A 72,089-nucleotide genomic window follows, 5' to 3' on the forward strand; every position below is an offset into this window, starting at 1 on the left:
ACCATGACCAAGTGGGCTTTATCCCAGGGATGCAAGGATTCTTCAATATCCGCAAATCAATGTAATACACCACATTAACAAATTGAAAAATAAAAACCATATGATTATCTCAATAGATGCAGAGAAAGCCTTTGACAAAATTCAACAACCATTTATGATAAAAACTCCAGAAAGCAGGAATAGAAGGGACATACCTCAACATAATAAAAGCTATATATGATAAACCCACAGCAAACATTATCCTCAATGGTGAAAAACTGAAAGCATTTCCTCTAAAGTCAGGAACAAGACAAGGGTGCCCACTTTCACCATTACTATTCAACATAGTTTTGGAAGTTTTGGCCACAGCAATCAGAGCAGAAAAAGAAACAAAAGGAATCCAAATTGGAAAAGAAGAAGTAAAACTCTCACTGTTTGCAGATGACATGATCCTCCACATAGAAAACCCTAAAGACTCCACCAGAAAATTACTAGAACTAATCAATGACTATAGTAAAGTTGCAGGATATAAAATCAACACACAGAAATCCCTGGCATTCCTACACACTAATAATGAGAAATAGAAAGAGAAATTAAGGAAACAATTCCATTCACCATTGCAACGAAAAGAATAAAATACTTAGGAATATATCTACCTAAAGAAACTAAAGACCTATATATAGAAAACTATAAAACACTGGTGAAGGGAATCAAAGAGGACACTAATAGATGGAGAAATATACCATGTTCATGGATTGGAAGAATCAATATAGTGAAAATGAATATACTACCCAAAGCAATTTATAGATTCAATGCAATCCCTATCAAGCTACCAACGGTATTCTTCACAGAGCTAGAACAACTAATTTCACAATTTGTATGGAAATACAAAAAACCTCGAATAGCCAAAGCTGTCTTGAGAAAGAAGAATGGAACTGGAGGCATCAACCTGCCTGAATTCAGGCTCTACTACAAAGCCACAGTTATCAAGACAGTATGGTACTGGCACAAAGACAGAAATATAGATCAATGGAACAAAATAGAAAGCCCAGAGATAAATCCACGCACCTATGGACACCTTATCTTTGACAAAGGAGGCAAGAATATACCATGGATTAAAGAAAATCTCTTTAACAAGTGGTGCTTTGAAAACTGGTCAACCACTTGTAAAAGAATGAAACTAGAGCACATTCTAACACCATACACAAAAATCAACTCAAAATGGATTAAAGATCTAAACGTAAGACCAGAAACTATAAAACTCCTAGAGGAGAACATAGACAAAACACTCTCTGACATACATCACAGCAGGATCCTCTATGACCTACCTCCCAGAATATTGGAAATAAAAGCAAAAATAAACAAATGGGACCTAATTAAACTTAAAAGCTTCTGCACAACAAAGGAAACTATAAGTAAGGTGAAAAGACAGCCTTCAGAATGGGAGAAAATAATAGCAAATGAAGCAACTGACAAACAACTAATCTCAAAATATACAAGCAACTCCTACAGCTCAATTCCAGAAAATAAATGACCCAATCAAAAAATGGGCCAAAGAACTAAATAGACATTTCTCAAAGGAAGACATACAGATGGCTAACAAACACATGAAAAGATGCTCAACATCACTCATTATCAGAGAAATGCAAATCAAAACCACTATGAGGTACCATTTCACGCTAGTCAGAATGGCTGCGATCCAAAAGTCTACAAGCAATAAATGCTGGCGAGGGTGTGGAGAGAAGGGAACCCTCTTACACTGTTGGTGGGAATGCAAACTAGTATAGCCACTATGGAGAACAGTGTGGAGATTCCTTAAAAAACTGGAAATAGAACTGCCTTATGACCCAGCAATCCCACTGCTGGGCATACACACTGAGGAAACCAGAATTGAAAGAGACACATGTACCCCAATGTTCATCACAGCACTGTTTATAATAGTCAGGACATGGAAGCAACCTAGATGTCCATCAGCAGATGAATGGATAAGAAAGCGGTGGTATGTATACACAATGGAGTATTACTCAGCCATTAAAAAGAATACATTTGAATCAGTTCTAATGAGGTGGATGAAACTGGAGCCTATTATACAGAGTGAAGTAAGCCAGAAAGAAAAACACCAATACAGTATACTAACGCATATATATGGAATTTAGAAAGATGGTAACAATAACCCTGTATACGAGACAGCATTTTGGACTCTGTGGGAGAGGGAGAGGGTGGGATGATTTGGGAGAATGGCATTGAAATATGTATAATATCATATATGAAACGAGTCACCAGTCCAGGTTCGATGCACGATACTGGATGCTTGGGGCTGTTGCACTGGGACGACCCAGAGGGATGGTATGGGGAGGGAGGAGGGAGGAGGGTTCAGGTATACCTGTGGCAGATTCATTTTGATATATGGCAAAGCCAATACAATATTGTAAAATTAAATAAAATTAAATTAAAAAAAAAAAGCCATTGACACACACACACACAAAAGGATAAAATAGCAAGGAACTCCTCCAAATTCATTTTATGAGGCCAGTATTACTCTGATACCAAAACCAGATAAGGACATTACCCAGAAAGAAAATCATAGCTCAGTCCCTCTGATGAACACATATGCACATATACTCAACAAAATGTTAGGAAGCCAAATACAACAGTACCTTGAAGTGATCACACACTGTGATCAAGTGGGATTTATTCTAGAGATGCAAGGATGGTTTAATATTCACAAACCATGAATACAGTACATTATCACAATAAAAGATAAAAGCATTTGTGACTGATGCACAAAAAGCATTTTACAAGATTCAACAGCCATTTATGAGGAAAACAAAACAACAACAACAACAAAAAATACCTCTCAATAAAATTGGTACAGAAGGAATATACCTCAACATAATAAAGGCCATATATGGCAAAAAAGAAAAAGGCTGTCTGGGGAGGCCTTACAAATAGCTGTGAAAAGAAGAGAAGCAAAAAGCAAAGGATTAAAGGAAAGATATAAACATCTAAATGCAGAGTTCCAAAGAATAGCAATAAAAGATAAGAAAGCCTTCCTCAGTGATCAATTCAAAGAAATAGAGGAAATGGGAAAGACTAGAGATCTCTTCAAGAAAATTAGAGATACCAAGGGGACATTTCATGCAAAGATGGGCTCAGTAAAGGACAAAAATGGTATGGACCTAACAGAAGCAGAAGAGATTAAGAAGAGGTGGCAAGAATACACAGAAGAACTGTACAAAAAAGATCTTCACGACCCAGATAATCACAATAGTGTGATCACTCATCTAGAGCCAGACATCCTGGAATGTGAAGTCAAGTGGGCCTTAGAAAGCATCACTACAAACAAAGCTAGTGGAGGTGATGGAATTCCAGTTGAGCTATTCCAAATCCTGAAAGATGATGCTGTGAAAGTGCTGCACTCAATATGCCAGCAAATTTGGAAAACTCAGCAGTGGTCACAGGACTGGAAAAGGTCAGTTTTCATTCCAATCCCAAAGAAAGGCAATGCCAAAGAATGCTCAAACTACCACACAATTGCACTCATCTCACATGCTAGGAAAGTAATGCTCAAAATTCTCCAAGCCAGGCTTCAGCAATACATGACCCATGAATTTCCTGATGTTCAAGCTGGTTTTAGAAAAGGCAGAGGAACCAGAGATCAAATTGCCAACATCTGCTGGATCATGGAAAAAGCAAGAGAGTTCCAGAAAAACATCTATTTCTGCTTTATTGACTATGTTAAAGCCTTTGACTATGTGGATCACAATAAACTGTGGAAAATTCCAAAAGAGATGGTAATACCAGACCCCCCTGACCTGCCCTTTGAGAAACCTATATGCAGGTCAGGAAGCAACAGTTACAACTGGACATGGATCAACAGACTGGTTCCAAATAGGAAAAGGAGTACGTCAAGGCTGTATATTGTCACCCTGCTTATTTAACTTATATGCAGAGTATATATATATATATATATATATATATATATATATATCATAAGAAATGCTGGGCTGGAAGAAGCACAAGCTGGAATCAAGAGTGCCAGGAGAAATATCAATAATCTCAGATATGCAAATGACACCACCCTTATGGCAGAAAGTGAAGAGGAACTAAAAAGCCTCTTGACGAAAGTGAAAGAGGAGAGTGAAAAAGTTGGCTTAAAGCTCAACATTCCGAAAAAGAAGATCATGGCATCTGGTTCCATCACTTCATGGGAAATAGATGGGGAAACAGTGGAAACAGTGTCAGACTTTATTTTGGGGGGCTCCAAAATCACTGCAGGTGGTGATTGCAGCCATGAAATTAAAAGACGCTTACTCCTTGGAAGGAAAGTTATGACCAACCTAGACAGCATGTTCAAAAGCAGAGACATTACTTTGCCCACAAAGGTCCATCTAGTCAAGGCTATGGTTTTTCCAGTAGTCACGTATGGATGCGAGAGTTGGACTGTGAGGAAGGCTGAGCACTGAAGAATTGATGCTTTTGAACTGTGGTGTTGGAGAAGACTCTTGAAAGTCCCTTGGACTGCAAGGAGATCCAACCAGTCCATTCTAGAGGAGATCAGCCCTGGGATTTCTTTGGAAGGAATGATGCTGAAGCTGAAACTCCAGGACTTTGGCTACCTCGTGCAAAGTGTTGTCTCATTGGAAAAGACTCTGATGCTAGGAGGGATTGGTGGCAGGAGGAGAAGCGGACGACAGAGGATGAGATGGCTGGATGGCATCACCGACTCGATGGACGTGAGTTTAAGTGAACTCCGGGAGTTGGTGATGGACAGGGAGGCCTGGCGTGCTGCGAATCATGGGGTCGCAAAGAGTCGGACACAACTGAGCGGCTGAACTGAACTGATGGCAAATCCAGAGCAAACGTCATACTCACTGGTTAAAAACTGAAAGCTGTTCCTTTAAAACTTTTCTTATATTCTTGGATACAAGCCAAGGAAGAAGGTATAACAGAAAAGCAGCAAAAAAACTGTTCTCAAAGGAGAACAGTGAGAAGAGAGTTATCCAAAAGTGACAACTAATCTTACACTTCCAAGCCCAGAATTGGCACAGGATAGAGGATTCAGATGATAAGATTTGAATGGGAAAATAATACTCTGTAGAAAAATCAGTACAATTGAGAGTTTGGGAAAAAAAAAATGAGAATATGGTAAAATCTATTAATATTAGGGGAAAGTAAAAAGAAAAATTAATTTAATTTGACACTTGATTCATTATACATTGAGTAAGAGTATTGAACCATAAATAAATCAATATAATCATAGCACATGGGCACGTGGTTTCCATGGCAAGGAAAACTATTTATAGTACAATATCAGTATAACTTAACATTATTTATTTTATAACTTTAATAATCAGGCATTAGTAAAGTCACAGAAGAATAAACTATAGTTTATTAATAAATAATAATTATTTAATTAATATACATAATACATTAATAAAACAAACAGAGTTATTTACATTATGAGGTTTTCTGTGAAAACCTTAATGAGTTGAATGTAAGCCAAACAACTAAAATTGAATTGTATTAGGAAGATGTAGGGGTTTCACTGAAATTCCTCAAAGAAAGGAGAGGTGGTTTCATTTCTGAGAGGTTCAGAGAAGAGATATGATAAGGTTGGGAAAGAAAGGATGCTCAAGGCTACATTATCAATATCCACAATTCTGTTAATACTTTAGAGAAAACCACCTCCTCCTTTCAAGTGCAATAACTTGAAAAGGAAAATTGTCTTACTGACATTACTTAAAATGAACTTTTAAAAGGACACTTAAGTATGGTACCAGCAATGAGATCTTTTATGTGCTAAATGATTACTGCTCGAAGCATATAGTGATTTTTTTAAATTTCCTTTTTCCCTCATAATTACCCTATAAAGTAAGTAATACCTTTTTAATTTCAAATGTGGATGAAACTAAAGTTTGGAGAGCAATATCTTGCCCAAGATAATACAGTTTACAAGAAACAGAATCAATATGCTAATCAAGGTTTTTGTGATTGAGATACTGAACACAATGGAAAATGGCTAGACCATAAACTTATGCTAATAGAACTTGGTCCTACAACCTCTGTAGCAATCATCTCAGAATGATCAGGGCTAGGTCACTGACTTCTAGCTTTCCTATTTTTCCCACTTCCACCTTTGTCCAACTTAGGATCAACCAGAGAAAGTAAAATGTGGTCTCCAACCCAATTACATAGCATATCCCACTTCTAGTTAGCTCACCTCTCCTTTGCCATGCCAACAACCTCTAATCAGAGCCTACCTGAAGTCTCTTTTTTTACTATAAAACTTTTCTACTCTTCCTAACTTTGAGTGCTTGCTGAAACAATTAATGGTAACTGAATCCTTTGCCATAGCAAGCTCTGAATAAATACCCTTCGTTTGTCCTCATTTGGGTGAGCTTTGTTTATTTCCACATACCAAATGCTACAATTTCAGTCACTGTACAGTAACATTTAGACTTCCAATGCAACAACAAATTGCTAGTATTCTTAAAACTTGCTTTTGGAAGATAAACTTTTCCAGGCCAAGATAAAAACAAAAAAAAAACATTCACAGGAGCTCCCCACTTTAGATAATTTGGAGTGATAAACTATAGTAAAATAAAAACTGCAAATTGTTGTTCTAACTCCTAAGTTCACTTGTGCTCTGCATTTATAGCTGGAAGAAAGGATCCAAGGCCAAATGACCTTTTATGTTGTATTCCTTGGTTCCCTTCTACAGCTGGTATTGTTACAGATAAAAACAACCAGCAGCGCTCAGATGTAAGCTGCAGATGGTGTTAAAGCAAAGTGCTTTCTGGCTCTTAATGGCTTTCCCTTTGCAAATGGAATGAAACACAGCAGGGACTAAAAGTAAGCACCTAAATATTTCCAATCAAAGCAAGGGGTCTGGGCAAATAAAATCGTTCAAGGGAAATGTTTAAAATAGTATCAATGCATGAGGTATGACTCAGACAAAGAAGGAGAGATTCTATATCAATCACTTGCAAGTACTTTGACTTCAGCATATGATACCTTAGGTGTCTCTGCGTTAATCTATTTCCAGAGTCCACCAGACTCTAATATTCTGGCCACCTGATGCGAAGAGCTGACTCATTCGAAAATACCCTGATGCTGGGAAAGACTGAAGACAAAAGAAAAGGGGGGCAGAAGATGAGATGGTTAGATAGTATTGCCGACCCAATGGACATAAATCTGAGCAAATTCTGGGAGATAAGGAAGGACAGGGAAGCCTGGATTGCTTCAGTCCATGGGGTCACAGTCGGACACGACTTAGCAACTGAACAACAATAACAATAACCAGTATTTGTTTCTCAACAGTTGTTTTTGAGAAAATCAGTTTCTCCAGAGCTTATGAAGTGTTCTACAACCAAAGCAGAGTGTAGTGTCTTTTTGAATGAAATGTGAACAACTGGGTTACACAAAATTGTAAACATTCCTTTCTTATAATATTTCCACGAGCTTTAATTATATAGGAAGATATGACCTGAAAATGTTTCTAAATATTTTCACAATTCAGTTCATGGGAGTAGTGTTCAAAGAAACATAATTGAGTTGTTAGATCTTCATTGGAAGCCATCTTAAAGCTTTAAGTGCATTTCTATATTCCATTGCAATGAAGATATTACAGAGTGCAGAGTCTGAAAAGGGCCAATGAGTTAACTTTAGAATTCTGGAACTAGGATAAGGTGAAAGAAGGAAGGGTCTTACACGACAGAATAGAACAGTGATTAAAGGCTGAGGACGTGGTACCAGTCTGTTAGATTTGAATTGCTGGATTTACTGCTTTGTGGCTTTAAAAGTGAAAGTGTTAATCTCTCAGTCATGTCCAACTCTCTATGACCCCGTGGACTGTAGCCCACTAGGCTCCTCTGTCCATGGAATTCTCCAGGAAAGAATATTGGAGTAGGTAGTGGCATATTATTAATTACATTATGCTTCAGTTTCCTCTTCAATTGAAAGTTACTGAGAGGATTGAATAAGTTAGCATATGCAAAGTGCTAAGAATGTTATACTTTTCATTACTATTGCCATAATTTATTTACCATTTTCTGGGAAAATTGAACAGCAGATCTTGGACTATTCTGACCACACTCTTTCCTCTGAGTTTACAGTAAACAAGTTAATTGTTTATGCTATGAAAAATGGGTCTGAAAATTTTTTGAAAATCTCAATGTGTGCTGTTTGGGGAAGGTTGTCAGAAGAGGTGGGGGCTCATATGCAAGTCATACATTTCAGTCCCTTAGCACTCTTATACCTTTAATAAAGAGGTTAATCCTCTGCCAAATGAATACCCACTACATTCTACCTCTCTCCTCAAGATGTTTTTCTTCTACAGAACTATGCTATAAATTGGAGCATGGTGCAAACTGCTCTGAGGGCTAACTCACTGGGATAACTCTGACACCATTTGAAGCACAGAGACCCTCTAGGAACTCTAGGAGGTTCATATCCCTACTACTGTGCTTGCAATTAGGTCCTTCACTCAGCTGAAGAGTGACTCACATTTCTATTGAAAGATTGTCTTGATTTATAGATATCTAATGAAATAACTAGATTTTAAATCAGCAAAACATTGCAAATATAATATTCTATTCTTTGCCCCCCACCTCTATTCTTCCTTCACACTGGCACTTGAAGAGGATAAATATAATTAATTTCCCCAAATTAAATGTTCTTTTGTCTAGCATGCTATTTAAATCAGCATTGATTTTATGGGAAGCAATAAAAAAACTGGAACTGAACCTAGCTTATTCAGTTTCAATTTTAGTTTAAAAGTTCAGTTCAGTTCAGTCGCACAGTTGTGTCAGGCTCTTTGTGACCCCATAGACTGTAGCACACCAGGCTTCCCTGTCCATCAGCAACTCCCAGAGATGGCAGCCCACTCTATTACTCTTGCCTGGAAAGTCCCATGGGCAGAGGAGCCTGGTAGGCTGCAGCCCATGGGGTCGCTAGGAGTCGGACACGACTGAGTACTTCACTTTCACTTTTCACTTTCATGCATTGGAGAAGGAAATGGCAACCCACTCCATGTTCTTGCCTGGAGAATCCCAGGGACGGGGAGGCCTGGTGGGCTGCCGTCTATGGGGTCGCACAGAGTTGGACACGACTGAGGCGACTTAGCAGCAGCAGCATGTCCACTGAATTGGTGATGCTATCCAACCATCTCATTCTACATCATCCCTTTTTCCTCCCATCCTCAATCTTTCCCAGCATCAGGGCCTTTTCCAATGAGTCAGTTCTTCGTATCAGGTGGGCAAACTATTGAAGTTTCAGCTTCAGCATCAGTCCTTCCAATGAATATTCAGGACTGATTTCCTTTGGGATTGATTGGTTGGATCTCCTTGCAGTCCAAGGAACTCTCAAGAGTCCTCTCCAACACCACAGTTCAAAAGCATCAATTCTTTGCTGCTCAGCTTTCTTTATAGTCCAACTCTCACATCCATACATGACTACTGGAAAAACCATAGCTTTGACTAGATGTACCTTTGCTGGTAAAGTAATGTCTTTGTTTTTTTTTTTTGTTTTTTTTTTGTTTTTTTTTAATTTTATTTTATTTTTAAACTTTACATAACTGTATTAGTTTTGCCAAATATCAAAATGTCTTTGTTTTTTAATATGCTGTCTAGGTTGATCATAGCTTTTATTCCAAGGAGCAAGCGTCTTTTAAATTCATGGCTGCAGCCACCATCTACAGTGATTTTGGAGCCCAAAAAATAAAGTCTGTCACTGTTTCCACTGTTTCCCCATCTATTTGCCATAAAATGATGGGATCAGATGCCATGATCTTAGTTTTCTGAATGTTATGTCTTGAGCCAACTTTTTCACTTTCCTCTTTTACTTTCATCAAGAGGATCTTTAGTTCTTCTTTGCTTTCTGTCATAAGGGTGATGTCATCTGCATATCTGAGGTTATTGATATTTCTCCCAGCAGTCTTGATTGCAGCTTCTGCTTTATACACTCCAGCATTTCTCATGATGTACAAGGCATATAAGTTAACTAAGCAGGATGACAATATACAGCCTTGATATACTCCTTACACAATTTGGAACCATTCTATTGTTCCATGTCCAGTTCTAACTGTTGCTCCTTGACCTGCATATAGATTTCTCAGAAGGCAGGTCAGGTGGTCTGGTAATCCCATCTCTTGAAGGTAATTTTCCACAGTTTGTTGTGATCCACACAGTCAAAGGCTTTGGCATAGTCAATAAAGCAGAAGTAGAGGTTTTTTTTTTCTGGAATTCTCTTGCTTTCTCAATGATCCAACAGATGTTGGCAATTTGATCTCTGGTTCCTCTGCCTTTACTAAATCCATCTTGAACATCTGGAAGTTCTCAGGTCATGTACTGTTGAAGCCTGGCTTGGAGAATTTTAAGCATTATTTTACTTCAAGGCTGTATATTATCACCCTGTTTATTTAACTTCTATGTAGAGTACATCATGAGAAATGCTGGACTGGAAGAATCACAAGCTGGAATCAAGATTGCCAGGAGAAAAATCAATAACCTCAGATATGCAGATGACAACACCCTTATGGCAGAAAGTGAAGAGGAACTCAAAAGCCTCTTGATGAAAGTGGAAAGTGAAAAAGTTGGCTTAAAGCTCAACATTCCGAAAAAGAAGATCATGGCATCCGGTCCCATCACTTCATGGCAAATAGATGGGGAAACAGTGGAAACAGTGTCAGACTTTATTTTTCTGGGCTCCAAAATCACTACAGATGGTGACTGCAACCATGAAATTAAAAGACGCTTACTCCTAGGAAAGAAAGTTATGGCCAACCTAGATAGCATGTTGAAAAGCAGAGACATTACTTTGCCAACAAAGGTTCGTCTAGTCAAGGCTATGGTTTTTCCTGTGGTCATGTATGGATGTGAGAATTGGACTGTGAGGAAGGGTGAGCACTGAAGAATTGATGCTTTTGAACTGTGGTGTTGGAGAAGACTCTTGAGAGTCCCTTGGACTGCAAGGAGATCCAACCAGTCCATTCTGAAGGAGATCAGTCCTGGGTGTTCTTTGGAAGGAATGATGCTGAAGCTGAAACTCCAGTACTTTGGCCATCTCATGCGAAGTGTTGACTCATTGGAAAAGACTCTGATGCTGGGAAGGATTGGGGGCAAGAGGAGAAGGGGACGACAGAGAATGAGATGGCTGGATGGCATCACTGACTCAATGGAAGTGAGTCTGAGTGAACTCCAGGAGTTGGTGATGGACAGGGAGGCCTGGCGTGCTGCGATTCATGGGGTCGCAAAGAGTCAGACACGACTGAGCGACTGATCTGATCTGATCTTACTAGTGTGTGAGATGAGTGCAACTGTGCAGTAGTTTGAAGAGTTTTTAGCATTGCCTTTCTTTGGGATTGGAATGAAAACCGACCTTTTCCAGTCCTGTGGCCACTGCTGAATTTTCCAAATTTGCTGACATATTGAGTGCAGCACTTTCACAGCATCATCTTTTAGGATTTGAAATAGGTCAAGTGGAATTCCATCACCTCCACTAGCTTTGTGTACAGTGATACTTCCTAAGGCCCACTTGACTTCACATTCCATAATGTTTGGCTCTGGGTGAGAGATCACACCATCGTGATTATCTGGGTCATTAAGATCTTTTTTGTATAGTTCTGTGTATTCTTGCCACCTCTTAATATCTTCTGCTTCTGTTAGGTCCATACCATTTCTGTCCTTTTTTATGTTCATCTTTGCATGAAATGTTCCCTTTGTATCTCTAATTTTCTTGAAGAGATCTATAGTCTTTCCCATTCTGTTGTTTTCCTCTATTTCTTGGCACTGATCATGGAGAAAAGTTTTCTTATCTCTCCTTGCTATTCTTTGGAACTCTGCATTCAAATGGGTTTATCTTTCCTTTTCTCCTTTGCCTTTCACTTCTCGTCTTTCACAGCTATTTGTAAGGCCTCCTCAGACAATCATTTTTCATTTTTGCATTTCTTTTTCTCGGGGATGGTCTTGATCACTGCCTCCTGTACAATATCATGAACCTCTGTCCATAGTCCTTCAGGCACTCTATCAAATCTAATCCCTTGAATCTATTTGCACTTCCACTGTATATTCATAAGGGATTTGATTTAGGTCATACCTGAATTGTCTAGTCATTTTCCCTACTTTATTCAATTTAAGTCTGAATTCGGCCATAAGGAATGATATGAGCCACAGTCAGCTCCCGGTCTTGTTTTTGCTGACTGTATAGAGCTTCACCATCTTTATTCTCAAAGAATATAATCAATCTGATTTCAGTATTGACCATCTGGTGATGTCCATTTGTAGAGTCTTCTCTTGTGTTGTTGAAAGAGGGTGTTTGCTCTGACCAATGCATTCTCTTGGCAAAACCCTATTAGCTTTTGCCCTGCTTCATTCTGTACTCCAAGGCCAAATTTGCCTGTTACTCCAGGTATCTCTGGACATACCTCTTTTGCATTTAAGTCCCCTTTGATGAATGACATCTTTTTTGGGTGTTAGTTCTAGAAGGTCTTGTAGGTCTTCATAGAACTGTTCAACTTCAACTTCTTCAGCATTACTGGTCAGGGCATAGGTGTGCATTACTGTGATATTGAAAGGTTTGCCTTGGAAACAAACAGAGATCATTCTGTCATTTTTGAGATTGCATCCAAGTACTGAAGTTCAGACTGTTTTATTGACTATGATGGCTACTCCATTTCTTCTAAGGGATTCTTGCCCACAGTAGATGAAAGAATTTCAGAATCTATGGCTTTCTAAATTCTTCAAGGTTTATTAGTCTCTGTACCCTGACACAGCAATAAGCTGATAACTATAAGGCTTTACTTTCCAGTGAAGAGGGTATTTAAAAGCTGAATAGCTGCAAAATAGCTTATAATACTACAATGCTAGCTAAAAGGATTAGAACTAATGAGGAACATTTGGATTACATGTTTGTATGATACTATAAAAATTATCATTCTCCTCAAATAGTGTAAGCTCTTTTTGTGGCTATTCAGCTTTTAAATACCTTCTTCACTGAAAAGTAATGCATTATAGTTATCAGCTTGTTTCTGTGTCAGGGTACAGAGACTAATAAACCTTGAAGGATTTGAAAGCCATAGATTCTGAAATTCTTTCATCAAGTTTCTCTGGCAGGTTAAATTACTTATTCTTATTAATATCAGGCTGCAGTTCCTCCTAATAGTGAAAGGTCACCTTAAGTGTCTCTGTAAATAATTACATAATTCTAAAATCTTGCAGTTGAAATACCCATTTTTAATCATCCAACTCACTTCTAGAACATATCAAGGCAATAAGATCATTTTAAAGTTGATATTTTAATCTCCAACTTAATCATTGTTCAAGATAGGAAATAATCAGTAACCATATACAAAATAATTTTAAAGTTAATTTACTTAACTCTTACCTCTTTCATGTTTCAATTGTCAACTCTATTTTATAAATAAGTGGTGAGAGTAATCAAAAGTGTCTCATAAATGGCTATGTGTAAATTTGCATATTTTTTAACCTAAACTTTAACAAACAATGAAGCTAACTCTCACTGAAGAATCAACTAAGTTTATCTACATTCCCCACTTTGGTGTATGGGTGCAATATTTCCTTTTTCATAATTCATAAACTTAACCTAAAGATCTGAAAAACAATAATGCATGCTTCTTTGTATCAACCGTATGATACTGCGTGCTGTGTACTTAGTCACTCAGTCATGTCCGCCTCTTTATGACCCCACAGACTGTAGCCCACCAGGTTATTCTGCTCATGGAGTTCTCAAAGCAAGAATACTGGAGTGGGTTTCCATGCCCTCTCCAGGGGGTCTTCCCAACACAGGGACTGAACCCAGGTCTCCCACATTGCAGGTGATTTTTTACACTCAAGCAAATATATGATATTAGCAGGGTGATAACTTCATCCACCACTATAATATTATTTTTGTTTCTTTAGCTTAGATGCCAAAATTTAAAAAAAAAAAAGATATACACAAACACACAAAACATTGCAAGGGCATGGCAATTTAGAAAATAATATATATTTGCAAACTATAAATACAAATATTTCCCTATAATTCTATCTAAATGATTCAAGAAAAAGCTTAGGTATTTTTAGTCATTTCACACTTCATTTGAAATTACTCTGAGGGCAAATGAAATAAATAAAATGAGATGTTATACATATCCCATTTAGTTTTCTGTAACAGTGAAAGAAGATGGGGAAGAAGATAGAATGAACCAGCAAATTCATATTTGCCTTATTCCAATCTCCACTAATATACATAGGCTGGTGTTCATTAGTAGAAAAAAAAAAATTCTGTGAACTATAAAAACTAGAATCCGTGTTCTGCTGAGAATTACAACAAAGAGGATTCTTGCCTTCATCTTCAAAGATCAACTTAATCAGGGGCTTTTCTGGTAGTCCAGTGGTTAAGACTTTGCCTTCCAACGCAGAGGGTTCCATCCCTGGTCAGTGTGCTAAGAACCCATATGCTTTGGGACCAAAAAAACAAAACATAAAACAGAAGCAACATTGTAATAAATTCAATGAAGACCTTAAAAAATGGTCCTCATTTTAAAAAAAATCTTAAAAAAAAATCATACTAATCAGACTTGTCTTCTTGTGTCCCCTTTTGATTTTTCCTCTTTCTTAGTATTCCTCTTCTAACTCCCACTTGATCTGACAAATGTCTTTAGGTGTTAACATTCATGTTTCTTTTCCTCCCACCCCTGGGCATATTCATCATATGTTAATTCATTTACCAAAAATTGTACTTTTCTTCATTGTAGGAGGGCCTGAGCTCACATGAAAAAATGTTTAAAATAAAGGCTGCAATTAATATGCATATCATTAAACTAATTTTTAAATGCAGTATAATGATCTTAGGGATTCAAGCCTTTTGAGAGTTGTTTGACCTTAAATCTACAAAAAGGTTGAAAAATTACCTCTAGAAGGATAGACTATTTGTAGTTAACAAATAATTTTACGTTATACCTCTATAGAATATGTATGAGGAAAACATAAAAAAAGTTATGATACCAAGACCTTTACAGGGATGAAAAGTGCATCAGAAACCTAAGTGAATTGAATATTAATTTGAAACACTTGGTACAGTTGGATAGTGGCATAAATATGGAGAAGATTCCTGAAATTCTGAATTACCAGCTGTATAAATTTCCTTATAAGAAGCTCATTGCTACTAAATTAACTTGCATATTTGAGAATAGAATTTATAAAATATGCAATTTAAAAATAAAATTTTTTCTCAGAATTCAACTCAAGATATATTGATTACAGCATACTCACAAATAATGAATACAATCATAGTGGCATAATATTACCCTAACATTTCATTCATGACTGTAGTTTACATTCAGAAGTACCTAAACAAAATTCTGCAGAATTCTGTACACATTTTGATAAATCTGGTTACAAATTATTCAATATCACAGCAGCTCCTATGGATAACAATTCAAGGTAATATCAAATTAAATCTAGGATCTCAGACTCATAGGATAATAAACCACCTGGAAACCATGTGTTGAATAAAAGCACATAATTCACATTCTCTTCCTAAATGAGAACTTTTGTTCATACATACCTGAGTGTCACCATCTCTGACCACTCATTAGTTCAGTTCAGTCGCTCAGTCATGTCCAACTCTTTGCAACCCCATGGACTGCAGCACACCAGGCCTCCCCGTCCATCAATAACTCCCGGAGCTTACTCAAACTCATGTCCATTGAGTCAGTGATGCTATCCAACCATCTCATCCTCTCTCGTCCCCTACGCCTCAGACCTTCAATCTTTCCCAGCCTCGGGGTCTTTTCCAATGAGTCACTTCTTCGCATCAGGTGGCCAAACGATGGGAATTTCAGCTTCAGCATCAGTCCTTCCAATTATTATTCAGGACTGATTTCCTTTAGGATAGACTAGCTGGATCTCCTTGCAGTCCAAGGAACTTTCAAGAGTCTTCTCCAACACCACAGTTCAAAAGCATCAGTTCTCTGGTGCTCAGCTTTCTTTATAGTCCAACTCTCACATCCATACAAGACTACTGGAAAAACCATAGCTTTTACTAGCCGGACCTCTGTTGGCAAAGTAATGTCTTTGCTTTTTAATATGCTGTCTAGGTTGGTCATAACTTTTCTTCCAAGGAGTAAGCATCTTTTAATTTCATGGCTGCAGTCACCATCTGCAGTGACTTTGGAGCCCCAAAAAACAAACTCCATCACTGTTTCCATTGTTTCCCCATCTATTTGCCATGAAGAGATGGGACCAGATGCCATGATCTAGGTTTTCTGAATGTTGAGTTTTAAGCCAACTTTTTCACTCTCCTCTTTCACTTTCATCAAGAGTTTTTAGTTCTTCTTTGCTTTCTCCCATAAGGTTGGTGTCATCTGCAAATCTGAGATCATTGATATTTCTCCCAGAAATCTTGATTCCAGCTTGTGATTTATCCAGCCCAGCATTTAGCATGATGTACTCTGCATAGAAGTTAAATAAGCAGGGTGACAATATACAACCTTGACATACTCCTTTCCCAATTTGGAACCAGGCTGTTGTTCCATGTCCAATTCTAACTGTTGCTTCTTGACTGCAGTTAATTGTAACTGACCACTCATGTTACAATTTAAAATTAATGGCTTGTTTTTCACTGCCAAGACTGCAATGGCTAATCTAGCATTAAATGATAATGCAATGAGTGTACTAGAATAAATGCCAATCTAATTTTTTCCAACATTTGCTTTGGCAAGTTGTAGAAACAATAAGGCACTTCTCTCTAAAATTCTGAGGCCAGAAAGAAAACCAAAGGATTTTTTTTTGTCTATTTGTTTTGTTTTGTTTTTAATTTGGCTGTGCAGTGCAGCTTGAGGGATCTTAGTTCTCCGACCAGGGATAGTACCTGGACTCTGCAGTTATAGTTCCGTGTCCCAACCAGAAGACCGCCAAGGAATTCCCAAAGAAAACAAGAGTAAAAGGACAATAAATGTATCATCTTTGTTGTCATGCCAGAAATTATTTGCAAATCAAGTATGTTTCATGAAATCCTTAAAACAGGATAAAATACACAGAAAACCATCTTATACCAGTAGAGCAAGGCCAAAAATAATCAGAGTAGGTAAAAAGCCACTTTCTGCTACTATGTCCTAGTCACATACTACGAAACACCCAGGAGCTGATAATTAACTACCGTCAAAATCAAAGTGAGAACCCATTAACCCCTTACAAAGCCTTCATTTGTTTCCCTTTGTCTTTCATATTTGACTTTGGGAAGCCAATGTATATATATAAGTGATATATATATATATATATATATATATATATATAGTGACAAACTACCAAGTATAAAGATAATAAAGGCTTGAAATATAAATAGTTGATTTGACCCATAAGGTCCATCTGCCTGTTGCTTATTATCTCTTCCATTAGGAATTAAATGGCTATTCTATCAGTATTGTTCTTAACTGAAGCTGTATAAAGATTAAATAGAATATTAAAATTACATGAATTGGAGAGGAGTCCATTTGGAATAAGAAGAGACATATTTTCTAAGTTCTGAGATATATTTTTCACATTTATTTTTGTCTGCTTATTCACTCAGTGAATATCTACTGGACATCCATTATGTGCCTCTTTCAAGCTTTGAAGATACAGTGAAAAAGTGAAAGTTGCTCAGTCATGTACAACTCTTTGCGACCCCATGGACTAAAACCCACCAGGCTCATCTGTACATGGAATTCTCCAGGCAAGGATAATGGAGTGGTAGCCATACCCTTCTTCAGGGGATCTTCCCAACACAGGGATCAAGATTAGGTCTCCCGCATTGCAGGCAGATTCTTTACCGTCTGAGCCATAGTACTGAACAAAATAGACAAAAATAGCTATCTTCTTAGAGTTTATTTTCTAGTTGGGGGCTTTATCCAACTGTATTTGATATTCAGTCTTGGAGGTCTAATGGACATATCAAACTTGGCAAGTCCAAATAATTCTAAGTCCCTCTCCCCCTTCAAATGTATTTCTCCTCCAGTCCTTCCTATTTCAGTAAATGGCATCTCAATTCACCATGTGTTTATGTCAAAAACCGCAGTTATTTTTGTTTCTCCCATTCCCTCATTCTACACTTACAGTCCATTCATCATCAAATGCTGCTGGCTCTACCTTCCAGATACATTCCAAATGTAACTGCTATAACCTTGGTCATTATTTCTCAACTATACTGGTGTAATAAGTTTTCTAACTTTCCTGATCTGTAAGAGAAAACAGGAGAAGAGGGGAAGACAAAGGGAGAAAAAGAATACAAAATAGAAAGAGGGAAAGAGTATTTCTAACTGTTTACCTAAGGTATCCAGGAATTAGGCTGAAGCAGATAAATAAATAGATATGTGTGTGTATATATATATATGCACAAACATGTATACATACATATCTCTCAGTTCAGTTCAGTTCAGTTCAGTAGCTCAGTCGTGTCTGACTGCAACCCCATGAATCACAGCACACCAGGCCTACCTGTACATCACCAACTACCGGAGTTCACTCAAACTCACGTCCATCGAGTCAGTGATGCCATCCAGCTATGTCATCCTCTGTCGTCCCCTTCTCCTCCTGCCCCCAAAGACTCTCAGCATCAGGGTCTTTTCCAATGAGTCAACTCTTTGCATGAGGTGCATGCAAACTCCAAAGTACTGGAGTTTCAGCTTTAGCATCATTCCTTCCAAAGAACACCCAGGACTGATCTCCTTTAGAGAGGAATGGTTGGTTGGATCTCCTTGCAGTCCAAGGGACTCTCAAGAGCCTTCTCCAACACCACAGTTCAAAAGCATCAATTCTTCAGCACTCAGCTTTCTTCACAGTCCAACTCTCACATCCATACATGACCACAGGAAAAACCATAGCCTTGACTAGACGAACCTTAGTTGGCAAAATAATGTCTCTGCTTTTGAATATGCTATCTAGGTTGGCCATAACTTTCCTTCCAAGGAGTAAGCGTCTTTTAATTTCATGGCTGCAGTCATATTCTGCAGTGATTTTGGAGCCCAGAAAAATAAAGTCTGACACTTTTTCCACTGTTTCCCCAACTATTTCCCATGAAGTGGTGGGACTGGATGCCATGATCTTAGTTTTATGAATGTTGAGCTTTAAGCCAACTTTTTCACTCTCCTCTTTCACTTTCATCAAGAGGCTTTTGAGTTCCTCTTCACTTTCTGCCATAAAGGTGGTGTCATCTGCATATCTGAGGTTGTTGATATTTCTCCTGACAATCTTGATTCCAGCTTGTGCTTCTTCCAGCCCAGCGTTTCTCATGATGTAGTCTGCATAGAAGTTAAATAAGCAGGGTGACGATATACAGTCTTGACAAACTCCTTTTCCTATTTGGAACCAGTCTGTTGTTCCTTGTCCAGTTCTAACTGTTGCTTCCTGACCTGCATACAGGTTTCTCAAGAGGCAGGTCAGGTGGTCTGGTATTCCCATCTCTTTCAGAATTTTCCAGTTTATTGTGATCGACACAGTCAAAGGCTTTGACATAGTCAATAAAGCAGAAATCGATGTTTTTCTGGAACTCTCTTGCTTTTTCACATGATCCATCGGATATTGGCAATTTGATCTCTGTTTCCTCTGCCTTTTCTAAAACCAGTTTGAACATCTGGTAGTTCATGGTTCACATATTGCTGAAGCTTACTTATTTTGTTAATAATAACATGCTGTTAAAATGAAACACAACCACTAAACATAAATTTTTTAAGTATTTTTCCAACCCACGTCCATTGGAAAGATCCTACTGACAACCTGGTAGCAAAGGATATTTCTAGTGCCCAGACTTTGGTCTTAGTATATCATTTTCCTATAAAATGAACCAAAGTTTCTCAAAAACAGCAGGGATTATATAATGTCTGCATGGAAACATTTTACCTTAGGTACCAAAAAATAAATAAATCTCAAGACCTCTACTAGGGTCATGCCAAAGGACTCTGTAGTTATTGAAGAGTTTCATACTGGTTGAAGATTTAAAAATGCAAGCATCAAAAATAAGATAATTTAAATACATAAAATGGAATAAATGTAACAGTTCATCGTGATGGTAAAAAAATGCTCATTTCTCATCATTTGAAGATGCTGGTAAATGGACCCATTATGCTGTGAAATAAATGTAAAAACTTGAATATGTATCCTACCGTTTTCTACCATCACTGTGTTTTTTGGATAATGAAGCAATATATGAGAAGTTTATTTTTAAGGGAGAATTTCAGATTAGAAAATAATATGACAGAATTATATCATTTTATATACTCTAATGAATTAATTAATCTAGATATTGATCAACAGTTGCTCTTAACATCAGAAACAAGAAAGACAGACTTTATGTGCCTCATTTTAGATAAACACAATACTATCTATGAAACAGTATTACAAAAAAGAGAAATCAATAAATCTGAATCACATCAAGCCTCCATTTCTAATCTATAGAAAAATACACAAGACTTTTGGTTTACAAACTTATGAATTTACTGGGTGAGATCTGCCCCCTATATATGGAGGGCAAGAAGAGATCCAAGAAAGAGGCTGACCATTCCTGATTGGTAGGTGGCAGGTTTAATAAGCAAGGGGACTTAATTGCCAGGCTTGACTTGGGCAGCTGCAAGACAAGCAGATCTTCACACCTGAACATCAGAATCTTAAGGGTTTATATAGAGGCTTTAACTGGGTTCAGTCATGTATACGTCTAGATGGTCTCAAAAGTAAATTACTCTCTCCAGTTCGCATCCTTGAAAACGGTTCCGGCTGTGGTATCAGTGGGTGGAACATATATTCATTCGAAGGACAGAGAAGAGGGAGAGGAGCCTCTGACTACCCAGACCCAGTTCACAGGTCAATTGCTGGTCATGACCTCTCAATAACTTCTTTAACAAAGAGCAAAGAGTATGTTAAAAGACACAGGAGAGAAGCAATCAGCAAAAGCTGAACTACAGGGAACTGCTGGACAAAGAACCTTATTTCTGATTCAACAACTATGTTGCAAGTGATTTTTAAAAAGGAGAAAGATGGAGAGAAACAGACACTGAGCTCTAAGTTATAAGGCACTAAGGCAGAAACAGAATGATAGGTTGAGAACACCAAGCTTGTTTTGCTGAGTACCAGAGAAACCACAGATAAAGAAATGACTCACTTACAGCCCCTCAGTAAGCATCATGCAGGTGCAGGCACAGTGAGGGACTAGAATGACATAGCGAGCTTTACACCTCAAAGATGAAAACCTACCACAAGCTTCATAATGAATCCTGCCCATTTTGTAAATGTAACACATGACAAGGTATGAAGAACAGTCACATTTGTATAGTGAACTCTTGAAACTAAAAATTTGCTTTCCACCATTCATTCCCGGGCCCCCTACCCCTCTTGCTCCCTGTTTCCCAGATAAAATACCCCACTCAACTGCCTATCCAGGAAACACATCTTAACTTTGCTTCCTGTCTTTTTATTTGGCCACACTGCAATGAAGCCTTTACATTCTGGAAGAGACTATTGCCTCAGCATTTGGTCTTTCCATTGTGCAGTGGGCAAAAAGCCACTTGTTCTGCTACAAAATCTTTTAAAGAGACATATTAACTAAATGCAATGTTTGTAACTGACCTTGTTCCTGATTTTTTAAATATAAAAATAATTGTGACATTTGTGAGAAAGTTGGAAAAATTTAAACAATGGATCTTTTCTGGTATTAAGGATTTATTAAGCTTTTCAAATAATAATGACATCATGGGTATCTTTAAAAAGAAAGTTATTGACTTTCAGAGAAACACACTGAAATATGTACAGATGAAGTAATACCTTTTACGCTTGTGCAGGAATGATAAGGGGAAGTAAGTAGGGTACAGAACACGAGATGGGCCAGGTGTCGATAACTGTTGATGATAGATAATGCTAAAGGATTTTATTGTAGTCTCCTATTTCTATATATGGTTAAAGGTTTCTATAATAAATAATTTAAAATAAATGTTCAAAGTGACATGATATAAAATATATAAGTAAAGTTTTTGAGACAAGAAGATACAACTGTGTTCTTTTAATTGTTGGGTGTTGGGTCATTTGCTAAGTGTTTTGAAACATTTAAAATCAGACAAGAATGTAATATTTGAGGTTTTATGCCTTTAGTGAATGTTGTGTTGGCAGAGGTGTTTTCAGAGGAGTAGAATTTCTCTTGTATCAGTACTTCTAATGTTGTATAGGTTAAATTATAGTAAAAAGGCAACTATATTATTTATTCATATTGATGCAGTGCTTCTACTTTAATTAATAACACAACTTTATTATAGTAGGCCAAATTTATATTCCACCATCAAGAGGGGTTCTTTCATTACATCATTTTATGATGGATCATTAAAAATACCTTAATAGCCTTTTCATTACCCCTTAACATAATCAGTGAAAGATTTGAAGCTGGAACAAAATGAAAGTTCAAGGCTGTATTGCCTTGAACTTCATTTGTAATTTTAGAACAGCAAATAGACCCTAAGTGTTTCTTAATGTGGATAAATTCATTTTATTTCCATTGAACATTTTATTCTGGTATACTAGTCAGCTGGGGATGCCATTAAAAAAGAAAAAAAAAAGCCACCAAATGAATGACCTAAATAATAGACGTTTATTTTCCCACATTCTGAAGGTTGGAAGTCTGAAATCATGATGCTGGCATGGTTAGTTTCTCCTAGGGCCTCTGTCCTTTGCTCACAGATACAGGCCTTCTCTTTGTGTCCCCACAAGGCCTTTGTGTATATCCCTGGGGTCTCTTCCTCCTGTTGTAATGACATCAGTCATTGGATTAGGGCATTTGTGGCCACATTTAATCTTAATGACCTTCTTAAAGGCCCTATCTCCAAATATAGTCATCCTGGGAATTAGAGCTTCAATATATGAATTTGGGGAATACTGTTGGATTCAGAGTACAGGGGGATTCTTTACCACTGAGCCACCAGGGAATCAGAAAATACCTCTGTCAATATAATATACACTAAAAGCATGAAGCTTCAAATATTACATTTTTGTATGATTTTAAATGATTCAAAACAATTAGCAAATGACCCAACAATTAAAGGAACACTGCTGCTGCTGCTGCTGCTAAGTCATTTCAGTAGTATCCGTCTCTGTGCGACCCCATAGACGGCAGCCCACCTGACTCCTCTGTCCCTGGGATTCTCCAGGCAAGAATACTGGAATGGGTTGCCATTTCCTTCTCCTAAAGGAACAAGCTGTGTCTTATCTCAAAAACTTTATATATCTTATATCATGTTGCTTTGCATATTTATTTTAAATTATTTATTGTAGAAAACTTTAACCATATATAGAAATAGAAGAATATAATAAAATCCTTCACCATTATACATCATTGGCAGTTATTAACACCTGGTCCATCTTGTGTTATATACCCTACCTACTTCCCCTTATCATTTCTGAGCAGATATAAGATGCAAGATTAAAATGTAAGATTAGGTGTCCCTAATAATTCAAGAAGATGACTGGGAAAAAGTTCATTTTTCACATTAAAAAAAATTTCCAAAGAATATCATGACTTTCAAAAGGTCCACCTGCTGAAAGTTCAGTAATTGGACAACTGCCCATTGGCTGAGATCCAATTTCTCCAGCATCCATTTTCAGCCTGCCCTCTACACAGCTTCTTAGCCCCCTGGACCCTCACTTCCAATTTTGGGAACTAATTCCTCACATCCGGTGGCACACTTATTTTGTTTGTTTTTAATACACAGATTTGTGGTCAAAAAGTTTTAAAAGTTACAAATAGCAAACAAACATATGAAAAGATGTTTCACATTATATATCGTTAGAGAAATGCAAATGAAAACAGCAATGAAATACCACTACACACCTAGAAAAATTGGTGAAATCCAAAACTGACAACACCAGATGCTGGTGAAATATGGAGCATCAAGAGTTCTCAATCATTTCTGGTGGAAATGAAAAATAATAGGCATTTTGGAAGACAGTTTGGTGGCATTTAACAAAACTAAACATACTCTTACCATAGAATCCAGCAAATTCACTCCTTGGTATTTACCTGAAAGAGTTGAAAATGTATACCCACACAAAAATCTGCATATGGATATTTACTGCAGCTTTATTCACAAATGCCAAAATTTGGAAGTGACCATGATGCCCATCAGTAGGAGAATAGATAAACGGTGATGCATCCAGACAATGAAATATTATTTATCACTAAAAAGAAATAGCTATCAAGTTAAAAGATATGGAGGAAACTTAAATGCACAATACTAAGTGCAAGGAGATCCAACCAGTCCATTCTCAAGGAGATCAGCCCTGGGTGTTCTTTGGAAGGAATGATGCTAAAGCTGAAACTCCAGTACTTTGGCGACCTCATGCGAAGAGTTGACTCATTGCAAAAGACTCTGATGCTGGGAGGGACTGGGGGCAGGAGGAGAAGGGGACGACAGAGGATGAGATGGCTGGATGGCATCACCGACTCGATGGGCATGAGTCTGAGTGAACTCCGGGAGTTGGTGATGGACAGGGAGGCCTGGCGTGCTGCAATTCATGGGGTCACAAAGAGTCGGACATGACTGAGCGACTGAACTGACTGAACTGAAGTGAAAGAAGCTAATCCAAAAATTTTACATACTGTATGATTCTAATTAGATGATATTCAGAAAAAAGACAAAATTATAGATATTTTCAGTGGTTGCCAGGGCTTAAGGGGAATGGATATGTGAGTAGGTAAAGCAGGGCTTTAGGGCAGTGCAGATGCCCTATATGATACCATAATGATGTATATATTTCATTATTTAGGTACATTTGCCAAAACTCATAGAATGGACAACACCAAGAATGAATTTTAATGTAAGCTTTAAACTTCAGGTACATGCATGCATGCTGTCACTTCAGTCCTGTCCAACTCTTTGGGACCCTACGGACTGTAGCCCACCAGGTTTCTCTGTCCATAGGATTCTCCAGGCAAGAATACTGGAGTGAGTTGCCATGCCTTCCTCCAGGGGATCTTCCTGACCCTGGGATCGAACCCTGGTCTCTTATGTTTCCTGCATTGGCAGGTGAGTTTTTAATCTGCCACCTGGGAACTTCAGGTAATTATGATATATCACTGTGGGTACATCAGTTATAACAGATATACCATGGTGGTGAGGGGTGTTGATAATGGGGAAGCTATGCATGCATGGGGACAAGGAATATGGGATATTGCCATACATTCTGTTCTAAAACAATACGCTCTATTTTTAAAGCATAATAGAATTTTGAAAATTTTCTAAGTTTGAATCCCACCCTTTTTACTTAACATGTGATTTTGAATGAATTAATATCTATGAAGTTCAGCATGTATATCTGTCTATAAAATGGAATATCAAAAGTATATGCCTTCCAAAATGATTAAGGATAATTTAAAATAAAAATATAAGAATTTTACAAAATTCTTTCAGATACATATTTGTACTAAATTGATGGGAGGCTTTCAGCTGGGACGTAAGAGAGAAACTAAAGGTATAGCTAGGAGGCCATTTATTCCTTTACGGTACTTCTATAAGGGGATCATAGAAATACTGATTTCCATTGATTACTTTATAGATTCCCAAGATCTCAACATGAGATTTAGTCTATAATGTTTGCATAATTTTAAAAACCACTCTTTTGATGAGGCAATACATATTCATGGTATACATTTCAAACTTAGCTAAATGATATATGGTGAAAATAAATCCCCCTACTCCTTTCTTCAACCCCCAAAATCTATATTCAATATAGATAATCTAGTTTTATTAGTAAGAACTCTGGTCATTTTTCTTGCACTTAAAAATAAAAGATTTGCCAGAGCAATGTTTTAGTACCTTACATACTTTCCCCCTAATTTTCAAAACATCATTTCTAATAAACTCATATTCCCACGGTGTAGATGAAACTGATGCTGAAAATGATTAAGAAGCTGCTCAGAACTGTGAGCTAGGATTTATCCCATATCCTTGCGGTTGTGATTCCAAAACCAAAGGTTTTAAATTTAACTAATCAGCTTTATTAAGCTGAGTCCTAGAGTAAAGATTTATTTATTCTCTTACCTAAAATAATATTTTCTGATCTCTATGAAGTTTTACTTTGATTTTCTTTGTTCCCTACACCCATTTTTCTCCCCATATCCTCCCTAAACCTCCTAAGAATTGTCATTTTCTAGGATTTCAGGATGAGACTCTCTATACAATCACATTTTAAACTTTTTTCTAACTTTAGAAATGTGGCAATAAGAATTTTAGACAGCTTTTCTTCAGATTCAATTTTGATCATATATAAAACTCTTTCAGCCTTCTCAGGTCCTTTCATGAACAGGCTCAGAAGTAAGGCACCTTAAGTTTGATGAATTTCAAGTCTCACAAAATGCACTGCTCACTTTCAAGTATATTCATTCATAGCCATTCTCTTTCTACACCTCAAAGTCAAGAAAGGTATTTTTATAAAAGAATTTCCCAAACTACCACTGCTAATTCCATATGAATTCAGTGAGGAGATAAGAGAAATACCCAAAGGAAGCACCATTTGCTCATGTTCAATCAAAATAAAATATCAAGTCATATTCGTTTCCCTTACTATTAAACACAGATATTTAAAAAAAAAATCTAAGAGCTAATATGTGATTTCAGAAGTTGCTATTTTTGAAATAGCTAACACTAACTGGTGTGTCCTAAGACGGTGTGGTATAATGGGAAGCACGGTAGCTGGATGAGCTGCACCTCTCACTAATGGACAATTTTAGGGATCCATTCACTAGTCTTCAAATTCAGCTCCCATAAAATCATCTTAATATCTACTGGGGCTATAAGAACCTTCAGTGATATGTATTAAATGTTTTATAAACTGTAAAGAACATAAAGTGAAGGATGTATTATCTCTGAAAAAAAGGTATGTTTTCTGGTAAGAGAGTTTTGGCAAAATCTCATTCCTTGTTCACAGCATTTAAAAAGCTACACAAATATTTTAAATCAGTTCCAAATTTGGCATATGAATTTTATCTATGGCAGGGAAGATGGAAGGTAATCCCACACAGAGTAATGCAAGTTCCAGGAACAAAGACTCTGTGAATTTTAGCATCATCATCTAGAGTACTAGGAGTAGAGTGATAAAACTCAAAGAAGCCTTTTCAGAAGGGAAATGGAGAATACAAGATGTAAAGTTTCATGTCTGAAGTAACAAAAAATAATCAACTAAATACTACAATATAAAATAAAGATTTGCTTAAAGTAACAAAAATCATTATTGGTGAAAACTCTACAACCCAGAATCCGAGGCTGCCAGATCATGCTTTTCTTTTTCTTAACATTTATATATATTATCTCTAAAGCTCTCACGCTGGAGTCTCAGCTAGTGGGTAGCTCAGCAGTGGAACCATGTGGGAACAGATAACTCTGACCAGACTACCTCAATTCATATCATGTATGTAATTCTCAAGGCTAGTTCTGGTGCTAATCAATCTTGTGAGATTTTCAGCCTGGCAACAGATGCATCAGCAATTTGTATCTATAAATAATAAATATCCAAGTGGGACCTGATAACTTTTTTTCAAATAATTAATTAATTAATTATGTTTGGCTGTGTTGCTGAGCGGGCTTTTCTCTAGTTGCCGTGTGCAGGTTTCTCCTTGTGGCTTCTCTTGTTGCAGAGCAAGGGATCTAGATGTATAGGGTTCTGTAGTTATAGCACATGGGCTCAGTAGTTGCAGCTCCCAGGCTCTAGAGCACAGGCTCAATAGTTGTGGCATCTGGGCTTGATTGCTCCACAGGATGTGATATCTTCCTGGATCAGGGATTAAACCCTCATCCATGCAGGTGGATTTTTCACCACTGAGCCACTAGGGAAGACACTGATCACTTTTTATTGCTACTACCTTTAACATTTTTGATGTATTTTTGTTGTTGTTGTTAATTGCTACTTTGAAGGCAAATATAATCCCCTGGAGAAGGGAATGGGCACCCATTCCACTATTCTTCCATACAGAATACTATGGACAAAGGAGCCTAGCGGCTTACAGCCCATGGAGTCGAAAAGAGTTAAGACACAACTGAATGAGTAATACTTACTTACTGATAAAGAATAAAACTTTTCAATAAAAAATTTTAGAAAACCAATATCAGGCCCAAAGATAATGCTGATTCATCGAGTGAGTGCTAAACTGGACAGTTAATGAATATGGAATTAATAAAGCTTTATAAGATAAATAGTTCCTGCCTCTTTTCTAAAGATAAATGAAAGTGCATTAGGCTTAGCTGATGTCTTGAAATCAAAGAAAAGTGCAAACATAAACATATTTCTTTTTGTAAGAGATCTATTCCTAGCATGTGTAAGTTACTATTTTATGAATCTAACATTTCTAAATTAAAGTGGCTTGATATTCACCTTTCAAAGGTTGAAGAGTCATTTAATGTTGATAATTATTGCTAAAAATACCTTATTTATAAATTCTGAGTTTTTCTCTTAACTTGATAAAATCTGGTAGCTTTATTTATTCCTCAATCTAGACAGACAAGCCTACTTGAGATAAAGCATTTTTGTCACTGGTATATTTACTCAATGTACTGTAGGTAGGTTGTCAGTATGACAAGAGATAGTGAAAACAATTTTGGCATTCATCTTCATATTGCATAAACACCAAGAGAACTGAAACTGGGAAGCTGTAATTTAGACTAGCTGACCAGCAGTTACCAATTGCTAAGAATTAAAATTCAATTTTCATACATTGAACCAGAGGAAAGAAGTTCTCAGAAAATTTGACAATACCCTTAGAGCTCATCTTTCCCTCAAACTTTGTATTGTGGATAAATCCTTTAGTATTTTGGAGCTTCTAATGTGTAAAATGAGGAGGTTGTACACATGGGTCCCTACAAAGCCCCTTTTAAAATTTTATTTGAATACATTAAAAACTAATTTTACATAACTTCAGGAATAGTACAAGAGTTTTCCTGTATTTTTCATGCAACTTCTTCTAATGTTATTTTATACAACTATAGTAAAATAATGAAGAATAAGAAATTAATGTTGATGCAATATTATTAACTAAACTACAGAGCTTATTTGAATTTCACAAACTTTCCATTAATGTCATTTTTCTTTTGTAGCATCCTGTACAAGATCTCACATTATATTTAGTTGTTATTTATATTTGTTATACAATCTATGGCAGTTCCTTAGCTTTTCTTATCTTTTATGTTTATGACACTTTTGAAGAATATTCAACAATGTTATAAAATGCCCTTAATATGGGGATCATCTGATACTTTCTCATGGTTAGACTGAAGTTGTACATTATTGTCAAAAATAACACATGCATAATGTTGTACCCTTCTTGGTACTTCACATCAAGGGACTCGTGACGTCTCTATGTCTTATTCCTAGTGATGTTTACTTGGATCATTTGGTTAAGATGGTGTCTGCTAAAGTTGTCATTCTTCCCTTCGCAGTTGATAAATACCTTGGGAGACACACTTGAGGTTATGCAAATCTTTTTATCCTCAAACCTTTTCCCCAAATTTCTCTATTCATCAATGGATTTTTGTCTGTAACAAATTATGACTGAAGGTAGTGCCTAACAATAGTTCTTTATTTCCCTTGTTTCTTCTATGTTTTCATTAGAATTCTACTATAGGAAAGGCTTGTCATGTTTCCATCATTTATTAGTTAATCTGATTATTTATTTAAGTCAGTAAGGATCCATGAAAATGTATTTTAGCCCAGGAGTTATATTCCAATACTATTATTATTTTATTCTTTTGAAAAAGTTATTCCAGTTCTGTCTAGGGTTCCCTACGGTGGCTCTGTGTTGTTTTTGTTGTTGTTTTCTCTCTTTGCAAAACTCTTTACTTTCTGGAACCAGAAGAATTTCAGATTCTTCTGGGTCCTAGGTGACCTAATTGTGATCAGAATATCATGGCTTCTAGGCCATACTAACAGACAGAATAAGAAAATGTGTTTGTGTACTAACCCCTGCGTGGGTGAACAAACACACTCCATGTCTATTGTTCTATTTATTAATCTATCAAAAACCAGTTTATACAGATACCTCAAACCAAATCCAACACTGCATAGTTCATTCTAGCCTTCCTTCTTTCCTTATGTGTAAGTTCTTTCTTTGAAAATAAGAAATGTGAGACCTGGCTCTCATTTTATCAACACTATTTTTCATATTTGTCAGTTTCAGTATACACATAAAATAGTTTCAGAATTGCTAAATCATACCCCTACAAAAAACAATTTTCCTAACCAGAGTTTATTTTGTCTTTGTATGTGTCAGTTGTTCAGTTGTGTCCAAATCTTTGCAACCCCATGGACTGTAGCTGACCAGGCTACTCTGTCCATGGGATTCTCCAGGCAAGAGTACTGCATTGGGTAACCATTCCCTTCTCCAGGGGACTTTCCCTACCCAGGAATCGAATCCCAGTCTCCTGCATTGCAGGCAGATTCTTTACCATCTGAGCCACCAGGGAAGCCCCTATTTTGTCTTTATCTTACAGTATTTCCCACAGTTTCTTATATTAGTTCTTGACTTCTCCACTTTTTTGAGGGTGGGATATGTTATTCACTTGTGATGCAGTTAGGTTTACTTGCTGGTATTTGTAGTAAATTTTTGGTTCCCATCACATCGTGGTTGGTTTAAAATGTCTTTTTTTGGGCATATGTGAATACCCTCAGGGCATTTTAAAATTATTATTATTTCCCCAAAACATTGATGTTTTAAATTGCTATTTATGAAAAAATTCAATCTATTAAGTGGTCATTTCCCAGTTTATTTTTGTTTTAATGAAAGTCACATATAATTACAAAGAGAGTTTCCAATGGTATCTCTAAGTAGATTTAAATTTTGACCAAAAGAAGAAAAATATTAACAACCAGCTATCTCATACACTGTTATAATTTCTCATATTTATAATTGTCATGCATATTTTATGACTGTAATTAAAATGCATAATTTTGATTGTTTATTAAGAGACACATTTCAAAAAGTTGACTTTACTCCTTCCACAGGCACATAGACTACAACACTTGACTAAATGATTTCTAAGATTTTATACTTGTTTTTGGACTCAAGATCTGATGACAGAGGGCCTGATGAACTATGGACAGAAGCTCATGACATCGTACAGGAGGCATGATAAAGACCATCTCCAAGAAAAGGAAATGAAAAAAGCCAAAATGGTTGTCTGAGGAGGTCTTACAAATAGCTGAGAAAAGAAGAGAAGCTAAAGGCAAAAGACAAAATGAAAAATATACCCATCTGAATGCTGAGTTCCAAAGAATAGCAAGGAGAGATAAGAAAGCCTTCTTCAGTGATCAAGGCAAAGAAATAGAGGAAAACACTAGAATGGAAAATACTAGAGATCTCTTCAAGAAAATTAGAGACACAAAGGGAAGATACAGGGCTTCCCTGATAGCTCTGTTGGTAAAGAATCCACCTGTAATTCAGGAGACCCCAGTTCTATTCCTGAGTTGGGAAGATCTGCTGGAGAAGGGATAGGTTACCCACTCCAATATTCTTGTGCTTCCCTTGTGGCTCAGCTGGTAAAGAATCTGTCTGCAATCCCAGAGACCTGGGTTTGATTCCTGGGTTGGGAAATCCCCTGGAGAAGGAAAGGCTACCCACTCCAGTATACTTGCCTAGAGAATCCCATGGACTATACAGTCCATGGGATCACAACGAGTTGGACATAACTGAGTAACTTTCACAAGGGAAGATTTCATGTAAAGATAGGCACATTTAAGGACAGAAACTGTATGGACCTAACAGAAGCAGAAGATATTAAGAAGAGGTGGCAAGAATACACAGAAGAAATGTACAAAAACGATCTTCATGACCCAGATAACCATGATGGGGTGATCACACCTAGAGCCAGACATCCTGGAATGTGAAGTCATATGGGCCTTAGGAAGCATCACTACGAAAAAAGCTAGTGGAGGTGATGGAATTCCAGCTAATGCTATTTCAAATCCTAAAAGATGATGCTGTGAAAGTGCTGCACTCAATATGCCAGGAAATTTGGAAAACTCAACAGTGACCACAGGACTGGAAAAGGTCAGTTTTCATTCCAATCCCCAAAGGGCAATGCCAAAAACTCTTCTAACTACTATACAATTGCACTCATCTCACATGCAAGCAAATTCATGCTCAAAATTCTCCAAGCCAGGCTTCAACAGTACATGAACTGAGAACTTCCAGATAGTCAAGCTGGATTTAGAAAAGCCAGAGGAACCAGAAATCAAATTGCCAACATATGTTGGATCATCGAAAAAGCAAAAGAGTTCCAGAAAAAATCTACTTCTGCTTTATTGACTATGCAAAAGTCTTTGTCTGTGTGGATCACAACAAACTGTGGAAAATTCTTCAAGAGATGGGGATACCAGACCACCTGACCTGCCTCCTGAGAAATCTGTATGCAGGTCAAGAAGCAACAGTCAGAACTGGACATGGAACATGGACTAGTTCAAAATTGGGAGAGGCATACATCAAGGCTGTATATTGTCACCCTGCTTATTTAACTTCTATGCAGAGTACATCATGAGAAATGATGGGCTGGATGAAGCACAATCTGGAATCAAGTTTGCTGGGAGAAATATCAATAACCTCAGATATGCTGATAATGCCACCTTTATGGCAGAAAGCGATGAAGATCTAAAGAGCCTCTTGATGAAAGTGAAAAAGGAGAGTGAAAAAGCTGGATTTTTCACTGAACATTAAAAAACCTAAGATCATGGCATGTGGTCCATCATTTCATGGCAAATAGATGGGGAAACAATGGAAACAGTGACAGACTTTATTTTTTGGGCTCCAAAATCACTGCAGATGGTTACTGCAGCCCTGAAATTAAAAGACACTTGCTCCTTGGAAGGAAAGCTATGACCAGCCTAGACAGCATATTACAAAGCAAAGACATTACTTTGCTGACAAAGGTCTGTCTAGCCAAAGCTTTGGTTTTTCCAGTAGTCATATATAGATGTGAGAGTTGGACTTTAAAGAAAGCTGAGCACTGAAGAATTGATGCTTTTGAACTGTGGTGTTGGAAAAGGCTCTTGAGATTCCCTTGGACTGCACGGAGATCCAACCAGTCAATCCTTAAGGAAATCAGTCCTGAATACTCATTGGAAGGACTGATGCTGAAGCTGAAGCTCCAATACTTTGGTCACCTTATACAAAAAGCTGACTCATTAGAAAAGACCTTGATGCTGGGAAAGATTGCAGGCAGGAGGAGAAGAGGATGACAGAGGATGAGTCAGTTAGATGACATCATGAACTTGATGGACATGAGTCTTAGCATGCTCCAGGAGTTGGTGAAGGACAGGGAAGCCTGGCATGCTGCAGCCTATGGGGTCACAAAGAGTCGGACACGACTGAAAACTGAACTCTGACTCAATCCTGAGTCAGAAGAAGAGGTCTAATTTTCTGCACTGCACCTGACCACAAAACGACTCTCCAGGGACAAATAGGGACAGGAGGAATACATGTAATGACTCACTGAACTAATAAATTCTGGTACTTGTACCCCATTTTCTGATCTGTCAAAGGTCAAAGTTGATTAAAGCAGACCATGAAATTAGAAACTTTTTTTTTTTTTCTGATACCAGTTTCAATTCTTATATTCTGGTATGTGGAATGGAAATCACATGATTCAAGTTATATAATATCTACAGTTACATGTTAAATTCTTAAGGTTAGAATTCACCAGATTTAACGTTATGAAGAGACTTGTAGAAGGAAGTTGATGAGTTTGATAAGAAATTCTCTAAAAAAAATGATTCATGTGTTGGCCGTTATTCTTAAGCAGAATATGCTCCAAAATAATTCATTTCCACTCCGTATTTTTAATATTGTGTGTAGTTACCTTTCCTATCTTTATTTGAATTTTACATGTTAATATTAGTCATGGGAAAGTAATATAAAGCAAACACATTATCTTGATTGATGGCTGGAGATTGACAAGTCTCATTGTCAGTTTGGTAGAACTGCACAGGTATCCTAGCTCAGGCTTCGAAATTTCCCTAAGAGATCTTGTGGTAATTAACAGTGAAGTGTAATATCTTTTCATAACTCTGTGATTTTGTTGAATCCAGGTGACTCTAAGGTGCCAATTAAGTTGAGAACTGTGCCGAATCCAAGCCCTGGCATTTTAGCTGTCACATGGCATTAGAGAACACTTAGCTAGTGGACACAATGACGTCATTCTGGAGCATTCTCAGTTGGTACACTAAGCTAGCAGTGTTTTCAGTAGGCTTTTTGATAGTATAAGGTCATGATATTCCTAACAATACTGAAAACAAAAGTACTCCTAGAAAAGATAAGTTACCTCAACTTATCTTGAGAATTGTGTCCTATAGGAGAACATTAGCAGAATTTGAATTTAAGTAGAAATAATTCAGGAAATATTTCTACTGAAATTCTAAGCCCCACAACCATTTTTGTTTTCTTTGAGTTTAGGTACTCTGTACTGTTTCAAATATAGATTGTAAATGAGTAAAATGTCTGACTTTCTTTAAAGCTTATATGTGTATATATATGTTTCATATAAGTATATATGTTTCATATACATATATTTTTTTTCCAGAGAGAGGGAAAGTACTTGCAAAGCTCAAAAAATAATAATAATAATGTAAAATTTTCACTTGCCTTGATTTACCATAATTTCTAATTAATATCTAATGAATAATGAAAGTTGCTCAGTCGTGTATGACTCTTTGTGACCCCATGGACTATACAGTTCATGGAATTCTCCAGGCCAGAATACTGGAGTGGGTAGCCTTTCCCTTCTCCAGGGGATCTTCCCAAACCAGGGATCAAACCCAGGTCTCCTGCATTGAGGACAGGTTCTTTACCAGTTGGGCCACAAGGGAAGCACTGCTGCTAAGTCACTTCAGTCGTGTCCAACTCTGTGCGACCCCATAGATGGCAGCCCAGCAGGCTGCCTCATCCCTGGGATTCTCCTGGCAAGAACACTGGAGTGGGTTGCCATTTCTTTCTCCAATGCATGAAAGTGAAAAGTGAAAGTGAAGTGGCTCAGTCGTATCAGACTCTTAGCGACCCCATGGATTGCAGCCTACCAGGCTCCTCCGTCCATGGGATTTTCCAGGCAAGAGTACTGGAGTGGGGTGCCATTGCCTTCTCCGGAGGGAAGCGCTAGTATCCATTATTTCCCAGTTTTCTAATATACCTATTGTTAGTCATAATGAGGTCATTGATTCAGAGATACATGATTATAGTGTTGACACTAAGAATATTTTTTTCTTCTATTTATGTAAAACAGTTCAAATAGCATTTTAGCATTAGAAAGTAAGATATTAAAAGACTTTTGTGCTTACATATTCACAATAATATCATTTTCTCTATTTTCTCACTGAAAGGATTATAACACTAAGCTTTTAGTAACTAATAAAGTCCCTTACATTAACACAGCCACCTATAATTACATTCTAATGTGATCTGTTTTAGATCTTACCATCTCCCATACTCTGATACAAGTTCAGAGAATTTTTCTTCCTTTACAAATGAATTTAAACAGTTCCCATATTGGATTTCTACTACTTTTTTGAGTTTTGTTTGCAACTGCAAATTTCTCACCCTGAGTCGCATTCACATACTCATTTAGTTTTCCATGAAATTTCTGAGATTTTAATTCTGGAAAGTATTGCTCTGAAGATGATTCACATCAAGGGCCACATGTTTCTAACTTGAAATCTCAACAATAAAATCTCTAAAAGGACTACTTAGCTCAGAACTTGGCATCTCAATACTATTCTCCAATAAAATGAACTCAGTCTCCCTGGAAAATGACTGGTGTCAGAGCTGGGACACAGAAATGCACAACATGACCCTGGAAAATCTTGAGTAGGCAATAAATAAGGACATACACAGAAAACAATGGGGCACAAGTTGAAAGCAAACAGACTCCAACTCAAAGGAGCTGCCAATGGCTAAATCGAGCACATATTTAGCAATAAAATAAATGTTGATAATACTAGATTACAAGAAACAGAGCAAGATAAATGTGCAGTAATCCATATTACTATAAATGAATGAATGAATAAAATGTCTCTTTGTTTATCTGGAATTCCAATTAACAAATGCAGGAAAATAAACAAAACAGAAATTGACCATTAGAAAATACCACAATAATATTTGTAGCAGCCAAGAACTATCCATGGATGCTAAAATCAGTGAATAGGAGTATTATGAGAAACAGGACATTTATATAGTCTTAAAGTATCTCTTTAGGAGAGACTTGTTAATTACAAAACAAGAATCATAACTTTGCAGTGGAGAAAACTGGTTAATACCACCTTAAACATGGGATCAAAGTTAAGACTACCAGCAATAAGAAATATTTACCTTGTGCTCTTCCTAAAATTATCTAGTGGAGGTGATGGAATTCCAGTTGAGCTATTTCAAATCCTGAAAGATGATGCTGTGAAAGAATTGCACTCAATATGCCAGCAAATTTGGAAAACTCAGCAGTGGCCACAGGACTGGAAAAGGTCAGTTTTTATTCCAATCCCAAAGAAAGACAATGCCAAAAAATGCTCAAACTACCACACAATTGTACTCATTTCACATGCTAGTAAAGTAATGCTTAAAATTCTTCAAGCCAGGCTTCAGCAATACATGAACCATGAACTTCCAGATGTTCAAGCTGGTTTTAGAAAAGGCAGAGGAACCAGAGATCAAATTGCCAACATCTGCTGGATCATCGAAAAAGCAAGAGAGTTCCAGAAAAACATCTATTTCTACTTTATTGACTATGCCAAAGCCTTTGACTGTGTGGATCACAATAAATAGTGGAAAATTCTGAAAGAGATGGACATACCAGACCACTGACCTGCCTCTTGAGAAACCTGTATGCAGGTCAGGAAGCAACAGTTAGAACTGGACATGGAACAACAGACTGGTTCCAAACAGGAAAAGGAGTACGTCAAGGCTGTATATTGTCACCCTGCTTATTTAACTTATATGCAGAGTACATCATGAGAAACGCTGGGCTGGAGGAAGCACAAGCTGGAATCAAGATTGCTGGGAGAAATATCAATAACCTCAGATATGCAGATGACACCACCCTTATGATAAAAAGTGAAGAAGAACTAAAGAGCCTCTTGATGACAGTGAAAGAGGAGAGTGAAAAAGCTAGGTTAAAACACAGCATTCAGAAAACTAAGATTATGGCATCTGGTCCCATCACTTTATGGCTAATAGATGAGGAAACAGGGTCAGACTTTATTTTTTAGGGCTCCAAAATCACTGCAGATGGTGACTGCATCCATGAAATTAAAAGATGCTTACTCCTTGGAAGAAAAGTTATGACTGACCTGGATAACATATTGAAAAGCAGAGACATTACTTTGCCAACAAAGGTCCGTCTAGTCAAGGCTATGGTTTTTCCAGTGGTCATGTATGGATGCGAGAGTTGGACTGTGAAGAAGGCTGAGCGCCAAAGAATTGATGCTTTTGAACTGTGGTGTTGGAGAAGACTCTTGAGAGTCCCTTGGGCTGCAAGGAGATCCAGCTAGTCCATCCTAAAGGAGATCAGTCCTGGGTGTTCATTGGAAGGACTGCTGGCTGAAGCTGAAACTCCAATATTCTGGCCACCTGATGTGAAGAGCTGACTCATTTGAAAAGACCCTGATGCTGGGAAAGATTGAGGGCAGGAGGAGAAGGGGATGACAGAGGATGAGTGGTTGGATGGCATCACCAACTCAATGGACATGGGTTTGGGTGGACTCCAGGAGTTGGTGATGGACAGGGAGGCCTGGCGTGCGGTGGTTCATGGGGTTGCAAAGAGTCAGACACGACTGAACGACTGAACTGAACTGAAAATTATATACTGAAAAGAGTATAACATTTCTGTGGCATTCTTGCCAAAAAGTATATAACTCAGCCTAATCATGACAAAAATTGCACACACCCAAACTGAGAGGTAATCTACAAATAATTGGTGTATACTCTTCAAAAGTGGCAAGGCAAGGCTATGAAAGACAAAATAAAAAAGACTGAGGAAATGAAGAACTCTCTAGAATGAAGGAAAGTAAGAGATCACGACAATTAAACAGAATGTGAAATCCAGGATTGGATTCTGAATCATAAAAAGCACAATAGTGGTAAAAATAACAATATTCACATAAGCTCAATAGATTACTTAAGAGGATTGCATCAAGGTTAATTTCTCCTTTTGATAGTTTTAAATAGTTTCTAATATAGTAACATTAGGGAAAGCTGGGTGAACAAATATTATTCAAAACAAAAATTTTTAAAAAGGTCTGCTTAAGATGACTTCTTTCCCGAACTTCTAGAACTGAGATAGGATATAGAAAGATACCGTAAAAAAATAGATCCACTGAAAGCATCTTTTCAATCTCCAGTAATATAAAGAGAAACCTATAAAAGAGAAAACAAAATCTGAATTTTATTGATACATTGAAAAATAAAGTGAAAGTGTTAGTCAGTTGTGTTTAACTTTTTGTGACCCTATAGACTGCAGCCCACTGGGCCTCTCTGTCCATGGAATTCTCCAGGCAAGAACACTGGAATGGGGAGCCATTCCCTTTTCTAGGGGATAGTCCTGACCCAGGGAACAAACCCAGGTCTTCTACATTGCAGGCAGACTCTTTACTCTCTGAGCCACTAGGGAAGACCTTGTTCCCTATTTCTGAAATATTGCTTTAAGATAGTTCAATACAGTTTCTGGGAACCAGTCTTTGAATCATTGCTCTGCAAATTGCTTATTTAGCTCCCTAGAGTAGGCTACAAGTCCATTGAGTCTCATGGTTCAGGGGACACTCTTATATTGCCTAATGGTGGATACCCTTGCAGAGTGTCTCTCTCTCCTTGTGAGTATCTACATTTAGTTCCTGGAATATATTTGGATATAAAATGTTCCCCAAAGAAGAGATGCAATTAAAATATTTGTGGCTCCATGTCATATTAGCACTGGGCTTCATCTTATCATCCCAGCAACACATTTCAATATACTTTTTATGCATGTAGTTTTCTGAATAAGATACATATCAAAAACTTTTAAAGCTAAGGGCAGAAATATCTCATAGAATTCTGTATTTAAATAAACTACATTTGTTGGCTTTCTTGTCAGGAATTACTAAAGAAGACATGTTCAGTAATAGTACACTCATCTCTGCTTTACATCCTTATCTCTTCCTAAAAACCAACTAATTCAAAAAGTACTTGCTAGAATAAACTATTTGATACCAATAGTGCCTGGTGGCTTGATTACTACAAACATATCTCAAATAGAATTCTGTTATAGCATTTTCATTAGGAAAAATTATTGATGTTTCCTGATGTCTCTACCTTTTTTCCTCCTTAAAGGATAATCTTTTATAAGATATATTCAGATAAATTCATTTATACACATATATATATTCATATATATACATGTATATATCATATGTCATAAATATCTTATATATTAAAGGAAACATATAGTCACTCTTTTAAAAGACCCCGTATTTTGTTTAGGATAAAATTCAAACTATTTAGGAGCTTACAGCCTGTCTTTAACCTCTTTTATGTTACCTATTAGTAAACACCTACATAAAATTTATAATTTAACTTTCTTCATTTATAGCTTACATAATTCCAATTACTTTTTTTAATGGACACCTTTATGCCAACTTCCCCCTTCTTTCATTTATGTATAATTGAGAAAAGCTCTAAAAGAACTAACTCTATGAAGACTGTGATGAATTCCAGTCCTAGGGATCATCCTTCTTTTTTAATTGCCTTTTTTTAATCTACTTCACTTTTAAAAAATTGTGCTTAAAACATTCAGCACATGATATTACATATAGCATCTTAAATTTTTAAGTATGTAATCAGTAGTGTTAACTATGAGCACAACATTATACATCATACATCAGATCTCAAGAACAATTTTTTTTTGTTTTCTTGCACGATTGAAATTCAATACTCATTGAACAGGAACTCCAAATTTCTCCTTCCCCTCAGTCTCTGACAACCACCATTCTCCTTCCTGTTTCTATGAGTTTACTATTTTAGATACCTCCTACAAGTGGGATCATGCACTATCTGCCCTTCAATGATCAGCTTAGTTCAAATAGCACAATGCCCTCAAGGTTCATCCATGTTGTAGCATATGACACAGAGAAGGCAATGGCACCCCACTCCAGTACTCTTGCCTGGAAAATCCATGGACGGAGGAGGCTGGTAGGCTGCAGTCCATGGGGTCGCTAAGAGTCGGACACGACTGAGCGACTTCACTTTCACTTTTTACTTTCATGCATTGGAGAAGGAAATGGCAACCCACTCCAGTGTTCTTGCCTGGAGAATCCCAGGGACAGAGGAGCCTAATGGGCTGCCGTCTATGGGGTCGCACAGAGTCGGACACGACTGAAGCGACTTAGCAGCAGCAGCAGCAGCATATGACAGAATTTCCTATTTTCCTTATTCCTGAATACTCTTTCATTGTATGTATATACCACTTTTCTTTATCCATTCATCCATCAATGTACATTTAGATATTACATCTCTTGACTATAGCAAATAATGCTGCAATGAATATGGAAGTCAAACACCTCTTTGAGGTCCTGATTTTAGTTCTTTTGAATAAATATCCAGAAGTGAGCATTTTACAGTCAATTGCTATCTTTTAATCAATATGATGACAGTTGTTTAGTCATATTGTAGTATTCTTGAGTTTTTTATCCCAAGGTCAGTATTAAATCAGTTATATACAGATAATAAGACACATGAATTTATGAAAGAAATGTTTTGATTAACGCTGGTTAGTAAGTCAGAAGAGAGAAACACTTTTTGAAAATGGTTATCTAGAAGAAAACATTGAATTGAAATAAGCTGTTTATGTATGTTTTCTTTCTTCCTTTTTATCATCTCCAGGTTTTGTAGGCTTATATAAAATGGCGGTCATATTAGGAACACATCTTTTTTTTTTTTTTTTTAATGGAAATCATGGTTCCAACTAAGGAGGAGTGGAAATTTAGTTTATATAGATATTTGTGATAGTTCCTTAGAGTTTTTCTTCTCATACAACAAAATTTAGAACTGGTGAATTATGTAGTATAATCTAGATAATGATTAAAATAAGTTTAAATGTACAAAAACGATCTAAATTTACCTTTATCAGGATGAAATCATAAAAAAGAATTACACAGATCTCTCAAAATTATTTTCTTATTTAGTCAGTTGACTAGGGCTATGGGTAACTCATTTAAGAAGACAAAACAAACTTTAAGAAGATAATATACTGCACAAATTCAATAGATGTTTAAAAATTAGCAGAAATCTATGCTTGTCAGAGTACGTGTTCACCTGGCTTTCAATATGTTAAATTTTGATTCAACAAATAGAAGTTTAAATAAGAATTTCAGGAAATCTTGTGGCTTAATTCCAAGATAATCTCCTCAAAGATTAAAGTATTTCCCACAATAGATTAAGTCTTCAATGGTAATTATATGTCATTTAAAAATGAGCAACCAAAGGTGAAAGACCTGTATTTTGGAAACTATAAGACACTGATGAAAAAAATCAAAGATGACACAAACAGATGGAAACATACACCATGCTTTTGGATTGGAAGAATCAATATTGTCAAAATGACTACACTACTCAAGGTAATCTACAGATTAAATTCCATCCCTATCAAATTACATTCTTCATAGAACTAGAACAACAACAACAAAAATTTGTATGGAAGCACAAAAGACTCCAAATAGCCAAAGCAATCCTGAGAAATAAACATGGAGCTTGAGGAATCCTGTTCCCTTATATTACAACGCTACAGTGATCAAAACAATATGGTGCTGGCACAAAACCAGAAACATAGATCAATGAAACAGGATAGAAAACCCAGAAATAAACTCACATATCTATGATAAAGAAGGCAAGGTTGTATGTGTCTCCAACATACAATGGAGAAAAGACAGTCTCTTCAATAAATGGTCCTGGAAAACTGGACAGCTATATGTAAAAGAATGAAATTAGAATACTCTATAACACCATACACAAAAATGAACGCAAAATGGATAAAAGACCTGAAAGTAAGACCAGACACTATAAAAGTCTTAGAGGAAAAGCAGAACACTCTCTGGCATAAATTGCAGCAATATCTTTTTTGATCTACCTCCTAAAGTAATGAAAATAAAAACAAAAATAAACAAATGGAACCTAACTGAACTTAAAAGATTTTGCATAGCAAAGGAAACCATAAAAAAATGAGAAAACAACCCACAAATGGATATTTGTAAATGAAGCAACCAATAAGGACATGCCTGCCTGCTCAGTCATGTCCAACTCTCTGCAACCCCATGGACTGTAGCCCTCTAGGCTCTTCTGTCCATGGAATTTACCAGGCAAGAATAATGGAGTGGGCTGTCATTTCCTTCTCCAACCAACAAGGGATTACTCTCCAAAATATACAAACAGCTCATGCAGCTATATGTCAAATAAATGAATAAATAAACCCAAACAGTTTAACCAAAAAATAAGCAGATCTAAATAGACATCTTTCTAATGAAGACATACAGATGGCCCAAAGCATATGAAAAGATGCTCAACATCACTGATTAGCAGAAAAACGCAGATCAAACCCACAATGAGGTGTCACCTCACACCAGTCAGAATAGCCATTATATATATATAAAAAAAAAAAAATACAAACAATAAATCCTGAAGAGGATGTGGAGAAAATAGAACCCTCCTACACTGTTGGTGGGAATATAAATTGGTACAACTGCTGTGCGGAACAGTATGGAGGTTCTTTAAAAAACAAAAAATAGAACTATTATATGATCCAGCAACACCACTTCTGAGCGTATATCCAGAGAAAATGATAATTTGAAAAGATATATTCACCCTGATGTTCAAACAACACTATTTACAATAGCCAAAATACGGAAGCAGTCTAAATGTCCATCAACAGATGAATGGATAAAAGAGATGTTGTACATATATAAAACAAATATTAGCCCTGAAAAAGAATGAAATGATGCCATTTGCAGCATTGTGGATTGGACCTAGAAATCATCATACTAAGTGAAGTAAGTTGGACAAAGAAAGAAATATACCATACAATATCACTCACATGTGAAATCTAATTTTAAAAATGATACAAAGGAACTTATTCACAATACAGAAATAGACTCAGAGACATAGAAAACAAATTGTGATTTCCAAAGGGGAAATGTGGTGGGGAGGGATAAACCGGAGCTTGGGATTAACAAACATACACTATTATATATAAAAGAGGTAACCGACAAGTACCTATGGTATAGCACAGAGAATTCTACTCAATATTCTTTACTAACTTATATGGGAAAATAATCTGAAAAAGAATGTATATAAAAATACACACACACACACACACATATACATATATATATATATATGAGAATCACTTGGTTGTACACCTGAAATTAACACAACTTTGTAAATCAACTATACTTAATCAAATTAAAGAAAAAAAAATGAGGACCGCTTCAAAAAAAGAGAACAGGAATGAGCAAGCAAGCAGTACAATACTGCTTCTGCTAAGTCACGTCAGTCGTGTCCGACTCTGTGCGACCCCATAGATGGCAGCCCACCAGGCTCCCCCGTCCCTGGGATTCTCCAGGCAAGAACACTGGAATGGGTTGCCATTTCCTTCTCCAATGCATGAAAGTGAAAAGTGAAAGTGAAGTCGCTCAGTCGGCGTCGGAGTCTTAGCGATCCCATGGACAGAAGCCTACCAGACTCCTCCGTCCATGGGATTTTCCAGGCAAGAGTACTGGAGTGGGGTGCCATTGCCTTCTCCGAGCAATCCATACAGTACATAATAAATACAGACATAGATTTAAAACATGATTGTTTCCATACTAAAATATGGTTCATTTTGACTTGGGCACATACTTAAATTCGACGTCATTTGTAATATTCTGCCCCAATCTACTATTTGGTTTTAATTTGTAAGAAATTAATATAAACCTTAACGAAACAAAGTCAGGATACCAGAAGGGGGCGCTCTCGTGGCCTGTGATGATAGTGGATCCCAACAGGAAAAATAAAGACAACCTTCCTAGCAACAGTTTGGCCCAAAAAAACCGTGGACTCTGTTTACCATCGCCCTCCTAACTCCCTATTCCTCTCTACAAAAGGTAACATTTCTCTTGCCCTGCAGGAACTTGGCTCACCAAGGCTGTAACACCAGAATTGCAATTCTCTGTTAATCTTAAAAAAAAACTCTTCTCAGGAGAAATACCTGGTAAACTATTTTAAGTAAACAGAATTTATCTTTTAATGATCAACAGCTAAATGGCTCCTTCAACATTGTTAACAGCAGGCCTGTACTTTGCATAAGAAACGTGTAATTTGATAAGCTATAGCAGCTTATCTAATCACTTTAAGAATATCAGTAATACAATCAAGGCATACTATCTACAGTTATTATTAATATCTGAGTATTCACTTTCAAATATACAAAAGCCCCTGGATATCACTTACAGAAAAGTTCTTATATACTTTAAATGTTGACATTCTGCATATAACTTGAAGCATAAACTTCTCATTGCTTGGGTAAAATTCTGTGACAATCTATGATTTGGAAAGATGCTAATTATTTATCATAAAACATGTATTAGCAACTTTAAATAGTTATAGAAAAATGAATTAGCAAACTATACAAATGTTGAATGTTTAACTAGATAATATCTGAAAGAATTTTAGATATATATTTGAGCCAATAAATATTAAAAATATATAGGAAATTTTATTTATAAAATGTAAAAAAACTACAAGGCAGGATATGGGTATTGCATTAGATAAAAATTCTTTGCAGAATCTTTGGTATGCTGTCATTTAAATTTTCAACAAATAACTTAAAAGAACTTCACTTTATATTGAGACACTGAATTTCATTTGGGTTGTGAGCCTTTCAAAATAAAATCTTATATGAAGTCTACATTTTAAAATATCCTAAATATATATAACAGTTTATAATAAAAATACTTAAGAAAAAATAAATATATAAACAGTATGAGGGAAAAACTATTTTTAAAAAATGAGATGCCAACAAAAATATCCTGCAATCTATTTATTTAAGTGAAATGGAGCATCAATGTCCAACAGCAGAAGTGCAATGTATTTAATTTAGCTATAAGACACTGAGTTTTTATTATTCTTGCCTAGCAATGCAACATTTAAAAAGTTTACTATATTTATTATTCAGTTAAGTTCAGTTCAGTCATTCAGTCGCTCAGTTGTGTCCGGCTCTTTGTGACCCCATGAATCATAGCACACCAGGCCTCCCTGTCCATCACCAATTCCCGGAGTTCACTCAAACTCATGTCCATCGAGTCAGTGATACCATCCAGCCATCTCATCCTCTGTCGTTCCCTTCTTCTGCCCCCAATCCCTCCCAGCATCAGGGTCTTTTCCAATGAGTCAACTCTTTGCATGAGGTGGCCAAAGTATTGGAGTTTCAGCTTCAGCCATCAGTCCTTCCAATGAACACCCAGGACTGATCTCCTTTAGGATGGACTTGTTGGATCTCCTTGCAGTCCAAGGAACTCTCAAGAGTCTTCTCCAACACCACAGTTCAAAAGCATCAGTTCTTCGGCGCTCAGCTTTTTCCACAGTCCAACTCTCACATCCATACATGACCACTGGAAAAACCATATCCTTGACTAGACGGACCTTTGTTGGCAAAGTAATGTCTCCGCTTTTGAATATGCTATCTATGTTAGTCATAACTTTCCTTCCAAGGAGTAAACGTCTTTTAATTTCATGGCTGCAGTCATCATCTATGGTGATTTTGGAGCTCCCAAGAATAAAAGTCTGACACTGTTTCCACTTTCTATTTGCCATGAGGTGATGGGACCAGATGCCATGATCTTAGTTTTCTGAATATTAAGCTTTAGGCCAACTTTTTCACTCTCCTCTTTCACTTTCATCAAGAGGGACTCTTTAGTTCCTCTTCACTTTCTGCCATAAGGGTGGTGTCATCTGCATATCTGAGGTTATTGATATTTCTCCCGGCAATCTTGATTCCAGCTTGTGCTTCTTCCAGCCCAGTGTTTCTCATGATGTACTCTGCATATTAAAGCTGTAAAAATAATTATTTTATACACATTTTGATAATATTTTATTCTTTCATTTCAGAGTACATTCTATGAGTGGATGACACTTGATTTCACACTAAACTTCAGCCACATGTTATTTCTATCACTTTCAGTGTTTGACCAGCATGGATATCTTTGTAAATTTGGTGAGTCTCAAAAATACAATAAATTTTCTTTAATAAAAGATGAATTTGTTGAGGAAGATGAGAAAGATGCTCTGGTACTTTGAGGCAGGAAGTTAAAATTTGCTCTATCTTCTTTGAAGAGTAGTTTGGAAACACATGCTTAAAAAAATTTTAAATATGGATACAAGCTGAAAAAATAATACAATATGAAATAAATTATGCAGATAGTTACTCCTCAAGGAATTTGCCTAAACATAGTATTACTTGATTGGTGCAAATATATGACTATAAGAAAGTATTAAAAGGTACATTTAAGGTTAATTTTTATAGTAGAAGAGAAAAAAATGAAAAAAAATTTAAAAGCAATCATATAAATAGCCAATAAAATAATACTGGAAGACTTTTCATTAAATTAAACATTGGGATGACCCAAATGAAATTTTTGGACAACACAATAATGATTTCAATATACTAAGGTGGCAAAATACATTTAAAATAATATGTATAGCCCAATGTCATTTGTATAGTTCTATGACATATCTATTATTCTGACATAATTATTAATAATTTCCATTTTATCCAAACTGATTCTTATTGGATGAATATTATACAGTCTTTACCTATAAGGAACTTACGTTTCGACTGACCTCTGAGGGAAATATTAAGATATTTTCTTATTTAAATCTAGACTAATTTAAACAGCACCACTGATGACATTTATTCTGCACTGAAAAATATTGCCTCCAGAAAACCAGAAAATAATTTCTCTGTAAGTGTCACTGGCGCTACATTTCTGCAACCATATGGTCTTGAACACAGCATTTTCTTATATAAAATTTTCAATTACAGTATATGCTTCATTTGGTGACAGTATATCTAGGATTGTCAACATGATCACTAAGGGTACACTGAATCACATAGCTGAATGACTTTATAAAACTTCTGATATCTTTGTGAAAACAGAATCTTCAGGTTGTATGGTAAGGGTCAGGAGTTTTCAAAGATAAGTAAAAACTACTTTAGTGTTGTCTTGGTAAAGAAGACTTTATTCCAATTCAGCTAAGACTAGGAATCTAGGTGACATTAAAGCAAAAATAAACAAATTGAATCTAATTAAACTTAAAAGTTTTGCACAGCAAAGGAAACCATAAGTGAGACAAAAAGATAGCCCTCAGAATGGGATAAAATACTTGCAAATGAAGGAACTGACAAGGGACTAATCTCCAAAATACACAAACATATCATAAAGTTCAAAAGACAAACAACTCAGTTAAAAAAAATATTTTGAAGACCTAAAGAGACATTTCTCCAAATAAAACATACAGATGGCCAAGAGGCACATGAAAAGATGCTCAACATCACTAATTATTAGAGAAATGCAAATCAAACTATGAGGTACCACCTCACACCATCAGTATGCCCATCATTAGAAAATCCATAAGCAATAAATGCTGGAGAGGGTGTGGAAGAAGGGAACCTTCTTTCACTGCTGGTGGAGATGTAAATTGATACAGCCACTGTGGAGAACAGTATGGAGGTTTCCTTAAAAAAAAAAAAAAAACTAAATACAGTTGCCATGCTGCTGCTGCTGCTAAGTTGCTTCAGTCGTGTCCGACTCTGTGCGACCCCATAGACGGCAGCCCACCAGGCTCCTCTGTCCCTGGGATTCTCCAGGCAAGAACACTGGAGTGGGTTGCCATTTCCTCTCCAATGCATGAAAGTGAAAAGTGAAAGTGAAGTCGCTCAGTCGTGTCTGACCCTTAGTGCCCCACGGACTGCAGCCCACCAGGCTCCTCTGTCCATGGGATTTTCCAGGCAAGAGTACTGGAGTGGGGTGCCATTGCCTTCTCATGACCCAGCAATCTCACTACTGGGCATACACCCTGAGAACCATAATTCAAAAAGACATGTGCACCCCAATGTTCACTGCAGCGCTATTGTACAATAGCCTGGACTTGGAAGCAAGCTAAATTTCCATCAACAGATGAATGGATAAAGAAGATGTTGTACACATATACAATGGAGTATTACTCAGCCATAAAAGGAACAAAATTAGGTCATTTGTAGAGTTGTAGATGGACCTAGACATATACAGAATGAAGTATAAGTCAGAAAGAGAAAAACAAATGTTGTATATTAACACATATATGTGTGAAATGTAGAAAAATGGTATAGATGAACTTATCTGCAGGGCAGGAAAAGAGATGCAGATATAGAGAACAAACGGTGAGCATAGAGTGGTTGCTGTGGCTACTGCTAAGTCACTTCAGTCATGTCCGACTCTGTGCAACCCCATGGACTGCAGCCTACCAGGCTCCCCCATCCCTGGGATTCTCCAGGTAAGAACACTGGAGTGGGTTGCCATTTCCTTCTCCAGTTCATGAAAGTGAAAAGTGAAAGTGAAGTTGCTCAGTCGTGTCCGACTCTTTGTGACCCCATGGACTGCAGCCTACCAGGCTCCTCCATCCATGGCATTTTCCAGGCAAGAGTACTGGAGTGGGGTGCCATTGCCTTCTCCGATAGAGTGGTTAGGGGGAAGGAATTGGGAGATTGGGATTGTCATGTGTGCACTACCATGTGCAAAACAGGTATCTAGGGGGAACCTGCTGTGTAACACAGGGAGCTTAGCTTGGCATTCTCTGGTGACCTAAATGGGTGGAATGGGGGTGGTAGGGCAGAGGACCAAGATTTATAGCTAACTCACTTTGTTATACAACACTGTAAAGCAACAATTTCCTTGCTCAGTTGCTAAGTCTTGTCCAACCCTTTGCAACCTCTGGACTGCAGCACACCAGGCTTCCTTGTCCTTCACTCTCTCCCTGAGTTTGCTCAACTCATCCATTGAGTTGGTGATGCCATCCAACCATCTCATCCTCTGTTACTTCCTTCTCCTGCTGCCCTCAATCTTTCCAAGGATCAGGGTCTTTTCCAATCAGTCAGATCCTCACTTTAGATGGCCAAAGTATTGGAGCTTAAGCTTCAGCATCAGATCTTCCCAATAAATATTCAGGATTGATTTCCTTTACGATTTGCCAGTTTGATCTCCTTGCTGTCCAAGGGACTCTGAAGAGTCTTCTCCAACACCACAATTCAAAAGCATCACTACTTTGGAATTCAGCCTTCTTAATGGCCAAACTCTCACATCCATACATGACTACTGGAAAAACCATAGCTTTAACTATATACACCTTTGTTGGCAATGTGATGTCTCTGCTTTTTAATACACTGTCTAGGTCATCACAGATTTTCTTCCAAGGAGCAAGTTTCTTAATTTCATGACTATAGTCACTGTCCACAGTGATTTTGGAGCCCAGGAAAATGAAATCTGTCACTGTTTCTACTTTTTCCCTTTCTATTTGCCATGAAGTGATGGGACCAGATGCCATGATCTTGGTGTTTTGAATGTTGAGTTTCAAGACAGCTTTTTCACCCTCCTCTTTCATTCTCATCAAGAGGCTCTTTAATTCCTCTTCACTTTCTGCTATTAGAAAGGAATCATCTGCATATCTAAGATTGTTGATATTTCTCCTGGTAATCTTGATTCCAGCTTGTGATTCATCCAGCCTGACATTTCATACAATGTACTCTGCTGCTGTTGCTGCTAAGTCGCTTCAGTCGTGTCCGACTCTGTGACCCCATAGATGGCAGCCCACCAGGCTCCCCCATCCCTGGGATTCTCCAGGCAAGAACACTGGAGTGGGTTGCCATTTCCTTCTCCAATGCATGAAAGTGAAAAGTGAAAGTGAAGTCGCTCAGTCATGTCTGACTCTTCACAACCCCATGGACTGCAGCCTACCAGGCTCCTCTGTCCATGAGATTTTCCAGGCAAGAGTACTGGAATGGGGTGTCATTGCCTTCTCCCAATGTACTCTACATATAAATTAAATAAGCAGGGTGACAATAAACCGCCTTGATCTACTCTTTTTTCCCAAGTGGAATCAGTCCACTGTTCCCTGTCCAATTCTAAATGGTGCTTCTTGATTTGCATACAGTTTTCTCAGGAGACCAGTAAGGTGATGTGGAACTCCCATCTCTTTAAGAATTTTCCACAGTTTGCTGTGATCCACCCAAATGATTTAGTGTAATCAATGAAGCAGAAGTAGATGTTTTTCTGGAATTCCCTTTCTTCCTCCATGATCCAACAAATGTTGACAATTTGATCTCTGGTTCCTCTGCCTCTTCTAAATCCAGCTTGGGCACCTGGGAGTTCTCAGTTCATGGACAGCTGAAGCCTAGCTTGAAGTATTTTAAGTATTACTTTGCTAGTGCAAATGAGGGCAAATGTTAGTTTGAACATTCTTTGACATTGTATTTCTACGCCAATTTTTTTTAAAAAAGAGAAATTTCTCTAATACCATGGTTTAACCTTTACAAAGTACAGAATTAAAGACTTTATCAAAATGTAATACAATGGCATATAAAGATGATAAACACTTTTATATACATTATATATCTTAATTAGCATTCAAGTAAAAATGGCAGCTGGGAAAATTTACTCAGTAGAATAAAAAGGTGCCATCCTAAATCCACAAAATGCAGACTTGACTCAGGCAAATAGGATCTTTTGTCCATATGTTCCCCAAAGGACTGATCTTACTACATACAGTTTATTTATTTTTTATAACTTTATTTTTTCACAATTTCAGAATAGTTCTTTCAGTCATTGTTAACTGAACATTAGTCATTAGTTGAACATGAGAAATGTAATAATTTCTAAACCTATTCCTTATACTTTATTTAATTATAAATCATTCCATTATCAAAAGTTTATTGGAATAGAAACCCTCTGGTAAAGTAGTTGAGTTTCTTAGAAGGCATCTGTTTGGCCCCAGAAGATTAATGAAAAACTCTGTGTGTTAATGAAAAATAATTTCTAATATATATTAAATTAGGCTGTTAGAAACTTGAAAAGGTATTTTAAGAGAGTAGAAAAATCATGACAGATATTAAACTGTGCCTATTTATTCACACAACCAAAAAAAAAACTGCAAGATACCTTTTCTTGGTGTTATATGCATAAGAACTGTTTTAACTTTATCCCTTCTTGGGAATTTCCTGATGGTCCAGTGTTTAGGACTCAGCACTACCATGGCCTGTGTTCAATCCCTGGCCAGGAAACTAAGATTCTGTAAGCTGTCCAATGGTAATAAACAAATAAAAATTTTAATAAAATTTTATTTTTACTCACTGAATAAACTAGTAGTTTAATTATCACGTTGATAATTCAGACCCCAGGGAAAACTTTAAAAAACAGTTAATAGTCCTATTAAATTAAATCAATGGTCATATTTCTGTGATATTTTTCCTAATACAGTATTATCAGACAGACACTTTAACTTCTATGCAACAGGTAAATAAGAGGAAATATGCATAGAATAATGACTTTCTGTATAGAATAAAAAGCTCAGATTTCTTTATTTGTGAAAATGTGAGAATTTTTTTAAAGTAAATTGAAATTATACTTATCAATGAAAATTTTTAAATATTGAGGGGTTTATTTGTTAGGATTTTCTAAGCTAAGTAGCTTAAAAAGTTAAAAGATTCAGAAATGTGGCTGTGTGATACATTACAACATCATCATTTAAGTACCAGATGGGTCTCAGCAAACGAATGTAGAATACTGCAAACCTATATGATGGTACAGACTGCCATTAGAACCTAGTACCTGGAACAGGGGTTAGCAAATTGCAGCCCATGCACTGTTTTTGTATAGCTCAAGAAGTAACACTGTTGCATTGTTAAAGTTCTATTAAAGGCAAATAAGAAGAATATATAACAAAGATTGTAAGTACTTAACTCATAAAACCTAAACTATTTATGTCTAGCCGTTTACAGAAGAAGGCTTGCTGACCTACATTCCCCAAAACGCTTTCATTTCCATTGTTATCTAGTTAAGATGATCTAAAAGAGTCCTCATACATGTGGTAGAAATAGCAATGCACCTTCACTGTGTTACCTCCTGTTCTCTGACAACAGTACAACAGTCTCTCTTTCCACAGGGTGTATGTTCCAAGACCCTCAGTGGATACCTGAAACCACTGATAGTACCAAATCATGCACGTGCACGCACGCACACACACACATACACACACACACAGAGTTTTTTCCTGTATATACATACATATGATAAGGTTTAATTTCTAGATTAAGCACAGTAAGAGATCAACACATATTTAATAATAACAATAAACTGTAATAAATATTACATGAATATGGTCTTTTTCTCTCTCTCAAAATATTTTATTGCACAAATGTAAGGCCTTCTCCTTGATAACTAAGAATGTATCACACAGTGTGGCCAAAACTTTTGCAGTTTGAAGTGCAACAGCACCTGTTTACAACTGCACAGAGAAAAGATGCATTCATATTGGAAATCTTAGCAACATAAGTGTATAATTTCTTTTTCTTTCCTTATTAAACTGAGAACTTTCACCTTTTTTACTTAGAATAAGCACTTTGCCAGTTTCTCTTTGGCATACCTAAATTACCAGCATCACTACTCTCATGTTTGGGGGCCAATATAGTGAAGAGGAACTAAAAAGCCTCTTGATGAAAGTGAAAGTGGAGAGTGAAAAAGTTGGCTTAAAGCTCAACATTCAGAAAACGAAGATCATGGCATCTGGTCCCATCATTTCATGGGAAATAGATGGGGAAACAGTGAAAACAGTGTCTTACTTTATTTTTCTGGGCTCCAAAATCACTACAGATGGTGACTGCAGCCATGAAATTAAAAGACGCTTACTCCTTGGAAGGAAAGTTATGACCAACCTAGATAGCATACATTACTTTGCCAACAAAGGTTCGTCTAGTCAAGGCTATGGTTTGTCCTGTGGTCATGTATAGATGTGAGAGTTGGACTGTGAAGAAGGCTGAGCACCGAAGAATTGATGCTTTTGAACTGTGGTGTTGGAGAAGACTCTTGAGAGTCCCTTGGACTGCAAGGAGATCCAACCAGTCCATTCTGAAGGAGATCAGCCCTGGGATTTCTTTGGAAGGAATGATGCTAAAGCTGAAACTCCAGTACTTTGGCCACCTCATGCGAAGAGTTGACTCATTGGAAAAGACTCTGATGCTGGGAGGGATTGGGGGCAAGAGGAGAAGGGGATGACAGAGGATGAGATGGCTGGATGGCATCACTGATTCGATGGACGTGAGTCTGAGTGAACTCCCTGAGTGACAGAGAGGCCTGGAGTGCTGCGATTCATGGGGTTGCAAAGAGTCAGACACGACTGAGCGACTGATCTGATCTGATCTGATTAAGTAAAATAAGGGTTACTTGTACAAAAGCACTGTGATATTAGACAGTCAGTCTGACAACTGAGATGTTTCTAAGTGGCTGAATGGGCGCAGTATCCTGGATGAAGGCATAGAGTCCTGGGCAGGACAGAGAAGAAGGGTGTGAGAATTCAGCACACTACTCAGAACAGTGCACAATTTAAAACTTAAGAAATTTTTACCTCTGGAATTTTTCATTTAACATTTTTGGACTGCAGTTGACCACAGGAAACTGAAACCGTGGAAAGCAAAGCTGCAGGTGAGGGGACTATTGTATGTTCTTTGACATAGTATCAGCAAAGGCTCTAGAAGCTCAGTGACCTGGTGGATGTTAGGATACCCCCTCCAAGCAAAGTTGTTCTACTTGCACAATTCACCACTAAGAAGAGACATAAGTACCTGTTGGAGTTTTTTGGATTTTGAAGGCAGCATTTGCCAAATCATGCGTGATGTTCTGGCCAGTTGACAGGTTGCCCACTGTAAATGAGGACGAGAGCATAAACTGCTCTGCACAATTCCCAAACTCAGATTCAAGTACATTGCTCTGCAGGCATTAGAAGTAAATGACCAAATGCTATTCAAAGTGTCTGTGCTGGAATGACTGCTATATAGATTTAAGTACTATCATACCATAAGAAATATTAAACAAATACAATTATTATTACTAAAGAATGTGTAACCAATTAAGTAGATTGAAGATTGGTTTCCAAAATGCTATATGACCAATTTTCCATTTTGAAGCAAGTATCTAAATGACTCATATCAAATTATTATTTATTTAACTTAGCAATTTTTTTTTTCAAATTTCACAGGGGTGGACTATTTGGGTTTTTACTTTGCATGCAGAATCATGTATCTCTGAAATAAGTGAATATAGTCTTATGACTGAAAAAGATAATCATAAGTAGCACATGTTTATTAAAGATTAGCAGATAATATGTAGTTCATAGATCAGCTTGATTTAAATGAGAATTCAAGTAGAATATATATTAAAGCCAATTATTATAAAGCAGAGTATGAGATGGAATAGAGATTGAAGTGTTAACCTACACTCTAAAATGTAGCTAGACCATACAACCATCAGCAAGATCTTATTCTTTATAATAAGGGAAAATCTAGGGAAGCAATATTTTAATTTCCCAACATAATTTCTCTGTGCAGAAAAGTATGTGTGAAACTATAAAAACACGGGAACCAAACTAGAGTGTGGTTAAGTAAATTGTAGTAGTGATGTGAACTAAAAACAAGTGAGAAGCCAATTATGGATTGAGTGATAAGAAAATTTGCTTGAGCCACATGTTAGTGATAGCCTACATATCTTACAATGACTTCTTTGACAAATGGTTGACTATTTTTTTATTTAAAATTTTGTGCTATTAAGTTTTTGGTTATAAATTACAGCATTACAAAAAAAGTCATTGGCTGTAGCCCACCAGGCTCCTCAGTCTGTGGAAATTTCCAGGCAAGAATACTGGAGTGGGTAGCCATTTCCCCATCTAGGAGATCTTCACGATCCAAGGATCAAGCCTAGGTCTCTGTGTTGTGGGAAGATTCTTTACCATCTGAGACACAAGGGAAGCATATATGTTACAACGACTTCTTTGACAAATTATTGACTTTTTTTTTTGGTTTAAAATTTTGTCTTTTTAATTTTTTGCTTATAAATTATAGCATTACAAGAAAAGTTATTGTGCTTGATTTTTCAGCCATGTCTGACTTTGAGATCCTAATGACTGTAGCCTGCCAGGTTCCTCTGTCCTTGGAATTCTCCCAGAAAGAATACTGGAGTGGGTAGCCATTCCTTTCTCCTGACCCAGGGATGGAGCCCAGGTCTCCTGCATTGCAAGCGGATTTTTTTTTACTGTCTGAGCCATTAAGAAAAGCTATCAATTCTTGGTAATATTTCAGTTATTCACTGGAGAACACTTTTTACCCAACAAAATGTATTCTGACCCTAAAAACTTCATATTCTAAAATGGTTTATATTTCTATTCTATTCTATTCTAGAATGCTGGTAATTATTTGCCAGCATTCTCACTGTGTTTTGTTCTCCAAACTTATCCAGATGATGACAGAGCACGTATAAAAAGAAAATTCATTTGTTGATCCATAAGTGTGATTATAAACCTGTATCAGCAAAGGAGAAGTCTTGGAGAAAATTAATTTTTGAAAACTCTCTATCTGTCCTTAGGCATTTGGAAAATGACAAATATGTCTGAAAAGTATAACCCTTTCTGGAAAATTGATAAGTTCTTAAAAGTCTTAAGAAAAGTTGAAAAAGAACAAAAGTGTGTTTAATTTGTAGACATATGTATTCGCCAGGTTTTGCTATATGATAATACTCTATAACAAAAACCCTAATATCACAATGGCTTATAATACCATGTTTGTTTCACATTTATGTCTTGTTAGATACAAGTCAGTGGATTTTGTCTGAACTTGGATAGGCCTGGTGACATTATTAGCTTTGGGTTTGGTTCTGTTTCACAAGCAGTCATTAGAAGACAACCTAATGGCAATAGGTATGTTGGCTGTGTGGGGTGTGCTCTTCTCCTGTGTTGTGCCTCCCAAAATCTCAGCTTGGAACTGGCACATTGTCACTGCCATTCACACCCATTGGCCACAGCCAGTCACAATGCCAAATTCTGACATCCACACCTACTGGCCACATCCAGCCACATGGCCAAATTCTGAGTCTATGAGATGATAAATTATACTTCTTCCATGAAGAGAAGTCTGTGACTATTTGATGAACAGTAACCTAAGCTACTGCAATGCGGATGAGCTAGTTCAAACTCTCTGTTAGAGGAAGATAAAATGATAGATTCTACTTCAGTGACCAATATTCAACAAGTCTGAGAGGAAATGACACTACTGGACATTTTGTCTGTTCAAAGACTTAAACTTTGGGTGAAACGACAGAAGTAAACTACATAGTCGAATCTTCTATTAGCCAAAAGGTGTTGGAAATTTAGAGTTAATGATATTAATAATAGCCAAGTAAGGGCCAAAATAATTGCAATATTTTTCTTAATTAGAATATCATTTGGCAGAATTTCATTGTCAAAATGCAAAATGAATAAAATTGAAGAGGCTAGCATACCTTCTCTATTCTTCAATCTAAACCTTTTCTATCAAACTCTTTTTTTAAAAAAAATAAGAAAAATGACACCTATATTATAATATTTTTAAATTCCGGTTTAATTATTGGCATAAACTTTATGGTTTATAAATGAAGTAATGCAACATATTTTTTACTTTCCATTAGAGAGATCAAACATCTGGCCCTTTTGTGCGGTTCAAGTGTAACTGTTTATCTTTCCTGGCATTAGATCAATGTGGTCTACTATGATTCAAGGTAAAATTATAATTGCTAAACATAAAATGACATAAACATGCTTATGAATTTCTTTATTCATAATTCTTTTAGTTATTTCATCAAAATAAATAATTAAAATATTGCTTCCTCAGAAAGAGACTCACATAGAAAACAATCTTATGGTTACCAAAAGCGAAGATGCTGGGGGGTGGGGGGATAAATTAGGAGTTTGGGATAAACAGAAACACATTGCTACATATGAAACAGGTAAACAACGAGGACATACTGTATAGCATATGGAACTATATGCAATATCCTGTAATAACCTATAATGGAAAAGAATCTGAGAAAGAATATATATATTTATATATTCAACACTTTATTTTACATTGTCATATAACCAATTAACAATGTTGTGATAATTTCAGGTGCACAGCAAAGTGACTCAGCCTTACATATACATGCAATATATACACATTTTTAATTGCTTTGCTGCACACCTGAAACTAAAACAACAGCATAATCAACTAAATTCAAAAACAATTGGAAAAAAAGAGTGTTCTATTTAAAATGCTTTACCTACTGAGCTATCCGGGAAGCCTTGAAAGTCACTAAGTCATGTCCGACTTTGCAACACCATGATCTATACAGTCCTTGGAATTCTCTAGGCGAGAAGGAGTGGGAAGCCATTCCCTTCTCCAGGGGATCTTCCCAACCCAGAGATTGAACCCAGGTCTCCCACATTGCAGACGGCTTCTTTACCAGCTGAGCCACCAGGGAAGCCTTTAGAATGCTAATCCACCTTGTATAGCATGCTACTTGATTTTATTAATTGATACACATCTTGTTGAATGGATTTTATACTTTATCCTCCTATATCTGGCTAATATTCCATTTCCTCCATTCAGCCTTTTCCAAATACAAAGATCTCCAGTGATAACACCTGTTTCCAATATCTTTTGTGTTTTGTAAACACTATTATTTTCCTCTGATGCATATGTATATGTGTTATTCTTTCAGGTAGGAAGGCTTTGGTTATCTAGTGCTACTTAACAAATGACAAACTATAGCAAAAACAGTAACAATTATTTATTAGTCTTATCTTATATCTTTCTGGTGTTAATGCCCTCAGCAAGGCAGTTTACTTAAGGGATCTTTCAAGCAATTGCAATTTGATGGCACCTGGGGCTGAAATCATCTCAAAGTCCACCTCAGTTAAGGGTCTGGAGGCTGATGCTTTCTACAAGCTAAGATCTCATTGGAAGTTCTCAGTTAGAACACTACATGTTAGAATTCCCAGACATTTTCATATGTCTGGAACCTCTACACACCATGGCAGCTGGATTCCAAAGGTGGGTATTACATTTATCAATTAGTTTGAAAAGTCACACAACTAGACCTCATTTTAAAGTCATTCTAACCTCATCTCCTTTCCCTAGACTCCCCATACCTGCTCAATATCCCACAATCAAAACAGGGCTGGAGAAATAAAATTTTTGATTAACAAAGGAAGTCAATGTTTTGATTCCTATAATTATATTTGCCTAAGGCTTATGTTCGGAGAAGGCAATGGCACCCCACTCCAGTACTCTTGCCTGGAAAATCCCATGGATGAAGGAGCCTGGTACACTGCAGCCCATGGGGTCGCTAGAAGTCGGAAACGACTGAGGGACTTCACTTTCACTTTTCACTTTCATGCATTGGAGAAGGAGATGGCAACCCATTCCAGTGTTCTTGCTTGGAGAATCCCAGGGACGGGGGAGCCTGGTGGGCTTCCATCTATGGGGTTGCACAGAGTCGGACACGACTGAAGCCACTTAGCAGCAGCAGCAAGACTTATGTTACTCTTTCAAAGTCTATAATTTGATATGACGGAATTGAACATTTTATTTATGAATATATTTAAATATTAGATTAAGTAATTAAACAAAATTGATTAAATAAATATAAATTGATATTAAATTAAATTAAATATATATTATGAAATGAAAGTTGGGTATTTTACTTTACTTAGTTTTACTAATTAAAAATTAAAAGTGAAAAAAAATCAGGGTTGAATCCCATTATGAAGTAGAGTAAGAGACACACATTCAATCCCTGGGTCAGGAAGATCCCCTGGAGGAGGGCATGGTAACCTACTCCAGTATTCTTGCCTGGAGAATCCCACAGACAGAGGAGCCTGGTGGGTTACAGTCCATAGTGTTGCAAAGAGTCAGACATGACTGAAGTGACTGAGCACACAGCATGCATGAACCAGACACTAGGCTAATGATTAACAAAGCCATATAGAATTTCTCAGGATATAACAGGAAGCTGTACTCTTAACTATACCTGGGGATAAAATTTAATATTTGGGATAATCAAATGCTCTGGAAAAACTAATTCCCTGGTGGCTCAGATGGTAAAGCGTCTGTCTACAATGCAGGAGACCCGGGTTCAATCCCTGGGTTGGGAAGATCCCTTGGAGAAGGAAATGGCAATCCACTCCAGTACTATTGCCTGGAAAATCCCATGGACAGAGGAGCCTGGTAGGCTACAGCCCATGGGGTCGCAAAGAGTCGGACACGACTGGGCGACTTCACGTTCTGGAAAAACTAAGGACTTATTTTAGTTTTGTTGCAGTTCAACTTATGATAGCTCAGCTGGTAAAGAATCCACCTGCAATGCAAGAGACCTTGGTTCAATTCCTAGGTCGGGAAGATCCACTGGAGAAGAGATAGGTGACCCACTCCAGTATTCTTGGGCTTCCCTGGAGGATCAGTTGGTAAAAAAATCCACCTGCAATGTGGGAAACCTGGATTCAATCCCTGGGTTGGGAAGATCCCCTGGAGAAGGGAAAGGCTACCCACTTGAGTATTCTGGCCTGGAGAATCCCATGGACTGTATTGCATGGACACAACTGAGCAACTTTCCTTTATTAATTGGCTTTCAAATATTAAGTAGACATTTTAATTTAGATGATTTGTTGATATAATATAAGTTCCATCACGTTCAAGGTCCTCAGATACAGTTGTGTCTACTGTTCATAGCTCTGGGGTCCTGGCTGAAAGTGCAAGTGGGCACTGAAGTTCAGCTTGTTCTCTCTCTACCAAGACATATACTTTTAGCACCAGGCTGCTTGTTCATGAGCTGCTCTTTTAAATTTGCATTAAAATGACGCCAGATGGGTTAGTAGAGTCCCTGGTATAAGACATGGTGTTAAACACATTTCCATCAAAGAAAGTGGTGTAATAGAAAGACTACTACAGTCTTGGCATTTAAAAAAAAAAAAACAAAAACAGATGCAGTTTGAATCTTGACTCTGCCACTTACGGTATTGTGACTTTGAGAAAGTGATGAAACTTCTCTGAGATTCAGGTTCCTCACAAATAAAATAGAAATATCAATTCATACTTTTCAGAGCTGATATGAGGAATAGTGCTAATATATGAGAAGCATGAAATGCTGTCTCTTATAGAGTAGAACTTATTTAAATAACATCCATAATAAATTCTAAGGGAAGTGTTGTCATAGAGTTATAATCCTTGGTCCTGCGTTTGTTTTTTGATAGATACAGAACTTTACAGTGATATTTTAGGTATCAGTTCAGTTCAGTTCAGTTCAGTCACTCAGTCATGTCCAACTCTTTGAGACCCCATGAACTGCAGCACGCCAGGCCTCCCTGTCCATCACCAACTCCCGGAGTTCACTCAGACTCACGTTCATCGAGTCAGAGATGCCATCCAGCCATCTCATCCTCTGTCGTCCCCTTCTCCTCCTGCCTCCAATCCCTCCCAGCATCAGAGTCTTTTCCAATGAGTCAACTCTTCGCATGAGGTGGCCAAAGTACTGGAGTTTCAGCTTTAGCATCATTCCTTCCAAAGAAATCCCAGGGCTGACCTCCTTCAGAATGGACTGGTTGGATCTCCTTGCAGTCCAAGGGACTCTCAAGAGTCTTCTCCAACACCACAGTTCAAAAGCATCAATTCTTTGGCATTCAGCTTTCTTCACAGTCCAATTCTCACATCCATACATGACCACAGGAAAAACCATCGCCTTGACTAGATGGACCTTTGTTGGCAAAGTAATGTCTCTGCTTTTCAATATGCTATCTAGGTTGGTCATAACTTTCCTTCCAAGGAGTAAGCGTCTTTCAATTTCATGGCTGCAGTCACCATCTGCAGTGATTTTGGAGCCCAAAAAATAAAGTCTGACACTGTTTCCACTGTTTCCCCATCTATTTCTCATGAAGTGATGGGAACAGATGCCATGGTCTTTGTTTTCTGAATGTTGAGTTTTAAGCCAACTTTTTCACTCTCCTCTTTCACTTTCATCAAGAGGCTTTTGAGTTCCTCTTCACTTTCTGCCATAAGGGTGGTGTCATCTGCATATCTGAGGTTATTGATATTTCTCCTGGCAATCTTGATTCCAGCTTGTGCTTCTTCCAGCCCAGCATTTCTCATGATGTACTCTGCCTCTAAGTTAAATAAGCAGGGTGACAATATACAGCCTTGATGTACTCCTTTTCCTATTTGGAACCAGTCTGTTGTTCCATGTCCAGTTCTAACTGTTGCTTCCTGACCTGCATACAAATTTCTCAAGAGGCAGGTCAGGAGGTCTGGTATTCCCATCTCTTTCAGAATTTTCCACAGTTTATTGTATATAATTATATAAATCACTGGTTAAAGTCACATTAGGGAGAATAAAAGAAAGTAATATGTTATAATTCAGTTCGGGAAAAACACTCCTGAACAAAATATTCCTAAGCATTTATGTAAGAACTGATCAGTTTGAATTGTCAAAAACATTATCATTTTTACATGGTCATCCCTTAGCAGCTGTGAGGGATTTGTTTCAGGACACTCTCCCCAAATACCCAAATCCCAGACATTCATATCCTTTCTGTACAATGGCATAGTATGTGCGCATAATCTATGAACATCCTCTTGTTTATTTTCAATCAACTCTGCAGCTGCTGCTACTGCTAAGTCACTTCAGTCGTGTCCGACTCTGTGTGACCCCATAGAAGGCAGCCCACCAGGCTTCCCCATCCCTGGTATTCTCCAGGCAAGAACACTGGAGTGGGTTGCCATTTCCTTTTCCAATTCATGAAAAGTGAAAGTGAAGTCACTCAGTCGTGTCTGACTCTTAGCGACCCCATGGACTGCAGCCTACCAGGCTCCTCCATCCATGGGATTTTCCAGGCAAGAGTACTGGAGTGGGGTGCCATTGCCTTCTCCATCAATCAATTCTAGATTACATTAATGCCTAATGTAACATAAATACTATGCAAATAGTTGCCAGAGCATGGAAAATTCAAATTTTGCCTTTTAGGACTTTCTGGAAATTTTTTGAATATTTTTGATCCAGTTAGTTGAATTTGCTGATGCAAACCTGTGGATAGGGCTTTCCAAGTGGCACAGTGGTAAAGAATCTACTTGCCAATGCAGGAGATGCAGGTTCAATCTCTGGGTCAGGAAGATCCTCTGGAGTGCTGTGCTGTGCTCAGTCATGATCAACTGTTTGTGACCCCACAGGCAAGAATACTGGAGCAGGTTACCATTTCCTACTCCAAACAATCTTTCTGACCTAGGGATCAAACTCATGTCTCTTGTATCTCCTGCATTGGCAGGCAGATACTTTCCCCCTGCACCCCTTAGGAAATGGCAATCTGCTCTAGTACTCTTACCCAGAAAATTCCATGGACAGATGAACCTGCTAGGCTACAATCCAGGGGTCACAAAGAGTCGGACTTGACCTAGCAACTGAGCACATAGCATACAAACCTGTGGATACTGGAGGCTGGCTGTAGTTCTCAAAATTTAGCTTCCTGGTACAAAAAAGAATCCTGGCTAACTCCCATTAGGAACAGCCTCTCCCAGTGACAGGATCCAGTTAGATTCTGGTTCAACCCCATTCTTTATTAGCCACACCTTGCTACAAATGTAACAGATTCATCACAGTTCAGTTCAGTTCAGTTCAGTTGCTGAGTCATGTCCGACTATTTGTGACCCCATGGACTGCAGCACACCAGGCCTCCCTGTCCATCATCAACTCCCAGAGCTCACTCAAACTCACGTTCATAGAATTGCTGATGCCATCCAACCATCTCATCCTCTGTCGTCCTCTTCTCCTCCTGCCTTCAATCTTTCCCAGCATCAGGGTCTTTTCAAATGAGTTAGGTCTTCACATCAGATAGCCAAAGAACTGGAGTTTCAGCTTCAGCATCAGTCTTTCCAATGAATATTCTGGACTGATTTCCTTTAGGATGGACTGGTTGGATCTCCATGCTGGCCAAGGGACTCTCAAGAGTCTTCTCCAACACCACTGTTCAAAAGCATCAATTCTTCAGTGCTCAGTTTTCTTTATAGACCAACTCTCACATCCATATATGACTAGTGGAAAAGCTAAAGCTTTGACTATTCGGACCTTTGTTGGCAAAGTAATGTCTCTGCTTTTTAATATGCTATCTAGGTTGGTCATAACTTTCCTTCCAAGGAACAAGCGTCTTTTAATTTCATGGCTGCAGGCACCATCTGCAGTGATTTTGGAGCCCCCCAAAATAAAGTCTGTCACCATTTCCATTGTTTCCCCATCTATTTGCCATGAAGTGATGCAACCAGATTTCATGATCTTAGTTTTCTGAATGTTGAGTTTTAAGTCAACATTTTCACTTTCCTCTTTCACTTTCATCAAGAGGCTCTTTAGTTCTTCTTTGTTTTCTGCCATAAGTGTGGTACCATCTATGTATCTGAGGTTATTGATATTTCTCCCGGCAATCTTGATTCCAGCTTGGGCTTCCCTTGTGGCTCAGCTAGTATAGAATCAGCCTGCAATGGGTTCAATCCCTGGGTTGGGAAGATCCCTGGCAGAGGGAAAGGCTACCCTCTACAGTATCATGGGCTGGAGAATTCCATGGACTCCATTGCCCATGGGGTCGCAGAGTTGGACACAACTGAGCAACTAATCATAATAATTTTTAAAAAGTCATATTTCAATATTAGAAACAATGTTAAGAACTGTGGTTAAAAATAAAGATTAAGCTAAAATAACAACACAGATAAGATTTATGCTTGTATTGAATACAGGTTAAAAAAAATACCTAAATGTATGTTTAGAATGGTGCAGGGAAACTAAGTCTATGCACCACAGCTACTGAGCCTGCACGCTCTAGAGCCCATTCTCTACAATAAGAGAAGCCTCTGTGTGCCTCAGAAAAGAACATAATCTGACTGCCTCATTCAATGATGTACATCTAAATATCTAAATATTAAATATTGTGGTTTCAAATCTTAAATAATTAGAACTATTTCACAATGAAAAATGACATGGCTGTTTCTTAATAAACAAGAGGTGATTTAAAATGAGCTTCAAACAAATCACAGTATGTTTCATAGATTTGAATTTAAATAGCTGCACAATGTAATGCCCAAAACAGAAATCCTTGGCAAAGCATTTGAAGTGCTATCTTATTTCTCCTAGTGTATCTTGTGTGCTTGCTTCCCTTGATTATATGCTCTGACCATGTAAGTCTTTCAGTTCTTCAAAAATATGTAGCCATAGGACCCTTTTACAGCTGTTCCCTTTTTCACTAATGTGTTTCCTCCTGCACTTTGCATTTATCATGTCTCATTCTAAATCTCCATTTATGAAGACACTGTCTCTGACACAATATTAACAATTCAATCACTGTGAGCTTTTGTCATTACTCTCATTTCAAATAGAAATCATGTACTTACTCTCCGATTATTTGTGTTTTCCCATGCTTCTTCCCACTAAGCCATACTTATTACCTTCATTTGTCTAGTGCCAAGCAAACAGCAGGTCCCTCATAAACATTTGTTAAATGAATAAACAATTAAATAAGGAGATACAAAATTGTAAAACTCTGATTATTTCCAAATCAACACAAATGAGGGTCTGGAGAAAATCTTCATGAATAAACACAGCATTCATGTGGAAGAAAAATATGAAAATAGATGAATTTTTCAAAAATATTCACATATAATCTCATCAAAATAGGTAATAAACAGTGTGTAACCAACTATGTAAATGCAAGGCTGCTAATGATATCATTCTTTAAAGCAATCAGTTCAGTTCAGTCACTCAGTCATGTCCAACTCTTTTCAACCCCATAGAACACAGCACGCCAGGCCTCCCTGTACATCACCAACTCCCAGAATTTACCCAAACTCATGTCCATCGAGTCGGTGATGCCATACAAACATCTCATCCTCTGTCGTCCCCTTCTCCTCCTCCCCTCAATCTTCCCAGCATCAGGGTCTTTTCAAATCACTCAGGTCTTCGCATCAGATGGCCAAAGTATTGGAGTTTCAGCTTCAACATCAGTCCTTCCAATGAACACTCAGGACTGATCTCCTTTAGGATGGACTAGTTGGACCTCTTTGCAGTCCAAGGGACTCTCAAGAGTCTTCTCCAACACCACAGTTCAAAAGTATCAGTTCTTCGGCACTCAGTTTTCTTTATAGTCTAACTCTCACATCCACACATGATAACAATTTTACCTAAATGGCTAATTTAATCTAAAAAAGTTTAGTGCAAAGAATCATGCTCCAACATTAAGAATGTGTATAGATTTGAGTGTATTATCAAGGAGAATTGTTCAAAATATGTGAATCGCTGAAAAATCTAGTATAACCATTGTGCCTCATGTAATTCCACTGCAAGGGGTAGAAGACAAAATACAAATGGGAGACATGTTTGAACAATACAGCTACAGGTGATTTTTTCACTCTATTGATTTTTTTGCTTACAGTTTCCAGAATTTTCTATGAATATTGAATAGAGAAAGATTTATCTTAGCCAGGTATGCCTTTGGCATATCTCTCTTTTTGCTACATATTTTTCTGTTCAATTTGATCTCTTTAGAAGTGCGTTTTCTCTCCCGAGGCACTTTACCAAGTATACTGAGGCACAATGTTTACGCTCAAGAATCTCATATTCATGTTGATGATAAAGCTATCTGTATGAGGAATTTTTGTTGTGTGCAATGAATCCAAGATATCTGATACAGAGGCACTGAGGGAAAGAAATCTCTCTGGAGAAGAGTGCTTAGTTTCTCAGATAACTCCTCTATCCTCTGCTTCTTACTCTATACTGATGCCTGCATATAAAAGGGCAGGGTGTAGTTTATGGGACTTTGGTGGGGACAAATGTAGGTCTCCTGATTACTGGATGATGTGTTTTGTACACCTGTGAGGCTTTACATCCTTAGCAGAAGACTGCAGATGGTATAACTCAAAGACTTTTCCTTTGGCTCAGAAATATCTTCAGATTTGCCACCAAAGGACTTCAACAACATCTCCTTAATTTGCTATCACAGACGTCTATGCTTTCCCATCATCCATCCACTCCCCTTGGCTTTGGTCAGGTATAGACTTTTTTTTGCCTTCCACTCAGAGTCATTTTACTATTAATTTATCCCCTTAGAAGGTTCTTCATTAAGACACCAGCTATTTCTGCAAGATTGTCACAGGGAAGCAAAGGGTAGCTGAGAAATCTGAACTTCACAGCTCCACCTGTAAGAGCACGTAGCACTAACCCATTTGATTTAAAGAAGGAAAACCCCTGATTGGACAAGGGCAGCTTTTCTGGAGGACACATCCCAGACTCACAAGTGAGAGGCAAGAAGACTCTTATTTATCAGATATGTGTCTCCCTCTCTCTAGTCTTTATAATCAATATTATAAGCTTTAAAAACATGAAAATTCTGTTTTGAAAACTAAAAGAAACTATAGGTCACAGAGCTATTTATGGAAAAGACATTCAGAGAAAATAATCTTGTCATACAAACTTCCTTAATTCAAGTACTGAGCTGATTACGGTCCCTTTCCATGAGATAGGGAAGAGAAAGTTACTATAAGCAGCATCCAAAACATGAAGTCAGGGAAGCCGGGAGTGCTGCAGTATATAAGGTCACAAAGAGTCAGACAGGACATAGCGGCTGAACAACAAAACATGAAGATGCATAATTGCAGTACTGTGGATACTGAGATAACCACAGAAAGTGTGGCCAATCACTTGACCTTGTAGTCTAAAGGTTCTTCACGGTGCAAATCCAACTTTTTTTGTTCTGGTTGCAGTTCAGAATGATCTGGTATCATTTTTTTTTTTTTTTTCTTTTTTTGAGAAATGTTGGCTGACGTCTTTGTTGCTCTGGGGAGCAGTGAGTAACCACACTGTTTCCCCTTCACCATCACAGGCGTCTGCTGTGCAGGATGAATCCCAGAGGTACTTGTTCTTGCAGATGACATGCTGGATGCTGCTGAGGGTGGCAGGGGAGTAGTTCTTGTTGACGGTGGTCTGCATGCAGGAGGTGGCAAGGTCAGACCTCCACTTCACCACCTCCAGGCCAATTTGCCATCTGCTGCTGGCTCCATACCATAGCCTTGTGGTCAACAGCTGGTTACAATGGAAAGAACTGTGGGCCTTCAGATTGTTGAGGTGGGTATCCTTTATCTGTTTGCCCTTTTTGATCAGGAAATTGGAGCATTTCCACAGGATCATTCATCGCAAATGTGTGGCAAAACATTGATGAGGATATTTGTGGATCTTGTGGCTGGCTTGTGTAATTTGAAGGACAGGGACAATAACCCTAAGGCTCTTCTAGTCCATTAGTATCTGATTAAGACTGACCAAAAAATATCAGATGCCCAGTTAAGACTGAATTTCAGCTAGGTGATGAATAAATTATGTTCCAAATATTGTACAGACAGAGTTCATCAAGGCTGTATATTGTCAACCTGTTTATTTAACTTATATGCAGAATACATCATGAGAAACTCTGGACTGAAAGAAACACAAGCTGGAATAAAGATTGCCAGGAGAAATATCAATCACCTCAGATATGCAGATGACACCACCCTTATGGCAGAGAGTGAAGAGGAACACAAAAGCCTCTTGATGAAAGTGAAAGTGGAGAGTGAAAAAGTTGGCTTAAACCTCAACATTCAGAAAATGAAGATCATGGCATCCGGTCCCACCACTTCATGGGAAATAGATGGGGAAACAGTGGAAACAGTGTCAGACTTTATTTTTCTGGGCTCCAAAATCACTACAGATGGTGACTACAACCATGAAATTAAAAGATGCTTACTCCTTGGAAGGAAAGTTATGACCAACCTAGACAGCATATTGAAAAGCAGAGACCTTACTTTGCCAACAAAGGTTGGTCTAGTCAAGACTATGGTTTTTCCTGTGGTCATGTATGGATGTGAGAGTTGGACTGTGAAGAAGGCTGAGTGCCGAAGAATTGATGTTTTTGAACTGTGGTGTTGGAGAAGACTCTTGAGAGTCCCTTGGACTGCAAGGAGATCCAACCAGTCCATTCTGAAGGAGATCAGTCCTGGGTGTTCTTTGGAAGGAATGATGCTAAAGCTGAAACTCCAGTACTTTGGCCACCTCATGTGAAGAGTTGACTCATTGGAAAATACTCTGATGCTGGGAGGGATTGGGGGCAGGAGGAGAAGGGGACGACAGCGGATGAGATGGCTGGATGGCATCACTGACTCGATGGACGTGAGTCTGAGTGAACTCCGGGAGTTGGTGAGGGACAGGGAGGCCTGGCATGCTGTGATTCATGGGGTCGCAAAGAGTCGGACATGACTGAGCGTCTGATCTGATCTCTGATCTGATGTATACTGAGTAATTATTTGTTGTTGTTGTTTAGTCAATCAGTTGTGTCTGACTCTTTCTGATCCCATGGGCTGTAGCCCACCAGGATTCTCTATCCATGGGATTCTCCAGGCAAGAATACTGGAGTCTCTTGCCATTTCCTTCTCCAGGGGATCTTCCCAACCCAAGAATCAAAACTGTATCTCCTGTGTCTCCTTAAATTCAAATTTAACAGGTTATCCTGTATTTTTAGGTAATAAATCTTCAACCTATATTCAACTAACTAGCCTTGTCAAGGTAATTAATCTGGAAGAATATTGGAGATTCCTCTTAAAGATGATAGAGCTCCCTGTTTTATTCTTCTCACACCCTACCTGCTCCACAAAATAAGAACATTAGCCTGCTTCCAGCCCTTATTCTCAGCAGGTGTCAGGAGCCAATGACAACACATCTTAATCCATGTTACTACTGCTATAAAAGTTATAGCAGAGTTTTATAACATAAAGAGTTTAGTAATCTCAGAAGCACAGGGGAACAAAGGGTACTTCTGAAAGAAATATTTCATTTAAAATTAAAGCTAAGAGTGTTCCATATCTTTTAAAAAACACATAACATGATTATATTTTAATACACAATCAAAATACAAGACACCACAGTAAATTGGTGGCAATAAAATATTGTATTTAATTTTTTTATTATTGATTATAGTTCCTTCTATATCTTTTCATTTAAAAATAAAATGGCTAAAGTTCCTTCAAGTCACTTAGCAGTTTAATATAAAGATATTATTTAATCTTATAAAAGTTATCTTAACTATAGAATATGTGATAACCACAAAGCCTGTAAATCATACCTAATTTAGAAAACTGAATTTGCTAATATAAACTTGAAATGAGCACACTAGCTTTGCAGTAATCAAATGACTACACCATAGCTGAACACACTAGCACCCACCTCCCCACACATGCAGTGTGCTCCTTTTTAAAGCATTTAAAATTTTGGTCTAACTTGATCCTTGAAGAACTGCTTATAATAAATATCCAATTCTTATCCACAGTACACAAAGCTCCACTCTTCTCATAGGACTTAGAATTCTAAACTTTTTTTTTTTTTTCAAATTAGGATATTTCCTAAGAATAAGCAAAGGATACCTATGTTATCTCCTGCTTCTCTCTTCTTTTGCATTCCCATAATCCTCAGAAATGGAAACTGACTTTCCCTTTTGATTCTCCTGTTATGATTTCCTTCTATAGAAGAGGTCATCTTGATGTGCTAGGCAAATGGGTATCTCGCCTACACTGTGGCTCAAACTATGAGATGGGTTTTCATTGTTTGATCTGAGATACTCTTCAAAGGAAAGGGGAAAAGGAAAAGAATTTGGAAAATCTACCCAAAGACAATAATGCCACTATTTATACTTTTAAATACCACTATATTTTTCTATACAATCTTTCCTTAATAAGGTCTACTGCTTTCTTTTATAAATCTTCATTATCTCCAAAGTAATAGATGTCTCAGTAAGTAAAGCGTGAAGGTTAAAAGCTCAGGCACATATATGTAATCTCTAAAGACAGTACTGATGAATCCCATGTGAAGGGCAGCAAAGGAGACACAGACATAAAGAACAAACTTTTGGACACGGTGGACGAAGGAGAAGGCGGGATGATTAGAGAGAATAGCATTGAAACATACACATTAGCATATGCAAAATAGATAGTCAGTGGGAGTCTGATGTATGATGCAGAAAACCCAAAGCCAATGCTCTGTGACAACCTAAAGCGGTGAGAGGAGGAGGGAGGTGGGTATTAGAGGGAAGGGACATATGTATATCTATGGCCCTTTCATGTTGATATATGACAGAAACCATCACAAAGTAATTATCCTACAATTAAAAATATAAATAAAGTTCACAAAGGCAAATAAAAAAATCACATTGAAGATTTTAAAGTGTCACTGCTGTTACAATATCAAGAAAGAGAAGAAAATTTTAAAATATTTTAAAAAGCTATTAAAGCTTTAAAGAGACAGCAGACTTCCTAACTGGTGGCAATATATCTATGAACTGCAAGCTTAACCCCTTGCCTCCCCTGCCTTGGACACTCTAGACTTAGAAATAAATATTTTTTGCAAACTGACTTTTAGAACTTAACCACTTTGTAAGTAGATGAAATTCTGTATTTAATAATGTAAACAATATTTAGAGCAAAGTCAACATATATTTATTCCTTCTCAAAGGCTACTTTGAGAATTTGTGGCCTTACTCTGATGAAAAAAGAATCAAAGTTATAATCAACTCAAAAGGAAATAAAACCCAGAGGGAAAAAATGTAACAGTTCAATAGTGTTGCACGGAACAGCTATACCAATTCTGAAACTTTTCTTAGTATATTCAAATCTCATTAACAAGGCAAAATATTCTAGGAAGATAAGTGGATCTCAAAACAATGTCAAGAAACAATATTCAATTAAGCTGCCATATGTGTTTCCTCCATTTGAGTGATACACAATATAATGAGGTGTGGGCTACAAACATTTTATAGACTTTTTATTTTTATCATGAAAGTCTTCCAGACAGTCTAAGGGATGTTAAAATTAGTTTGGAAAAATATCTACTTCCCTTCAAAGTTTTCATTGTTGGCTTTGAAAAAGATATTCCTTCACTGCTAGGCACTGAAACATACACTATCACTCATGATGAGTTACTATCACATCTGTTGTACCTTTTTAGGTTCAAGCAAAGGAAAAAGGAACAAATTCTAATTGGTGAAACAAGTGATCAGATTTAAGCCAATTATTTCAAATTCGCCCCTCGATGATTTTGACTAAAAATGAAAGTAAACTTTTGAAAATATAAGGAGTCTTGCTGTACTTCTATTCACTCCACAAGTGTTTCTGGCCATTCACTGACTCAAAAGATATATATTAACTGCTTACTGTGAGCCAGGAGCATTTACAGAGACAAGGAATGCAAGAATAACATTTTACTTTATGGAACGATCCACCCACCCAACAATATCAGAATACATTCTTTTTTAAACACACATGGAAGAAATGGCAAAAAATTCCTGTTATCATGGAGATCACAAATCACCAGAGGGGAGGGTGGCTAGACAAACTGACAAGTGCACAAATTCTCTGGGAAAATTAAAGAAGTAAGGGACATAGTGCTGTTGGTGGGTGGTAGGGGGGTGCTCTGAGTGCAATTTTAAGTTTGACAAAAAAGGAAGGCTGCTCTGAGAAAAAGACTTTAAGACTTTTGAAAGTCTTTCTTTTTAAGTCTTTTAAAAGTCTGTGAGTGAACAATCCACAGGGAAGAATGTAGTTGACAGAAGGTGCAAGAAGTACAAAACCCCTGAGGGGGTGTGCATCAAACGTTGAAGAGGAAGTGAAAAACAGGAATTCTGGTACATTGTTGAGGGAATGTCATAATCACTTTGACAAAAGTCTTTCATTTCCTTATAAAAGTAGTTTTATATCTACTCTGTAACCCAGCAATTCTCATCCTAAATATAGACCAAGAGAAACAAAGACATACGTCTATAAAAATATATGTACAAGAATGTTCAAAGCAGCTTTATTCATAATAAAGCAAAACTGGAGAAAACACATATATCCATTAACTGGTGAATGCATAAAAATAAACTGGTATATTTATATGATGGAATATCATATATTTTATCATCATAAA

The 72,089-nt window shown here is 37.3% G+C and overlaps 1 pseudogene; it reads right to left on the minus strand.

The window, feature by feature from the left end:
* Positions 1 to 22,249: 22,249 nt before the first annotated feature.
* On the minus strand, positions 22,250 to 23,588 carry LOC102394486 (annotated as a pseudogene).
* Between the last annotated feature and the right edge of the window lie 48,501 nt (positions 23,589 to 72,089).

This window comes from Bubalus bubalis, chromosome 12 (assembly GCF_019923935.1).
Source record: "Bubalus bubalis isolate 160015118507 breed Murrah chromosome 12, NDDB_SH_1, whole genome shotgun sequence".
Classification (NCBI taxonomy): domain Eukaryota; kingdom Metazoa; phylum Chordata; class Mammalia; order Artiodactyla; family Bovidae; genus Bubalus; species Bubalus bubalis.